General features: G+C 47.9%; 1 protein-coding gene across 1 annotated transcript; it reads right to left on the bottom strand.

The window, feature by feature from the left end:
• Positions 1 to 5,340: 5,340 nt before the first annotated feature.
• On the bottom strand, positions 5,341 to 31,134 carry LOC138262288 (actin-associated protein FAM107A-like). Its single transcript, XM_069212188.1, has 4 exons — positions 31,038 to 31,134; positions 26,951 to 27,098; positions 12,106 to 12,247; positions 5,341 to 6,104 (listed from the first exon to the last, which is right to left on the bottom strand). The coding sequence occupies exons 1-4, from the start codon at positions 31,132 to 31,134 to the stop codon at positions 6,000 to 6,002; spliced, it is 492 nt and encodes a 163-aa protein (XP_069068289.1). The 3' UTR covers positions 5,341 to 5,999.
• Between the last annotated feature and the right edge of the window lie 40,955 nt (positions 31,135 to 72,089).

The following is a 72,089-nucleotide window of genomic DNA, read 5'->3' on the forward strand; positions in this document are numbered from 1 at the left end:
GTCAACTTGCAATACTAATTGCACAATCTCCTCAGAATGCAGGAAGTTCATATTCATGCGTATCGACCCTAAACTAAATGATTTGGCCACCTCAGAGGCTGGCCCTGAAGCCGACGGATTACCATTTGGGGCATCATTCATTAAAGAACTGGCTAAGTACTGCTCTACTTTTTCCTTCCTCGATAAGGCACAGATGTCCCTTTTTCTGAGAGCTGGTCGTTATGGAGGGCGAATGTCGAGCCGAGGATCTTTCTCATGTCCTCAGACCTACTACCCCAGAGGGAGAGGAGGTTGGTATGGAGATCAATCTTCAGATTCCACCTTCTATCCCAACCACTCCAGAGGAGGACGCTCCACATTCTGTAGAGGGCCCTACCGGGGACATCAGGGAGCAATTCAAGATGCTGGATATTCCGGTGAGCATTATACCACATTCTCAGCTACTTCTGGAGGAAGAGTGGGATTGTTTCTGTACAATTGTAAACAGATTTCTGGGGATCCTTGGGTTCTGCAGGCGATATTGGGGTTCCGGTTGGAGTTTCTCAGTACTCCGAAGCAATTGAAATCCCCTCTTTAAATGTATTTTTCCCTTGCAGATCAGTCCTTTATAGACTTAGAGGTTCAAGCCCTGATCGACAAAGGGGCAGTAAGGTTTTCCTCCCCTCACCTGTATGGCTTTATCAGCCCTATTTTCTTAGTAGACAAGAAAGGCGGGGGTCATCGCCTTGTGTTAAACCTAAAAGATTTCAATTATTGGATCTTGTACAGACACTTCAAAATGGAAGGGATACACATGTTGAGAGATATTCTACTAGAAGGAAACTGGATGGCCTGCCTAGATCTAAAGGACGCCTATCTCTCAATTCCCATTTTACCTCCACACCTGAGATATTTACAATTCCTGTGAGGGGTCACTGCCTGGAGTTCAATGCTATCCCTTTCGGCCTGTCGTCAGCCCCCTGGTGTTTCACGAAGCTGATGAGACCAGTGGTGGAATCTCTTTGAGCCAAAATTGTACGATTGATCATATATTTGGACAACATTTTGTTGATGGCTCAGGAATGCACTGATTCCCCTGTGTCATTTAGAACGGACTACTCATCTTTTACAGCAGCTGGGCTTCCTTATCAATGTGCAGAAGTCACTATTGAGTCCTTCTCAGGTGATAGTTTCCTGGTTTCAGGATAGATTCAGTCTGTTCACAGCTTATTCTTCCCTCTCAGAAAATTCACAACATCAAGAGGGAATTTAGGTCTGCATTAGTCAGCCCGACTATGTCGTTGAGGACAATTGCCAGGACAGTGGGTCTTCTGGCCTTGTCTATTCAGGCCATTTTTCAGGCTCCTCTTCACTATGGTGCTCTGCAGAGACTCAAAATCCAACACTTTAGGAAGGGTCTGAATTATTCAGAACTGATTCCGTTATCCGACGAAGTGAGGTCAGAGATTCATTGGTGGCTCCAGCATATGGAAGCTTGGAACGGAAAAACCATTTTCAATTCTTACCCAGATGTGGTGATCGAATTGGATGCCAGCTATTGGGGCTGGAGGGCTCGTTGTGGTTCTTTGGTGACTGGGGACCGGTGGTCGAGCTCCGAGCAGAATCTTCACATCAACTGCCTGGAGCTTCTGGCGGGCTCTTTTGCCATAAAGAGTCTCTCCCCTAAGATGACGGACTGCTGCAGATTATTAAAGATGGACAATATATCAGCAGTCCGGTTTGTCAACAAATTGGTGGGGATAAAGTCCAGGATTCTGGCAGAAATTGCCAAGGAATTATGGAATTTTTGCCTCAGCCATCTCCTGGGGGTGCTAGCGGATTATCTTCCAGATTCCCAGTACACTATAGCGGACTGGAACTCCAGATTTCTGAGGGATAACAGCGATTGGAAACTGGATCCAATGATTTTCCTCCAGATAATCAGAGAGTGGGGTCCTTGGGATGTGGATCTTTTGGCTTCACGTCTCAACTCTCGGATAAATAAATTTTTCAGCTGGCGTCCGGTCCCTCTGGCGACAAATGCCTTTCTTTAGGATTGGACACAGTTTCAGGGATATGCCTTTCCACCGTTCCTGATCATTTCCAGGGTTCTGTCTCACATACGGCGACAAAAAGCAGTGATTATTCCTGTGTCCCCATTCTGGAGAGCATAACCATGGTTCCTGGTAGCTCTACATTTAATGTGCGCTCCTCTGCATCTCATTCCACCTCGTCAGAATCTTCTGATGAGACCGGAGTGCACTTCAACACCCACTGGTCTTGTCAGAGAAACTGATATTGACGGTCTGGATGATTTCAGTTCAAGATGGAATTCCCCAGGCCTTTCGCAGCAAGCTGCAGATTTCATCAAACAGGCTTGGGCGGCAGGCACTCATAGGTGGTACACCCCAGCCTGGTACAGATGGAGTAGTTGGTGTGATGGGCGGGGTTTCGATCCTGTGGGGTCGGACGTTGAGTTGACTGTAAATTTCTTACCTGAACTCGCAGGTTCAGGATTGGCATATAGAATGGTTAATAATTTCCGATCTGCCATCTCTGCTGGTCATGAGCCTATTGAAGGTAAGCCTGTAGGGGAACATCCTCTGGTATGTAAGGTTATGAAAGGTATCCACATGTCGAATCCTCCTCGGGCCCAATATTCTTCTTTATGGGATGTGGATGTTGTATTGCGGTTTTTAGACACCTAGCCTTCTAATAGGTATCTTTCTTGGAAACTGATTTTGGTGAAACTATGTTGATCTTCCCTATTTCCTGTAAAAGAGTGTCAGATGTTAGGGCATTGGACTTAGCAGGGAGAGTTTATTCTCCTGAAGGTGTTACCTTTATCATCACAAGAAGGACTAAAACTAAGTGCAGGTCAGTAACTTATCCAATGTTTCCTGATAATCCGCAATTGTGTGTAGTTCAATGATTGAAAGCTTATGAAGTGGCCACTGAAGAATTCAGACAAGACTCCAGGGGTCAATTATTGATTTCATTACAGAAAACCTTTAAGGCGGTTTCGCCCACTACATTATCTAAATGGATGAAATGGTTAATGAATGAAGCTGGTATAGATACAGAAACATTTGGGCCACATTCAGCAAGGTGAGCCATGGCGTCCAAGACATATGCCTTAGGTTCTCGTTTAGAGGACATTATGAGGGGGGAAGACTGTCTTCTGAGCCTGCATTCCGTAAGTTCTATCATAAGCCTGTTTTTGATGTAGCTACAGTGGTAATTGGACAGCATTAAACGAGCATAATCAGAGCCTCCGGTCCTGACAGAATAAAAAGAATTCTAGCTTGCATGTCAAGAATTTTCAATTCTATTAAGAACACAGAGGTGAGGATTATCCCTCCCATATATATATATATATTTATGACTCTTATCAGAATTTAATGTTAAGAATCTTTTCTATTTATTGTTATACATGTTTATGGATTTTGCCCTTTCTTATTTTTATAGATTTGCTCACAGAAATGTTGATATTGGTACATCTATTTTGGGAAATAATAGCTTCAGTTATTGTTGCTATTTTAGGGTCTGATCCGAAGTCACTGTGAAGTTTGCATCTTCTGCTGTTCAGCTATCAGAGAAGACAGCTCTGTGGACTTCATTCTCATTGGAAGGTTTTTCTCCTTCTGGATGTGGCTCTTGTTGAGCTTGGCTTGTGGTTTTTCCAGGATTTCAGATCTGGTGGTCGTTGGAATAGTTCATCTGTAAGAAGTTTTGCTTCTGATGCTTGATGTTTATCTGACTTTGGCAAAGAAAGAAGAAGTGACTTAAGGGGTCATGGATTATATGGACAGGGGTCTTGAGATGTGATTGGAACATGTGATTTAATGTAAAGCATCATGGGTGTTGATGTTTTTGTTTTACTGTTATTTGATTGGCTGCTGTGTTGAGACAGTAAAACAAAGAGAAGCATAATCCTCGCCTCTGTGTCCTTAATAGAATTGAAAATTCTTGACGCGTAAGCTAGAAATGTTTTTATTCCACCGCCCACTAAGGAAATGGCTTCTGTTCCCTGAGCCTGGAAGGGGAGAGAATGGGAGTAGGAAGAGGTTTCTATCTCCTGAGCCTGCAGCAAAGGATTATGGGAGCAGAAAGTGTCTTTTTATCTCCTGAGCCTGCAGCAAAGGATTATGGGAGTAGGAAGTGTTTTTTTAGAAAGGATTATGGGAGTATGAAGTGGCTTTTCATCTCCTGAGCCCCCAGCAGGGGAATTTGGGAGTATTTAATAGTTTCTGTTTCCTGCACCTGCACCAGTGAATCATGGGAGAAGGAAAGGGCCTTTGTGACATTGGACGCCAAAACAGGGTGACAAGGTCACTCACAGTCACCAAACTACCCTGGTTACAAAAAAAGGAGCTGGGTCATCCAGGCCTGCAATGCTACTCTTAGTACCCCAGAGAGTGGGACACACTCCAGCTTTCTCTGTGAAACCTATCAGTCACTCAGCTGCAAAACAAAACCTGGCTGATGTGCGCCTCAACAGTGAGGTTTCACCTCCTGACTCTAGAGTTTGAGGTCCTCCAGGTGTCTCGACCCTGGAACCTTACAACTGGTACTAATTAACAAAACATATTTTTTTTCTTCCATCCTATATGTGTATGTGGGACATAATATAGTGTTAATGTCTAGCCAGAAGCATATGGTAGCGTTATCAATTGGTCCCAGGTCACTAGGACACCAGCTTCCACGCATGGGGTCTCCTCCCACAAACCTATGCATTTTGTTAACTTCAAAAATAGACTTTAAATGTAAATAAAAAAACTAAAGTACTACATTGGAATGTTTTTAACTGTAAAGACCAGGGCTGGAAACAAACTGTGAGAGTAAGACAGGGGTTTATGTGGAACCCATATACTATGTGTACACCCACCAAAGACGCGCAGATCAACTATCCCAGCGGCACGCGGCTCCCCTGAGAAGGACCAGATACACCACAGAAGGAAAAGGGGGTGATCCTCGGTCAACAACCTTGGCTAACTCACCCAGAAGAAACACAAGTTAACCACTCAGTTACAAATGCATTACAAGTGATCCTTTTGGGAGAAGAAGGAAATGGGACATATAGGGCCTGATTCTAACTTTGGAGGACGGTGTTAAACCGTCCCAAAAGTGGCGGATATACCACCTACCGTATTACGAGTCCATTATATCCTATGGAACTCGTAATACGGTAGGTGGTATATCCGCCACTTTTGGGACGGTTTAACACCGTCCTCCAAAGTTAGAATCAGGCCCATAATGTGCTTCTATGAAAATAACCCTGTAGGCTGCAGTTGCTCATTGGAACAGATTGTTAATGTTTAATGCCATTTATTGTTTTCTGTTGAAAATTTCTTTTTTAACCAGTACAACCTGAGATTTTTTTTCTAATTGACATACATAGTCCAGTTTCCAGAGCTCATATGCACAACTTCAGCAAGGAGAAGACGTTTGCAACAGACCAGCTGCATTTCCACCAGAGCATTGGCTGAGGCACTTCTTTTCGCAACCCATGCGACCAGCGGAGTTCACGTGGTGTTGTCCAAATATCACTCTGGTAGGCCTTTAGTTGATGTTTCTTTAAACATGGGCATAGAAGAAATCCGTGCATTTTCATGCCACAGGTTATAAGCCAGTCTGTACCCCGCTCCTTTGCTAGACTCTGCTCAGCAGAAAACCGCTCTGTCTCTGCGCCGTGATTTGATGGCAGAGTCCCTGGCCCGCGTTCAAAATAAATTGAAAATTGTGCTACACCTGGAAAACCAAAGAGTTTTTCTTCCATTACATAGAAACCTTTGCTCTGACAGCTAATCCTAGAAAGGCAGATCTCAGGGAAGCTGGAGGTCAAGTGTCAAGCTTGTGATGCAACAGCTATGCGCAGGGCTTGCGACTACCAGCGTCCAATCCTGGGCATTGGTACTGGGAGGCCATTGCCGGCAGGCGCGGCTCAGCTGACACGCCGGCTTGGGAAGCAGCTAAGGTTGCAGTTAGAGGAGAAGGTTTTGAGCCTTCGAGGAGGGGCGTCAGCTGGGAGAGGTTCTGGAGGCCCGCGGTTCCCGCCAGGGACACTTCCTCAGGTTCTCTCTGACCTTTAGGAACTCGTGGGTACTTCCTTTCTCCGCCTCCTTCTGTCGCCGCTGGAAACAAACACACAGTGGGGGGGGGGGTGGAGGAGGGGGAAAGAAAAGGGGAGAACAAACAGCAGAAGGGAGAAGACAGGAGAGTAAAAGCCCTTGTCAGTCAAAATGCTCTGTTAATTACTCATTAGCACATAAGCAATAATTACACATTAAAACTGTAGCCCAAGCCAGCTCAAGGGTAATACCCACACATGGAAGCCTGCACATAAGTGATCGCAAGGGCAAAACTCACACACTGAAGACTGCACCTAAGTGATCTCAAGGGAAGTACCCACACACTGAAGACTGCATCTGAAGTAAGCGTGAGGGGAATAACCACTCACTGAAGACTGCACCTAAGTGATTGCAAGGGCAAAACTCACACACTGAAGACTGCACATAAGTGATTGCAAGGGCAATAACCACACACTGATGACTGCACCTGAAAAAAGCTTAAAGGCAGTAACCACATCTGAAGACTGCATCAGAAGTAAGCGTGAGGGCAATAACCACTCACTGAAGACTGCACCTAAGTGATTGCAAGGGCAATAACCACTCACTGAAGACTGCACCTAAGTGATTGCAAGGTCAATACCCACACACTGAAGACTGCACATACGTGATTGCAAGGGCAAAACCCACACACTGAAGACTGCACATACGTGATTGCAAGGGCAATAACCACACACTGAAGACTGCACACAAGTGATCGCAAGGGCAATAAACACACACTGATGACTGCACCTGAAACAAGCTTAAAGGCAGTAACCACACACTGAAGACTGCACCTAAGTGATCCCATGGGCAAAACTCACACACTGAAGACTGCACCTAAGTGATCGCAAGGGAAGTACCCACACACTGAAGACTGGACCTAAGTGATTGCAAGGTCAATACCCACACACTGAAGACTGCACCTAAGTGATTGCAAGGTCAATACCCACACACTGAAGACTGCACATACGTGTTTGCAAGGGCAAAACCCACACACTGAAGACTGCACATACGTGATTGCAAGGGCAAAACCCACACACTGAAGACTGCACATACGTGATTGCAGGGGCAATAACCACACACTGAAGACTGCACCTAAGTGATCCCAAGGGCAAAACTCACACACTGAATACTGCACATAAGTGACCCAAGGGCAATACGAACACACTGAAGACTGCACCTAAGTGATTGCAAGGGAAGTACCCACACACTGAAGACTGCATCTGAAGTAAGCGTGAGGGCAATACACACACACTGAAGACTGCACATACGTGATTGCAAGGGCAAAACCCACACACTGAAGACTGCTCATACGTGATTGCAAGCGCAATAACCACAATACTGAAGACTGCACACAAGTAATTGCAAGGGAAGTACCCACACACTGAAGACTGCATCTGAAGTAAGCGTGAGGGCAATACCCACACACTGAAGACTGCACATACGTGATTGCAAGGGAAAAACCCACACACTGAAGACTGCACATACGTGATTGCAAGAGCAAAACCCACACACTGAAGACTGCACATAAGTGATCCCAAGGGCAAAACTCACACACTGAAGACTGCACCTAAGTGATTGCAAGGCAAATTCGCACACACTGAAGACTTCACCTAAGTGATCGCAAGGGCAATAAACACACACTGAAGACTGCAACTGAAGCAAGCTTAAGGGCAATAACCACTCACTGAAGACTGCACCTAAGTGATCCCAAGGGCAAAACTCACACACTGAATACTGCACATAAGTGACCCAAGGGCAATACGAACACACTGAAGACTGCACCTAAGTGATTGCAAGGGAAGTACCCACACACTGAAGACTGCATCTGAAGTAAGCGTGAGGGCAATACACACACACTGAAGACTGCACATACGTGATTGCAAGGGCAAAACCCACACACTGAAGACTGCTCATACGTGATTGCAAGCGCAATAACCACAATACTGAAGACTGCACACAAGTAATTGCAAGGGAAGTACCCACACACTGAAGACTGCATCTGAAGTAAGCGTGAGGGCAATACCCACACACTGAAGACTGCACATACGTGATTGCAAGGGAAAAACCCACACACTGAAGACTGCACATACGTGATTGCAAGAGCAAAACCCACACACTGAAGACTGCACATAAGTGATCCCAAGGGCAAAACTCACACACTGAAGACTGCACCTAAGTGATTGCAAGGCAAATTCGCACACACTGAAGACTTCACCTAAGTGATCGCAAGGGCAATAAACACACACTGAAGACTGCAACTGAAGCAAGCTTAAGGGCAATAACCACTCACTGAAGACTGTACCTAAGTGATCGCAAGGGCACAACTCACACACTGAAGCCTGCACATAAGTGATTGCGAGGGCAAAAACCACACACTGACGACTGCAGCTTTTGCAGGTGGAAGGGCAATACCTATTCTCTAAATACTGGTTATGAAGATATTAACTGGGAGACACCCATCGCTGGCTTCAACTTTTATATTTTCACATTTTACTGCAGAATATTCTAAAGTTGGAATCCAGGAGTTCAAGTAAAAAAATGGGTGCAAAATCCCACAAAAATAGTACATTTGAAGGCGAATAAGCCCAGGATATGTGCTTTTCTGCAGAGTAACCAGGGGTGTGGATTTTCCAAAATATCTACTTGGGCAAGGGACGCAATGCTTCACAAATCTACTTCTTTTGTAAAAAAATCCACTTGTTACCTTTGGTGTCTTGCAGTGAAATGACAAATTAAGGCAGATTTCCCATTCTATAAGGGCTCTGATAACAGTATCTCTGATTATACTTATGTTCTTTCGGGGTTTGGATTCTAGCAAGGCTTTTATTTTTGAATATTTCCACAAATCTGCATACAGGGACTGACGTAGGTGAAGAGCTGTAGATCCAGGGTCAGGATGCCTCCATGGGACTATGACCACCCACTACTTTGCATGTTGAAGGGTACTCACAAACTTATGTCCAATCTCTTCCCAAACTTGGAAAGGTTGGAAGGTTTCTCCTGACAAGGGCAGGAGTACACCTTTTATCCAGGGTAGTGGGAAAAAGGGTCTGTGAAAGGAGTGAATTTGCAATAGTTCAGCATATTTTAGCATGAGTAAATATAACATATCATAACGTGTTATTGTATAGTGCATGTTCACCCTAGGGTTTCTTGGCACTAAAACATATCTTTAGTTTTACCCAGCTCAATAGTATGCATTTTATCCCCCGTGGAAGGATGAAAGGCTGAGTGGAGGTGTCAGGATGGAAACCAAAGTCCATGTATATTTTCTCATTCAAAAATGGAATTCACAAACGTGTGCTCAGAGTACCGTTTAAAGCCATTACTCAGAAAACTTTTGCGAATTCCTGAAAGTCTTAAATCTGCATCAATGCAAAGACATGTACCTGTGGGTGAACTTTTGGGTCTTACTTTAAGAATTGGGCACCTGACTTATTTTCCTGTTGCCCATTATGGTTTTACTCTGAACCTCTCTCAATTTGTTTTTGAACATTGGCGTGCAACCAACGCATTTACTAAATCATGCTTCAGTGAAAGATGAGCAACAGTTTAACAAAATGCTTTTTTCAAGATACAATTTTTTACGTGTACATTTTATTTTTAAGGAAAAAAACTTACCAATCTTGCTTTCATGGATCTATCTCTAATCAGGGAGAATTCAAAGAGCATTTTAAGTAGACTCCTTCTTCTCCATCGGACAAAGTAAACATGAAAACTTGTTGCCCTTTACCCCAGACAAAGGCCCTCATTATGACTTTGGCGGTATTTTACGCAGACTGCCGAAGCCGCAGGCGCCAGAAGACCGCCAGTGCTTGCAGTATTCCGACCGCCATATTACAAGTACTGAAGGATTTCAGGCAGAATTTGGGCAGAAGAGGCTTCCACCGCCATCTCTGCCACGCCAAAAGGACTCCACCGCCATATTATGAGCAGTAATATGACGTGGCGGGGTGCTGCCGGCAGTGGAAGCGCTGGGTCCCGTTCCCTGGCATACGACCTTCTTGCCGGACAAGATAAGTCGATCATCCGACAGGGGAGGTGGGTGTTCTGTGTGAGAAGGTGTATGTCTTCATGTGTGTATGCGCGTGTGAATGTAAGTGTGAATGCGTGTGTGATGGTTGAAGTGAGAGCATGTTGGAATGTTTTTGTGAATGCGTGTCTGTTGGTGCGAGTGAGTGAGTGTATGTATGCATGTTGGTGAATGAGTGTATGTATGAGTGTTGGTGAATGAGTCTATGTATGCATGTTGGTGAATGAGTGTATGTAAGTGTTGGTGTATGCAGGGTGCGTGTGGGTGGGTGTATCTGCATGTATGCGGGGAAGGGGGTGCTGTCACAGAAGGGGGGGTTATTGTATTTGCAGGGAGAGGGTTGGGAGAGTCACCTGCCGGTGACAGAAAGGAATTTCCTGGCACCGGCAGACTTTCTGCCAGGGTTTTCGTGGAGGTGCTACCACAGCTGAAACCCTGGTGGAAAGCCGACTCATTATACCGCCGATGGTCTGCAGTGGACAACCGGCCCGGAGGTGCTGTTCTCTGGCCCGGCTGTCTTATCGCTCTGGCGGTACCAGTGGAGATGTGGCGGTTTGGCAGAGGCCAAACTGCCAAACTCGTAATGTGGAGATGTGGCGGTTTGGCAGAGGCCAAACTGCCACACTCGTAATGTGGCGGTCTTCACCGACACCGCAGCCCTGATGATCTTCGAACCTCCAGGGTCGTAATGAGGGTCAAAATGTCCTAGGTGTCTGGCAATAGGAATTCCACACCCATGCAACTGTGCTACAAAAAACACTTTGTTGGAAAATCTTCAGCCAAAGTGTTTTTCAGTAAATTTCGCTTGCAGAACACATTTTGCAAAGGTGTCACATTTTACAGATTTGGGGATTTTGTCACCTTTGAATACATTTGTAGATGAGTTATGATGTTGGAACCCTTAGTTTTACTCGATACTTAACCCCACTTACCATCCTTGAGAGTATCGACAAAGCCCTGTTATGACATTAGGTTTTTCTCATCTCCCATAGACCACTGGTCCTCGAAGACCAGCCTAGCACGACCACCTGAAATCCACAGATGCAATGAGATGCAACAATGCTTCCACTTCTCTGTGCCCCTTTGGACCACTGTCCCACAGTTGGGGACAGGCAGGTAGTAGGTGGGTACTTTTATATTGGAAACTAGCTCTCTGTCAGCCTTTAATTGGCCAACCGGGTGGATGCCTCCTTTTGTCAGGCAATTCTTTGCTTTGACCTGAAAACTTCTTGTCTTCCCACCCAAGCATCTCCCATGGTTCAGGGGTCTCTGAAATGCACGCGCTCCTTTGAACCCATCCCCTGCTTTGCTGAACGCAGCTTATATCCCATCAACACCTTCGCTAGACTGTCCTTTGAACCTCCCCTTCCAGTCCCTTTTAATCAACCAGAGCTTGCCTTCATCACACCAGTGGGTCCAAGGCCAACTCTAGGCAATGAAAGTCTACACACCCCCTGGGCTGCCGCCAGGAGCACAAGGCAGAATTCCCTAAGAAGCAACAAAGTTTGAGCCTCTTTGAGAGGAGGGAGGGGAGCAGAGTGCCACTTCGCAAAAATTTTATTTCACCAACACCTCCCCAGCTGTGTCCAAACTCTCTCCTAAAGTTACCTCTCAGGACTATTAAAAGATGTGCATAAGTCTCCACTCCCACCAACACCTCCTCAGCTCTCTCCAGACCCTTCACTGTGTAATTTCTGCTTACTGTCAAGACATTGGGCCTGATTTAGAGTTTGGCAGAGGGGTCACTCCATCACAAGGGTGACGGGTAACCCATTCACCGAAATCTAATTCCCATAGGATATAATGGGATTTAGATTTCAGTGGACTGGATACCTGTCAACATTGGGAAGGAGTAACCCCTCTGCAAAAATCTAAATCAATCTCATTGTTTTGAATCTCTTTACAGCACCTCTCCTCTCCAGACCCTTCTCCATGTCATCTCTGCTTACCACTAGGAGCTATTTCTGAACCATTCCTCACCTCTTCTCTTCTCTGCTGCCACCTCAAAAGCTCCTGCTGCAGCGGCGTCTGGTCCTGCGTTGGCTCTGCTCCAAGTCTCTCCTGGCACCTTCGCCGTTCCAGAACCCTCAGCAGCTCTGGTTTGCTGTGTAAGACCAGACCCCTGGAATGGAGTGAAAACAGCAGTGAGTATCTCCTGGTAAACCGGTTGTCTGGCACCGTGCACTGTGATCCCCTCTGGATGGCACTCCTGTGTGTGGATAGGGTTGGCGCTACCTGTACAGGAGGGGATACGATGCCCTGTCCCCATGTTATGCACAATATTTCATATGTACTTCTCATCTGGTGTTCATGCTTAGAAGACGCTCATCAAGCAGTCTTCGAATTAAACACACAAGCTGCCCTGGTGACAATCTCATGCATGTTTGTTGAGACCCAGCCCTTCTCACTGCACACCAAATAATTATATCGAAGAACTACATGCCTCTGGAAAGCTGGGTACAACAAAACCTTACTTTCAGTGAACATAGACCCAATCATTCTCTCTCTTTCACTGTCACATCCCTAGTGCCTCACTTGCCCTAGTGAGGTAGCATCCCTCTACCTACGTCATCCCAGGCAGGGGGACTCCAGCCCTCCATAAGTGCAGATAACTTGTCTACATCTACTCAAGACAGAGTAAGCTGTCAAATGCCACTTCTTGTGTAAGGCGATGTGGGGTGGTCACCTAAATGTCCTTCTCGGGTCCACTTAAGTATCAGCTTGGCCAGTGAACCCTAGATGGGAAAAGCAATGGTCTGCGAGCCAAAGTCTCCAAACAGGACTCCCCTGATTTGATTGTGCACCCCCAGAAAGTGGCCGGTAACTCAGCCATGGGCTGGTAGGCATTAATGGTAGCTCATCGTATCTCACCAACTTACAGACCACCAAGGAACTGTGGTTCCAGGTGCCTGGAGGCAATAAAGTCCATAACACGGACAATCTTTGAGGATCTGTCCATCAGCGACAAGTTCCTTCCTATCAAGTCCTTTGTTCTCCACATGGCCAGTCCTTTCTCTGAGGCCTGGGCCTGGGACTGTTGTATAGCTATTTTAGTCTTTCGTCTAGGAAAGCAGTGCGTTTCTAGCAAGACATTCTTTTCACTTTGTGCTTTCCTCAAGGCTGCATCGAGATGGGGTTGCCGGCAACGTGGTACACTGTGTCTCCAAAATTCACAGAAACATACGCATCTTTACGTGGGGACATTATCTTAGCACATCAGCTGTTTTATTATAAAAACACTTCTCTGTCCCATGCACGTTAGAGGGAGATTTCCGTCAGATGACCACGACAGCATGCTGATTGACTTTGCTATAGCTGCTTGCTGAGACTACCGGTTCCCTGGCCTACATGGGGATGGTGTCTCTCTAGACAACAGGCTTCTTTGCTCAGTTATGGGGAATTATGTCTTCCCTGGGGGAAACCTGAAGGTTCTCACACTGTGCTCTAACTTAGCTTAAGTAGGAACCACATATATTACGCATAGTGACAGTATGGTGAAACTTATCCTGTGTTTCACTTTTCCTGTCACCATTTTGCTTCTAACGTGTTTCATCATTATTATTATTGCAATTCATGCCATTTTATCTAAGATGCAGCTGCGGTCAATAAATCTTATTGAACCATCTTCTGCCTCTGTTTGTCTTTGCATGTGTGAGACTCATGTAACTGAGATGTGTTTTACCACGATTTCCCTGAGAAGTCATTCTTGTCATGATCCCGGTTGCCACAAATCATCCCTGTTCTTGGGTGGAGGTGTGGCACTGCTAGTTGGCCAGAAAATGGATTAGGCTGACAGTTGTTACATGGTGTGGGATTGGACTCAGTTCCCACAATTCAGGTTATATTGCCACCCAAATCCAGCAGCCTCATTGACATAATGAGAGCCCATGCAACAGGACTACCTGGTCATCCATCCTTCCAGGAATGATGATAAGTCCTACCATCCACGCCTGGCCTGGTAGAGGTCTCCTTGGGCTGCACCACGATCAGCTCCTTTAAGCACTGCCATGCTGCCTCTAGAGACCAGCCCTCAGCTCACTCCAACGTAATTGAATATTCCACTTATACACATGCATGCATGTGCCGTAAGCCAATCAGGTGACAGCGCTGCTGTCACACAACCAGTTACCCAATCAGCTTTTTTTCTTCCTCCTAGAACTCCAAGCACATGGCTCACCTAGTGCTCAGCAAACAGGACACCTCCTGCCATGTTCAAGCACTCACGTGCACATGCATACATACATGTAGAGAAGGTGCCCCTACACTCCTCTACTGCGAACACCGAACCAGCCCTAATGAACGTGTTTCCATTGACAAGAGGACAACAATGTCCCTACCTGAAGTGGGCGATCACCTCAGTCACTGTTCATGTATGTAACAAGGGCTCCATTCACACGCTGTACATACACAGATTCATCAAACTCCTACTCAGCCATGCACCTACCTAAAGCACAAAGAGGTCTGGTGTAAAAAACACACAGACTGTAGTAATGCTGTATGGCCATTCACTTCTCATGCTGCAGTAACACTGTGAACACACTACAGATAATATCTCACTACTGGGGTCCAAGCATACCCCCTCATGGGATCCATCAGGGCAGTAGCCCCCATACCCTACCTCCACCTTCCAATTATAACTCATTGCCCCTCTTCTGACCCTCTGTGAGGCCTCTGACATCCCAGAATCCAACATCAGCCTCCTGAGCAGGTCGCAACTTCACACCCAGCTTCCAGTGACCCAAGAGCAACCTGCCAGAATACAGCAAACAACACATTCACAGCTCACAACAGCACCAGTGCACTTATGCGCAGGCACTCCCAACCGTCCAATCAGAAAGTGTCCCGCCCTTTGGGTGCCAAGGACATAACGGTTACATCCCCGGCTGCCCCGCTCGGGTGCTGAGGATGTAACCGTTACGTCCTGCTATGAGCCCTCCTGATGGCCTGGCACCCCCCTCCCATGGGCAGGGATGGAAGGGGAATCACTTCCCCTTACACCCTGACCCCCCCAGTGACGTCTGATGACGTTAGCACGCGATTGCGTGCTGACCTCATCAGAGGTTGCCCCCACAGCTTCCAGCGTGGATCGGAACAGTAATGCAAAAGCATTTCTCTTCCGATCACGAGGTGAGGCAGGAGAGGCATCAAAGGAAAGGAAAGGCCTTTTCTTTTATTTGATGTCTCTCTGGGATTTTTTTTAATTTTATTTATGCATAAGGGGAGCGGCCCCTTTTGCAACAGCCGCTCCCCAGGGGGGCAATTTTTAATTAGGCCTTTTCTGACCCCCCTGGGGGCAGATCGACCTACTGTAATTAGGCTGATCTGCCCCCAGTGGGGCAGAAACCCCCAGACACCAGGGATCATTTTTTTTCTTTTCTTTTATTATTTACAGGTGGGGAGCGACCCCTTAGGCAAGGGTCGCTCCCCTGGGGGGGCAATTTTATTTTAGGACATTTCTGCCCCCCTTGGGGGCAGATCGACCTATTTCTATTAGGCCGATATGCCCCTGGGGGGGGGGGGACAGAAACCACTTAGGCACCTGGGATTTGTGTGTGTGTGTTTTGTTTGGAGGGGCAGCCCCTTGAGCAAGGGTTACTCCCTATGGGGGCACATTACTGTGGCCATTTGTGACCCCCTTAGGGGCAGATTGGCCTGTTTTTGTAATATCCATCTGCCCCCTAGGGGGGCAGAAAGCCCACCAGAGACCAGTAAAGATGTTTAAAAAAGAGGGTGGGGTATGGCTAACCCCCACCGCAAATAAATGGGGACAAAGTTGTTCTGTCCACCGGTGGGCAGATGGGGCAATTACCCCTGATCAACTCCTCAGGGGGACAGAAAGCCTAATAGATGCCATGGAACTTAAAAACAATAGTGTTGTGGTGGCTACCAACCAGTATGGGTATGGTTATGCCCCCACCCCAACTGAAGGGGGTAACAGGCTTTCAGCTCTCCCACCACACACTAAAACATCTTATGTTGCCAAGCAAGAGGACATTTGATTATTTTGGGTTTTTGTTTTGCATTTGGGCCATGAGAGCTTGTCTAACTCTCAATATTATCCCACTTGGAATGGCGAGGGCTGCACTTTTTGGACTTTGGCAGACTGCCATGTAGAAAAATCTACAAGATCTAGACACATCTGAAAACCAAACATCTGGGTGAGTCCAGGGTGGTGTGCTTCACATGCACCCTGCACCATTTTCCTACCCATAATGCCTTGCAAACCTCCAACTTTCCTAGAAATCACACATTTTTCCTACATTTTTGTGATGGAACCTTCCGGAATCTGCAGGAATTCACAAAATGTCTACTACCCAGCATTGTCGCATCTATACCGGTACAAATTCTGCTCCACTTGTCAGCCTAGTTTTTTTTCAAACTGCCCTTTTGGACCCGCTTTGGTTCCCCCTCATTTTTTACATGTTTTTTACTCTTCTCTGTTACAGGCACTTGGTCCACCTACCTAAGTGAGGTATCATTTTTACCGGGAGACTGAGGGGAACGTTGGGTGGTAGGAAATTTGTGCTGGTGCAGTGATCCCATACAGAAATGTGGGAAAATCAGATTTTTAAGCCAAATTTAAGGTTTGCTGAGGATTCTGGGTAAGAAAACACTGGGGGATCCGCGCAAGTCACACCTCCCTGGACTCCCTCGGGTGTCTAGTTTTCAGAAATGTTTGGGTTTGGTAGGTTTCCCAAGATGGCTGCTGAGCCCAGGACCAAAAACGCAGGTGCCCCACCCCCAGCAAAAACAGGTAGTTTTGTATTTGATCATTTTGATATCCCACATAGTGTTTTGGGGCATTTCACGTTGCAGGCACTAGGCCTACCCACACAAGTGAGGTACCATTTTTAACAGGAGACCTAGGGGAATACTAGGTAGACTGAAGTTTGTGGCTCCCATCAGATTCCAGAACTTTGCAGCACCGAAATGTGAGGAAAAAGTGTTTTTCTGCCAAATTGTGAGGTTTGCTAAGGATTCTGGGTAACAGAACCTGGTAAGAGCACCACAAGTCACCCCATCATGGTCAATTTTCTTTGGGGAAAATGTGATGTGTCCATGTTGTATTTTGGGGCATTTCCTGTTGCAGACACTAGGCCCACCCACACAAGTGAGGTACCATTTTTATTGGGAGGCTTGGGGAAATGCTGGGTGGAAGGAAATTTGTGGCTCCTTTGAGATTGCAGAACTTTCTTTCACTGAAATGTGAGCAAAAAGTGTTTTTTTGACAAATTTTGAGGTTTGCAAAGGATTTTAGGTAACAGAACCTGGTGAGAGCCCAACAAGTCACCCCATCCTGGATTCTCCTAGGTGTCTAGTCTTGAAAAATGCACAGGTTTGGTAGATTTCCCTGGGTGCCGGCTGAGATAGAGGTCAAAATCCACAGCTAGGCACTTTCCAAAAAACTGTGATGTGTCCATGTTGCGTTTCCAGTCGCAGACATTCGGCCTACCCACACAAGTGAGGTACCATTTTTATCGAGAGACTTGGGGGAACAAAGATTATCAGAAAAGTGTCATTGCTCCTTGCCTTTGTCTATATCGTTTCCTTCCAAATGTAAGAGAGTGTGTAAAAAAGACGTCTATTTGAGAAATGCACTGTAATTCACATGCTAGAATGAGGACCCCGGAATTCAGACATGTGCAAATAACCACTGCTGCTCAATACCTTATGTGGTGGCCATTTTGGAAATACAAAGGTTTCCTTGATACCTATTTTTCACTCTTTATATTTCAGCAAATGAATTGCTGTATACCCGGTATAGAATTAAAACCCATTGCAAGGTGCAGCTCCTTTATTGGCTCTGGGTGCCTAGGGTTCTTGTTGAACCTACAAGCCTTATATATCCACACAACCAGAAGATTCCAGGAAACGTAACAGTATATTGCTTTTGAAAATCTGACATTGCAGGAAAAAGTTACAGAGTAAAACGTGGAGAACATTGGCTGTTTTTTTACCTCAATTTCAATATTTTTTTATTTCAGCTGTTATTTTCTGTAGGAAAACCTTGTAGGATCCATACAAATGATCCCTTGCTGAATTCAGAATGTTGTCTACGTTTTAGAAATGTTTAGCTGTCTGGGATACAGCACTGGTTTCACACCCATTTCTGTCACTAACTGGAAGGAGGCTAAAAGCGTATAAATGAGGTATGTCCCAGTAAAATGCCAAAATTGTGATGAAAAATGTGGTTTTCTGATTCAAGTCTGCCTGGTCCTGAAAGCTGGGAAGATTATGATTTTAGCACCAAAATCCCTTTGTTAATGCCATTTTCAGGGGAAAAAAACACAAGCCTTCTTCTGCAGACCTTTATTCCCATTTTTTGTAAAAAATGAAATTTGTGGTGTATTTTGGCAAACTGCTTGGTCTCCTCTAGGGGAACCCACTTCTAGAATCCCTAGGATGTTGGAAAAAAATGCAAATGATGGAATTTTCAGTGTATTTTGGCTAATTGCTGGGTCTCCTCCAGGGGAACCCACTTCTAGAATCCCTAGGATGTTGGAAAAAAGGACGCAAATTTGGCGAGGGTAGCTTGCGTGGACAAAAAGTTAAGAGGGCCTAAGCACGAACTGCCCCAAATAGCCAAAAAAAGGCTTGGCACCTGAAGGGGAAAAGGCCTAGCAGTGAAGAGGTTAATATTTATATTCAGCCACTCACTGATGTTATTAAATCGAATGGCTTCTCTGTACTATCAAACGTGGATGATAAACTGTTTATCATCTCTTTCAAGACCCTGCGCATCGGATGCCCAAGCTAAAAAACTTTGGGCCTTATTTAGAGTTTGACGGATGGGGTTATTCCGTCACAAACGAGATTGAGATCCTGTGTGCTGTATAATGATCCTATTATATAATACGGGCATCGTAATACGGCGGACGGTATAACCGTCATGTTTGTGATGGAGTAACCAGTCCACCCAACTCTAAATCAGGCCCTTTGTCACTTCGAGGTTGCAGAGTGGATGGGCGTGAACTGCCTCAAGCTTTATGTACGAAAAACCGAGGTTATAAATGTTAGGAACCATCCTAATAACTGGTCCTCCGCGTGGTGACCCGACTCGTAAGGCACCCCCCCCGCTTTGGAAACCACCGGTGAAAGATCTTGGAATTTGGCTTGACCATAATCTGAGCTGTGAACATCTGGATGAGATACCTCTTGCCAGATGCTTTGGGATTCTGCAAAGCCTAATAAACGTTATTTGGTTTCTTCCCATATCAGCCAAGAAAACTGTGGTCCAGGCTTCGGTTATCTCTTCTCTGGACTATGGGAATGTATTTTAGCTTGGCCTGTCCCAGACTCTTCTCAGACGCCTCCAGATGATCCAGAATTCTGCTGTGTGTCATCTTTTGAATCTTTCTAAATGGTCCTCTCTCACGGCCCATCTAGGAGACTTAGAATCCGCTTTAGAGTTTGGCGGATGAGTCACTCCATCACAAACGTGACAGCTATCCCGTCCGTCGAGTTATGATCTCCAGAGGTTATAATGGGATCGTAATTCGGCTGATGGGATATCCGTCACACCAAATTATAAATCAGGCCCATACTATACTTTGGCTCCCAATCACTAAAAGCATTCAGTTCAAGGCCTTGTGTTTTTCCTAAAGAGCCTTCTCAAAAACAGGACCTATCTTTGCTACTTGAGGACACCCTACACTACCGGATTCCTTTGTTCCTCTTTCTACTGGCAGCGGTGCCTTGAATTAGTAAAGCCAGACAGGGAGGGCTTTCCTTCAGATATCCTGGCCCCAAGCTGTGGAACAACTTGCATATCCAACTACACAAATGTCCAACTGAAGCAATCTTAAAGAATCACCTTACAACCTGTTTTTTTTAACCTGGCAAATGCTTCTAGGTTAGTACTTTTCTAGACAGATTCCTAGCGCCGGGACGCTCCATTTTTTAGCAGCTGTGCACTCTATAAGTTTACTAACATTAACATTAAAGTATCTTATCCACTCCAAAAGGCAAAGTAAACCACCGGCAAAGGAGCACATTTCCTACTTTGGGGAGAAGTAAAAGTTAGGTCATGATACAATACTTTTTAATGCTTTTGATCTGGGTCTGGCAAAGCAATGCCCCTCAAGCCGAATGCAGATCACGGTTTATTTTTAGAAGACCCAATGAGGTCAATGCAAAAACTGGGGAAAAGAGGACAATCTTCACATTCAAACAGATCCAATTGCACTCTTTGTTGTGACTGTGGAACAGAAATGTATCTACACCAAGTCTTGTATCAGGCGCAAACCAAGTCTACAGAAAGGGACAAGCCTGCTTGTCCATGTTCTCCGGCCTGCGGGCACTCGCTTTGCGGTCACTGGTATCCGTCAGGTTGTGATTGGATCATGTTTTTGCCATCTGGAGATACTTGTCTTGTGATCCAGCACTCTCCTTCCACTTCTTCCATATGAACATGGTGCTTGTAAATCGTGCTTCCTCGATGCCAGGTTTCATACTTTATGCCTGCAGCATGCCTGACCTCATCATGGCGTCCAACATCCCAACACTTGTCTGTGTGATGTGGCTTCTCACCCACTTGCAGTGATTCTCTTCAACTTTGTCCAATACAAATTCTGGAGTCCCTGGCATGCTGAATCCCAACAATGTATTTCACCAAGACATGTGGACTCCTTCTCCACGCTGTTCAGATGTGGCAAGAACTCAGACTTGCTTGGTGACCCCATCCTCCCCCTTGTTGCCAGCAGCAACGCACATCTTGAGGCAGGGTCACAGCCAGTACTGGTGGCACCCGGTGCAACAAACTTTTTTGGTGCCTCCCCCCATGACTTCCTGCTCCGATTCCCTTACTACCATCCCCCAAAAGAGTCCCTTATCCCTCCATAGCCCCTCTCACACTTACATTTAATTTGTTTTAAAGCGCTGGAAAAGGCTGGCTTTACTAATCCACGCAGCTATCCACATAAAATACAGATCTGTTCTTTGTAGCAGGCGTATTAACCCTCTGCTCTACTTTATGGCGTTCAAAACTGCCACCAGACAAAGCACCCATGTCTCTCTCTAGCAGGAGCACTACTCACGAGAGATATCTTAAAAGTGTAATTGCTGCCTGAAAGCTGGACAAACAAGGAACTCTGCAGCAGATGCTGTTAAATTGTAAGTTATTGCTAAATACAGCGCCCCCCTCACTCCCAAGGTCAGTGCCCCTCATCCCCTTTACAGGTCAGCGCCCAGTGCGGCCGCACCGGTTGCACCGCGCTAAAGCCATCCCGGTGCTGAAGTGTTCCATTCATGCCTAGTTAAGTCACAGAGTTCTTACATGCCTACTGCACTCTGTCCAGGAGCAGGCACACAGGACAGGTGTGCTTAATGTGTGCCAACTTGGGGGTTCCTAATCCCTCCCCCCAACTTAGGGGCAAGTGTGTCTCTGGATCCCTTCCCACCCCAGGCCAGGGCCACGCGGTCAGTATCTGGCACCCTGAGTGCTGGTCCCTTAGGGGGTCCATTGAGGGTCTTTTTTGAGGGTATTTGTATTGTAGCATTTGCATAGTGCCTCATACCCCATTGTGGGCTGGTGAATAGCATCTGTTGATGGGGAGCACGCTACACTTGGGGATGTGCACGGTTGGCAGTGTTGGGTTTGTTGTGATATTATGTAGGAAGCGTTTTGTTGTGCCAGAGTGGCCAGAGAGGTGCTCTTGTCTTGGGGTGCAGTGCCTAGGAGTGTGGTGGAGGAGGAAATGAGAAGGATGGAGGCACAAAATAGAATTACTAATAGTTGTTGCTTATAAATAAGGCTCCCAGTTTTCCTTTTTACTGATTTTTACAGATTAATACACACACAGAAAGCAATGTGTTTCCTGTCTGTATTTATTTTTAAAAGCAGAAAAGCACTGAAAATTGTGCTTCTTTTGAGTGACTCTCTATGCTGTCTTTCTTGAACCACAAGCCAAGAGCTGAGCAGACAGACAGCATGGAGAATTAAAAAACAGGAACAAATGTCCTTAAATACAGGCGTATGTTTTATATATATATATATATATATATATATATGTCGGTAATAGTTATTGGGATGTAGTGTTTTGTTATATTGGCTGCTAAACTGGTTAAAATGCAATAGGCATCAAAGCATGAGTGCATGTTCATCAGTTAAATAAATGGGGAAATATACTATTTTGCAACCCCATTTTTCCCCTAAAAAAAGATAAATATGGATAAGTACCAATGAGATGGACAAAAAATAAGTATGGATAAATATGGACGGAAATGTGAAAAAAATAAATACCATAAAACCAGGAGCTCCAATTATAATTTACTCTCCGGGGCCCAGGCTATAATTTTCTCTGCAGGATCTGTGTCACATGGTGCAGCCTGTGATGGACCAGCCCTCGTGGGGTCTCCAGGGCCGCCCTCAAGGGTGCATCTCTGTGCAAGCATGAAGGAGCAAGGTAACTGTTGCTCATTTTTATGTCGAGCCTACCCGACAGCACACGCTGACTGGCAACAAAAGATATTCTTGGCTTTCCAAGAACACATAGGGGCTTAGAGCCAGCCCATTGCTTACCATTGTTTGACTTTCATGTCATTGTCATTTGACTGCAGCTTATTTGATGGCTTTTTATCAATTTTGTGATTGTCCCGCCCATGGAGCACAGCCTCTTTATAAATCTCTTTGACTTTCTGGGTTCCAAGCTTCCGCTGCCTGCTTTTTTTTGTTTAAGCACTTTATGAGAGACCATGTGTTTTCCAGCTGTCTTCTTGGTGTACTTTTCTCCTTTTGCTCTCTCTTCTCATGTGCTTCTCACTCTTCACTGGCAATTGCCTCTATGTGCCACGTTGCTGTCCTTCGCCTCTGTTTTGACCTTGTTCCATCTCTCCTTTCTGTTGTGTTGCTTCACCCTCTGCCCTTCTCCCCTCATCCTTTATATATATATATTTTTAAAGGGTTTTTAGAGTATACTTTAAAATCTCGGATCGATACATTCAAAAAAGCACGCTTTTATAAGTGAGCGTCTATATATAGCATTGTATCTTTTTTTAAGACATGCTGCACAGCAGCCCCGGTACTGTACAGCATGGCTAAAGAAACCTAGTTCAATATGTCTTATAGGCGAGGCCTATTGGCTTTGCCAGTGTTTGTTCTGTTTTCTGCCCTGAGGACTTCACTTTTGCTGTTACTAGGACGCATGGCCCCAGACTGTCCCAGGTGCAGTGCTGATGCAATTCCAGGTGCATGTGCTCCTTGTGCAAACCAGAGTAGCTGTCCCCCAGGGTATGTTTAATTGTTGCACAACATTGTTGCTGACTGTCAAACACAAGCTGAGGACATCTGGTCACAGTTCAGTACTAAAGTCATGGTTGGGTGTCATTTTAGCGACAAACTATGACATGAGGGGCCAGCATACATGTGCAGCCAGATACCTTCAAGATCTTACATTTATACTCGAAGCAGCGAGGTCCACATTACTGCACCAGCCCTGGCTTTAATACTGTTTCCAATGGTGCAGACCCTAGTGTTTCAAATGGGCAGGTACTCATAGGTACTGAGGACCTGCAATATTTTAATGGGTGAGTACCTGCACTTCTCAGTGGGGATTCAGTACTTTTAATGGGGGACTCCCTGCACTTCTCAGTAGTACACAGGTACTCTGGAGCAAGGAGTACCTGCACTTTAATTCCATTTCAACCACTGGCTCTACCCTGCCACTTCTGTTTCTGTCTGGTGGTGGGCTGTTTGCATGCACAATAATAAACAACACACACAACAGATAGTGCATGGGGCTGCACACACAAGTATTGTGATGATGTGATCTCTATGTGGGTATCACTGTGCACACAGCCTTCTGCAAGGCAACACCACACAACAGCCCAGCCCACAAAGACATAGCAGATACCACCTGCAACATCACACATCAAAAAAGACCTCTGAACACATTCCAAACACACACCCCAATAAGGAACAAAGTGGGTAGAAAGTCACACATCAGCACCTGCTACCCTCACTCCCATGCACATTTGCAGAAGAATGAAGGTTTCCCCAGTGGGTAAGCACAGCGGCAGAAGAATGCTCCACCTGCTGGTAAAGTTTTTTATTGGTCTTATAGTACTTTGGCACTCATTTACAAGCCCTTTGTACCACTGCTGCATTATTGTTTTTAATGCAATGGTGGTGCTTGCAGTTTACTGCACTGCTCCAGATTTACAAACTGATGCCTTGGGCCCAATGCGTCAGTCTGCAAAGCCCTGCTTCAGATTATACCTGCGCAAGGTATCATGTATGCAGTGTAGGCGTTCCCAGGCAAAAAGCCACGCAGAACTGACGCAGTGAAATTTACAACATTTTACTGCATCAGAATTATACCGCCTCCTCAGAGCAGACATACAATTGACACTGGGCTTTTACCAATGGGAGCCTCCTTGCATTGCTGGAGTACATTGGTGCTCCAGGAATGCATAAGTTTAGCGCCAACGATGTGTCAGAATTACTGACGCATCTGTGAAAATGTGCGCCATGGAACTCTGTATTGTAAATACAACGCATCCATGGCGTCGTTAGGCGATCTTAGGGAGGCGCAAGAAATCGGACGCATCAATGTCGATGCGTCATATTCTTGTAAATGAGGCCCTATGGTTTAACAAACACAAGTACTGGGTTGGGCAATATGTTATTGCGCTGCTGGGTGAAAGTTAAGTTCTGAAATTGAAGCTACCCCTGAGAAGCCTGTGACTGCTCGCTATTGCTACCATTGAGACTTGTTTGCTTAAGGGTTCGAACTTGACCCACTTTGAAGAACCATAGCTGCACGGTCCTGGGAAATCAGAGGCAAACATCCCCATTTCTCATGTCTGGGGCCCAATAGCCCCTGCATATTCCATAGGCTGCCATAATGCTGCCACATAGAAGAAATAAGTCAAAATATTATCATTTTTATGTACAAAAACATAAAACATTTTATGCAAAATAATGTGGGATAAATAACATGATACAAAGCTGCCAACTAGCGGAATAACGTTGTTTGATACTGTTTAAATGAAGGTTGAGTTTGAGAAACACTGATTCATTGTTTGCAAATAATTGAGAAACAAGCACTGGCAAAGCCATTAGGTTTGGCGTCTTATGAGGGGAAGTATTTGGTAATAGTTGGGTGACTTTTTGTTCTGCCCCAGCTGTCCTAGAAAGAAGATTCCACAATGAAGCAGCTCCATCAGCTAAAACAATGTGGCAGCTGGGAGAAGGACCTTTTTGCAGAACAGACTGAATTAGCAGAGTTAAGGTGTACCCTCAAAGAAGGTTTATGACTCGGAGATTCACTGTTTGCACACCAGTAGACAGCTTCCCAACTCATGTGATTCCACAAACTGGCAGCTTAGTTTGTAGACCTGGGAATTCCAGTGAGACTGAACTCTATGACCTTGGGAATGTTTCCTTTTCCAAGGGGTAGTTGCCACCAGTGGGTAGCACAGGCTGGTCATCTGCCTGGCTTGTGATTAGCTGAGCCTTATTTTTCTACGTTTTTTAGGCCATGCCCTACAGAACGATTTGTTTTATGTAATTAATTTCTGTGCAGATCGTTTGTACCTGGAGGTGTCTGTTCCTTTAGTAAAGGTTACCCTGAACTGGGGTTTATGCTTCATGAAAGAGGATGATGGAGGTTTCTGTCCCTTTGGCATCTTTATGTTGCAGCTTTAAATAACCAGTTGTAGAACTCCTTAGTGAGTGTGCAGACCTGCGGGGTCTGCCCCACTGGGGCAAACATATTACCAAACTGAATCCTGAATGTTATTTATATCTATGCTGCAAATTCTTTGAAAAGAAAAATGTGTTTGTTATTTATGTTTAGATGAGTAATGACGATAACTGTTTCCGGATGGATCAATCTTGTTTGGTAATATGACTAACCCAGATTCTTCGGTTGTTTACTGGGTCACCCTGTGTGGTTTGTAATATAGCCACTGAGGCAAACAGGTGAGACCTGCTGGGTCTGCCCCACTGAGGCAAACAGGTGAGACCTGCTGGGTCTGCCCCGCTGAGGCAAACAGGTGAGACCTGCTGGGTCTGCCCCACTGAGGCAAACAGGTGAGACCTGCTGGGTCTGCCCCACTGAGGCAAACAGGAGAGGCCTGCTGGGTCTGCCCCACTGAGGCAAACAGGTGAGACCTGCTGGGTCTGCCCCACTGAGGCAAACAGGTGAGACCTGCTGGGTCTGCCCCGCTGAGGCAAACAGGTGAGACCTGCTGGGTCTGCCCCACTGAGGCAAACAGGTGAGACCTGCTGGGTCTGCCCCGCTGAGGCAAACAGGTGAGACCTGCTGGGTCTGCCCCACTGAGGCAAACAGGTGAGACCTGCTGGGTCTGCCCCACTGAGGCAAACAGGAGAGGCTGACCCGCTGAGCTGCAGTAGCCAGAAGCAGGAAGCCAAGAGACAGAGCGCTTGGCCAACGTAAGCTTGAGGTAGTTGAGAGCTTCTGGTGACAGAAAGAACCAACTGCTGCAGGGTCTTTTCTCCAGAATCCCTCAATGGCCTGAGCATTCATTCTCACAAGTCCCCACAAAATAATTTTGTTCATTCTCTACCCCTTCTGGGCTGTGTGTGATTCTCTAATCTAATTTTTGAGGCGACGACGGAAGCCGCGGGCGAGCCTGACAACAAATCTGATTATTCTTGGGAATATTATAAATTTACCAGAGTAATGAGGACCTGACGAAACACAACAAACAACACACCAGAGAAGGAAAGGAGATGCGTAGAAACCTCAGACAGTGAAAATACATGTCATTTCTAAAGGCAATACTCAGAGCCACGTCACAGGACTGGACACAGGCCAGACACAGGATCCAAGCACAGACAGACAGGAGGAGGAGGGCTCACTTCCGGTGGGTGAGGAGCAGCTCCTTGTGCAGGTCCTGGCGAGTCCTGGAAGCCTTCATGGGATTGGCTGCCTTACAGGAAGCGAGGAGTTGGGCGGTGGTCGGTGGAAGGACGGACTCTCCATTGCGGTCTCCAGTCCCCGGGGAGGCTGAAGGGAAATAATAATGACAGACATTGGTGCCAGGAGGCCTCTGTGCTCAGATAATAATTACATCTAGAGTTGTTTGTCAAGCAGGAGCGCAGCTGGCTTTGGTTAATTGCCTGTAGAAGGTGTAACTGTATCATGGTTTCCAGGTCGTGGAAACCCAGCGACTGGCTGTAGAACCAGTTTCAGATAAAAGGAACAAGCCCCCTCTGATGTAATATGGAAATACTGCCCAAAGCACCCCAACCAGAGGAAGACCCCACTCCATGAGCACCCGCACCCTACAATCCAGAGACGTGGTCACCCCACTCCTGCAACGTCCTTGAAAACAAGAAAGGCAATAGATTGCGCAACCCCAACAAACCACTCAAGTAAAGGAACGGAAGGGTATAATGAACCTGGAGCAATAACCTGGACAACCTCAGTCTACTCTAAACCATATGGACTCAGATCCTGCACGCCTATTGTGTTGGGCCCTCTCGTATTTGAGTTTGTAACCTATAACCAGCTATTTGGGGCCTTTGAATGTTTCGAGCTGGTCACTGCCACCCACAGCCCTGGACACAAAAGCTACAAGACTGTGTCTCGCTTGACCACTGCCCACTGCACTACTCAATTTGCCCACCGGCACTCATTTTTGGGGACTTCACTCATTTTTCCATATTGGACTTTCATCCAGAGTAAGAGAGAGAAAAACACTGAGGGAGAAAGAAAGAGGGAAAAACAGTAACAGAGAAAGAGAAAGAAGGGAAGGGAGGAAACCTACAAGAGTGAGATAAAGAGGCATGGAGAGTCTGTGGTGGATGAAAGAGGCTTGAGGTGGAATCAAGGCTACACAGCCTTCCAATTTGCACCACTCATCTTCGTAGTTCCAGATGCATGCTTCTGAGCAAACATCTGGGCCCCAGCACTCATTGATGTACAGGATCAGCACTGCAGCCCCAGGACCAGGAGAAGATGCATTATGTGGGTTGCAGAGCAGCGTCGCTCAGCGTCAATGACGTTTCTCAGGCCCACCGAGGCCGTTGTCTCACTTGTTGACTATATACCTGCCTTTAACCCTGTATAGCACTGCGCTGCCTTTTGGCTAGGTTTGAGGTGTACAAGTACCACATACAATACATAGACACAGGCCTTGTACATAACTCACAGGGCATGATTCACAAAGGTAAACGTACACTTCTGTGCAAGTTTACGATCGTTTGCTATTCACAACGGGATTTACGAGTAGTATCTTAACCAGTGCCCAGACCTACTGCCTGTAAATCCCTTTGTGAATGGCAAACAATGATGAACTTACTTTACCTTTGAGAATCAGGCCCATGGTGTTTGTATCTTTTTCCTGACTCCCTGGGATCCAGAGGAGACTTTCATGATTGATTTCCATGATCAGAGTTTGGTAAATTGAATCAGGTCAATGTGGCCTGATTTTGCAGTCTATTTGGCGGTCCATCGACTCTGTTCGGGAGGCTTGTGTAGAGCGCACTGCATGAGTGCACTATCCCCAGGCCTCCTGTGAGCTCCACACAGTAAGAAGTTTGAAACAGAGAGGATTCGCCAGAGGATGGCCAGCCTCGTGGTGATGCCCAAGAGCCCCTGGATTCTTTTGTGGTGCAAATTTAGGATCTGGCAGAAGCAATTCCCCTGAATTTCACATTGGTGTTTGTTTAAGCCAAGGAATTGCTCGCTCATTCATGAATATCCCTAGAGTAGGTATTTTGTGATGTTTGCTTGTCTACCCTTTATTTTCTTCTCAGAAGTCGGCTCAGGGTTCATTGGCAAAACCACTTTGCAGGGAAATATCTGGTGGAAAATTCACCAATACCTACATAAATAAATCTGGGATTTGTAAAGCACAGTGAATCATCCATGAGGGTTCAAGGCGCTGAATTGCAGACACGGGGTGAATACGTGATTTGCCCAGAATCACAGGATGCTCAGCGACGTTGAGACTCAAACTTGGCTCCCCAGCTCCAAAGTCAGCAGCTTCGGCCAGTACGCCACATCTGAAGGTGGACTTTCCACAGCCATATCTGGGCTTAGAAAATATTAACTAGCGGTAGAATGTCATTTGTGACACTTCTTGCTAACATGGTGGGAGTGTTTCTCAGCTTGTTAGCGGTTCTATAATCGCATTTTTGTGAATTCTTCTAACCTTTCCAAAGGGTAATATTGGAGCTAACTCCCCCAGGTATGGTGATGAATCTCCCACTTTAGAATGAGCGGTGCTGTTGCCTCTGCACATTAGTGGGGTGGGTGGTGGATCCAGAGAAATTTCCACCAGCAGTCCTTCTGATATCCATCTAATAGGACAGAAATGCCACAGGCCATTTTATGACAAATTTCTTATCACTGCTCCAATGGCGTAACAAAACTGGAGGGGGGCTCGCCTGGAAAGAACATAGCGGCCCCCCCTCCACAACCACTCATGAGCTCTCAGGCCTGGGTGCTGAGGAAGCCACCTGGAGCTCGGGCCCCGCCGCACAGCGGGGTCCATTGTTACGCCCCTGCACTGCTCTCGTCTGACTCAAGCCATAGATTATTTTTAGTTCTCGCCTACCAGACAGCACAAGTGGTCTGGTTGGAAAAGACCCATTGTGAGCTTACCAAGAACTTACAGGAACTTGGAGCCTCCCCTTTGCTAACCATTGGTTGGGTTTATTGTGTTGCTTGCTTTTTACTCAGCCTTTCCTTATCTGCCTTGTGTCAGTCCTTCCCCGGCAGCATATTCTCTATACCATCATTTGATCCTTTGGTTTGGCTCACTTGTATCCTTCCACTTCTCACTTTTAGGGAACTACTTTTTTTCTTTCGCTAAAGCTCTCCCACAGAGTGCATTGGGTTCCCAGCTCTCTCCCTCGTGTGCTTCCCCCACCCACCAAATATTCACCCACAGCACTGCATGTTGCTGTCTCCCTCATTTTGCAGGCTCTCTCTCATGTGCTTCCCTTGCTAAATTCTCTCCCACCTGCCTTCTGTCTTGCTTTTTGTCAAGCAATCGTCTCTCAGCACCCTTCTTGTTGATCTACTCAGGATCCTGCTTTGCCCCTCCCCCTCCGCTACCTGTTGCTTCCCGCCACCTGCCCCTCCGAATCCCCCACCTAGCGGTCTTTTTTTATTTATATATTTTAAATTGTATTATTTTTTCTTAGGAAGTTTCAGATCAGTGAATTAAAAATAATTGTGCCTGCGACACTCTATAGGAGCGTGCATGCGTAATGATGAGTTGTGCACATACGTCATCACACATGCCCTTGCCTACAAAATGTCATTGCGCCTTGTTTTTTTGCTTTTTTTCATTTTGCTCATGAAGCACAGCATCATACCAATGTTATACAGCATTGTCAGGGTGCACTGGCAAAGCCAATATGTCCCGAAAGCGAGACCTATTGGCTTTGCCAAACTTTTTAACCTTTTTAGTACTTTCTCACAGAAATGTACATCAGTGTCCATAGCTGCCTATATTAAAGCTGCTCTCATTCAAATTTTAAATTAACTCTATTTTCCCCACCGCCTCCTTCTAGTTTTTAGCCAATTATTTCTAAATTATTGACACCCGTTAAGGTGTGAAAATTGACTGTTTAAACTTCATTTACTTTGATTTATATCTTTAATTTATCTTTTGTCTTGCAGCATCTCTGCACCTCCTAAAAATGTTATAAGAGTAATTTTGAACCTTGGTTCACATCACTAAAAGTGACGAAAGGATTTCCAAAAGAGGTGTTGGGCAACAAGGCTAATTTCCATTGGCAGACCTGTGACGCATGACTGCAACACACTGGCAGGTCTGTCAACAAGGTGCTGTGCAACAGGACTGGGGTGCACCGGCAGAACCGTGTGTCACGTTCTGGCAAGAATAGAGGTCTTTACGCCAAACTGCCCCATCAAATCCCCAAACTCTTCAAAGGAAGCTCATGGAAGAGAATTTGCTCAACTACTCACCTTTCTTTGGCGCGGGAAGAATGGCTTCCAGTCCATAAGGAGATCTCAAAGACGCCAGAACCTGTGCTTTTGCCCAGAGCCAGAGCTCCTGCGACATCCTGACCGAGCAAAATGGACAAAGGGGGAAACAGTCGTGAGTCAATTTGGGGTACAAGGATCAGAAATAAAGGTGGGTGAGGGAAGAGTGCAGGGAACATGGTTGAGGCACAATATCTGAAAGACAGCTCAGGGAGAACCTCAAAAAAGAAAGGCAGCATTTGAAGCATAGCATGATATAAAATCGGTGCACGTATGAAAGCAAATTATAAAACATTAGCTCTCCTGGCTTGTGCTTGGAAACAAAAGTCAGTAGGTGCTAGATGGAGTCGCCCTCAATAAAGCGCGATACAAGCATTCCTGGTGGGACCAGGAGTTGTGGGTATCTTTGCAGAGAGAGCTTATCTTTTCCGCCTAAACATCAGAGGCTAGGTTTGACCCATCAATTCCAACTGGTCTTGACAGAGTGGAGTGGGTTTAGCATACCACAGGAGTTATCAACCTGGAGGCCTGTCTATGAGAACCAAAGGGATTAAGACAAGAGAGCTAATGTATTGATTCCCATGTACCATGGGTGCACTGGCCTATACTGATTTTCTGGGACTCCTAAGGGCCAGTGGGGCTGGGTGAGAGCTGCCTCTATACTGGGTATCATCAGTGAGGTCCCTGCTGAGCTGTGCATGCATTAACCTGACCATCATTGTTCTACTTGAAAGAATGTCAACCATCCACCCTAAAATGTTCCGCCTTGTGGAGATGTCCATGCTCTGCCAGCCAGGACAGGTTCACATCTTCTGTACAGGCCTCAGAAAGAATGAGCTGACATGAAACCTGTTGCTTTACCTGCAGTGTGGGTGTACTGAGGGGGATCTCCTCCAGCGATGCTCCCTGCACCCCAGCCACAGACAAAGGCATGGAAAAGAGAGAAGAGAACACAATCACTTGACTGGCATTGGCAGCCTCCTTGCATTAGTGAGGTGTAACGAGGGTGTGGGGAAGCCGGCAGCTCAGGTGCCCTGTGTTTCCGCCCTCATGCCAGGGTCTCCTTTCCCTTTCAGAAGCCAGACTCTGCCAGCCTCTTTTGTCTCCTTATCTGTCTGATCCTCTGTCTGCAGCCACCACATGAAACATCATATCCTGGATGGTGATCACCGCTCTCAGTGATGGGGGTTAGACTCTGACCTCTCTGGTTTCACCTGCCCAGCTCCCTCCCCAGGCACCCCATCTACCTGAGACCAGGCAGAGTCCTGTCTTCAATTGAGAGCACTCTCAGCAAAGTCTGCAGTGTCTAAAAGCTTGGCCTTCCTCTCTTTGCTTTATCTCAGTTCCTACAGTGAACGCTTCTTACCTGTATGAGCTCCTGTTAACCAGTACGCTATTAATAAGAATTCATAGCTTATTGATTAGCAATATCACATACAAGTTCTGTATCCATTCATCCACACAACCATGGAGTAACTAGCTCTGATTCATGCATTCATCCTTACATAGCCCTTCCCCATGGCTGTCTGATATTGGACAATTGACTAAATATTGTTGAAGTCCTTTGAGCAGGAGAGAAGCCTTAGTGCTGTTGAGGTTTCCTGTATTGGAAAGTGGTGCAGTTTGTAAAGTCTGACATCCCCCCCAGGAAACTGAAAGGAATCTGTGAAACCCAACAGCAGTGTTCTCAATTGTTCCTGCAACCTGCTGACGTCACAGAGATTCTACAAAAGATTGTGCACACCAGATATCTGGTTGGCCAAATTTATGTAATATCTCTGTCTGGGACACACGAGGTTTAACTTGGGTTTTCAGTCCCCAAAGCAACGTGTTTCTGATTTTTTAATTATTATTAGGTATTTTATATAAACTTTCCATGGCTCTGAGTAGCAACTGAGCCCTAGGAATGGGCGGAACTTGCAGAGTTTCACTCTGTGGAATTGTGCGAAGTTGCATAAAAACTATATGATATTCCACAGAGCTCCGCACTGTGATTTAGTGCCGAGTGTGCGTTCTGCACTGGCAAATCAGATTGAACTGCACCACATGGCACGCCAGAGGGGGGAAAGGTACCCGAGTTGATTTTGCTGCTGCACGAGTAGATTTTCTACTCGAGCGGTAGCCTTCTGGCTTCGAACGGTCGCGACCGCCTGTTTTGGGAAAATATCACTTGGGTATCCTCATAACGACCAAAAATCATGCTAGAAGACACCAAGGGCCAGATGTAGGAAATTCCGGCTTTGCGACTCGCAATTTGCGAGTTGCAAAGCCGGATGCAGGATGGTGTCCCTGACACCATCTGCGAGTCGCAAGGGGGTCACAAAGGCCCACCTCATTAATATTAATGAGGTGGGTCGCAATTTGCAACCCTCTTGCGAGTCGCAGCACTCACTGGGATGGTGGCCTGCTGGAGACAGCAGACCACCATGTCTGTGACTGCTTTTAAATTAAGCAGTTTTTTTTGTAATGCAGCCCGTTTTCCTTAAAGGAAAACGAGATGCATTACAAATGAAAAAATGAAACGTGTCAGTTTAATTTTTTCAGAGCCAGATTCGGACCACTGCCTGCTCTGCAAAAATGTTTTCAGGGCCATTCACAAAGGGGAAGGGGCCCCATGGATACACATAAAACCTATGCGTTTGGAGCATTGAGCTCACTCATCCAACGAGCAAGGAACGGTCATTTGAAGTCCTGAGTACAGGTCATTACAGGCACAAACTAAACACCATTATCTGTGAGAAAATACCTTGAGTAACCTTTTCTCAAAAATAATTTCTCCAGACTCGCCTTCACTAACTCACACTGATTATTGTGAATCTACGCTCACCTCGCAACTCATTTGTATGGGATATGAATATCCCTGGTGATCTTTTCCTAGGCAAATCTTACCACTTCTGAAATGGTGGCCCACTTACCTTGGGCATCTTATCACTCTCCTTGCATGCGCCTCAAAACTTTATCATCCATCCCACATGATATTTGAGCTCACGCCGTCACCAAGGCGCCGATTCTCTGTTCGATCAAGCTCCTTCATTACCAATCGCAAATGATATCAGCCCTTAATCTCTTGAGAGATAAAAAAATGACTTCCTAACATGAATCCCAAATTTCAAACGCTCAACTCTTCCTTAAGCGCTTGAAGCCATTCATCCACCACATATTGTATTAACTCCTGTACCTCATCATTTGCCTCCACTTCTACCATCCATTTTTCTTCTTCAGCCCCTGTCCTTCCTTCACAGACACAAATCTCACTCCGCATTCTTCCTCTTCGACACCCAACCATTATCTTTCCTTTTCTTGACCAAAGATTCTAACACAGGCTTCTGTTTGTCTTCTATATAATCCACCACAAAATGACAAAATAGCCAGTGTCTTTTACCAAATTGATTCTCTGAGTTTTTCATTAACTTGGTACATACAGCAGGTACCTCTGCCTTCAGGTAGCTCAAGGAAATGTCTGAATAACTTCAAACCCTCCTAACTAAGACAATGCAACAGACTTGTCCATCTTTAATCCTCTGTAAATCTCTCCCCTCTAGAAGGTACATTTTAGATAGGGCTCCCTGTTCTCCAATTTTACAGATACATGCAGACAGAAAACATTGACTTTCCTGTTTGTATTTATTTTTAAAGGTGGCAAAAATACAGATACGTTTTGGGTGACTCTCCATGCTGAGATTAATGACTTTCAGGCTAATAGCTGTACATATTGGCAGCATGGGGAGTCACAAAGCTCAATGACATTTGCTTAAATCACTGCATGTCACAACATGTGCATGTGCTGTTATACTATTTTTAATGTGGGGTTTCTTACTTTATTATTTTTGCTGTGTAATGTGCTAAGACCTGACAGGCTTCAAAGTATGAGTACATGTCTATTTGTTACATAAATGCAAAAATATATGAGTTATCACCTCATCTGTTCACAAAACACAAAATAAATATGGATAGATACCAATAAGATGGCCAAAAAATAAATATGGATAAATGCAGATGGAATTGTTCAGAAAATAAATACCTTAAAACCAGGAGCCGTATTCTTAAATAAATCTTTTTATTCTGTGAGCAGGATAGCTGTGTCATCCAGAGTTGGTCTGAAAAACAGATGTGGGCTAGACGTACATTCTCTCTGGTTTCTTATCTACATTGTGGTAATGTGCATAATAAGTATTGATTGCCAGCGTGTCTTTTCTAGGATGATTCTGAGTCATCAAAAGAGCTTCAATTCACAATACAGAAGGCCACCTTTGAAATGAAGGACATTTTCAACATCTGCCAGGAATTGTCCAATTCATATGCCCTAAAAAGTTGCTGTTGCTAAAATGTGAAAATCCATCAACAACCTAGAAGTTGCCTCCTTACACCGCCCAATCATCTCACCCCATGTCACCTCCTTTTCTACAATCCAACTTCATCTCATTCAAATCTTTCAAAGCTGCTGCACTTCAAATCCTGACCCTCAAAAAAAGTGTCCACGTCTCTTATGGACCTGGCTCAGTCGCCTGCTTCACACAACTCTTCTAACCTCTTGCAACACACATAAACAACATGATAGATTTTAGTACCATCCCCGCCCCTCTCAAACATGTCATCGCTAACGTGCTGACACAACCTGTGTTTTCACAGCATAATCAGGGAAAGTGACGTGACCAGACAATTTTGGAACTCACCCACCTTCTCAACGACCATTAGCCTGAAATTCACTCTGCGAGGGGTCCGTGACTGCCTCGGTCAATAGGAAGGCAGAGCTCATTCTCACTTTGACCAAAGTCAACAAATGTGCCCTTATATAGCTTGACCTGTCCACCACCTAAGATCCAGTTGACCATGTCAAGAAATACATAGCCTAGAGAACATAGGTGGCCTAGGATATGCTCTCTGTACTGAAGAAAGTGAAACCTTTACTCCCAGAAAGTGATTTCAGAATTGCTGCTCATCCTTATGGAACTCCATTGGCTCCTCTTGCTGGCCCACACCATCTTTAAATCAGCTGCATCATCTACAAAGCCATCACGACCAGCACCCCCACCTATCTTCTTGAGGTCACCATCTCTGGAGGCTTTGGGCATACCTGCAGCCAGGACATAAGCAGAATGAATACAAAGTAGTGTAAAAGGGTGAAAACAAGGCAACAGGACTTTTCCATTGATGCACCCAGGACCTGGAACAACATCCTAGTGTCCCCCAGGACCACTCCAACCCTGTTCCAATTTATAAAAGAGGAGAAGAATCACCTTTTTAAAGGAGACTACATGATAAAGCATTAATAGTCCTCAACCCAGCCTCCGCTCCTTATTTGCTGGCTGTATTCTTGCCTTTCATCTGTACACCACTGCACTTCCTTTTGACTAGGTGAGCGCTATACAAACACCACACACAATCAAAAGTACATACAATTTTGTTGGAAAGACTCAAACATTGGGTAGGTATTTCTTGACCTGTGCTGCCAGGGGTTCAATTGTTTATCACCAACCAAAGCCAAAATGACAGGATCTAATCAATTGAATTGTCCACATGGACATTGTCTTTTAGCATTCCCAAGAGCTCCATCCCTCTTTTGCTTCTTTTCAGTATCCATGGATGCTGCTGGTCTCAGCTTCTTGATGAGTACAAAGTAAACTTCTAAAAGTATGTCAAAGAGATGCAGACCCACCTCCACTTGGAAAATGGTGCACATAACCAAACCAATGTTAGAACATTGGAATGTTGGGTGCTCTATTGAAGACAATTCAGTAGTTTGGGGCTTCTAATGACTGGTAGAAGCTTGGAGCATCAACATTTCAATGTTTGTCTTTCACAGCAACAGCTGTGAACCAAACCCTCATGGAACCAAGGGGATTCCAACCCTCTTGGCCCCGGGAGGCCTTTGTTTTACTAATTAGAACATTCTGCCTGGATGGGGCAGAATGTTCTAATAGCCTTATAGCCTGCTGTAGCCAGGCTATACTAGCCATTAAAGGCCTTTGGCTCGGGCTATAATGCTGAAGCCGGCCTTAAGTGACCCGAATGGACCGCTACGGTGGGCTATAAAGCTATATTACACCATGCTTGAACTTTCTATTCCACTCGATGAAGCAGAACCTCATATGCATGTACGGTGCCAAAGCTGACATTCTAGTTAAAGGGCACTCGGGGTCCGGATACTTACCTTCTGACAGCACCTCAGGTCTCAGCACTCCTTTGTTTGCCGTACTAAATTAGAAGAGCCTTGGTATTCCTTTTGACCAAGCTTTTTTTTCCTGGTGCAGTCAACACAGTGACAAAGGGAGTGAACATAAAGCAATCCTTTTTCAAAAAATCCAGAGCATGCACACAAGCCACAGAGCTGACTTGACAAGAGCTCTCACCATGGTGCACCTTGACAACTGTAAAATCATTTATTCTGGTCTCCAAGAAACTCGCTGCCACGCTTCTAGGACTTCAAAACCAGGCAGACAGATGTGCGTCAAACTATGAACGAAGGACCAGATCTGCCTGCCCTTAAAGATCTCCATTTTAAGTTAAGGTCTTGTGCACCTTCCACAAAGCCTACTGACACCTCAATCAGTCAATCAATCAGGATTTATAAAGCACTGCAAATCACCCATGGGGGTCTCAAGGTGCTGAAGTTGGTAGCTGCTTCGCGGTGCTCTGTTCATTCCAACAGCCATGTCTTGAGTCTTTCTGAATTCCCAGCGTGATGTGGCATTCCTGAGGTGCAGGGGAACATCCCACGTAGAGATCTTTGCTCATCACCACAAGCGACCCTTTATGATGATGAAACATGGAGGCAGATCACCCAGTGAGCAAGGACCTTCACTCTGGAACTTCCTTAACCCAAGCATGAAGTGTGAAACAAGCGGTACAGGAGCATTTCAAAACTAAACTACCCAGACTCAGAGAGGGTTCAAAGTAAGGGCAAAGTGGGGTCTGGCCCAGGGTCTCAGCCCTTCAAGGGGCCCCTCAGAAAGACAGCTCTGTTCTGTAGAGTCTCACTCTCATGACCTTGAACCATTCTTACACAGATTGTTTAAAATATATCTTTCTTTTGTTTTATTTTTAATGTGAGTGTTGTGTGAGAGACTACTACAGATGCTCTGCAGATAAATGTTGTGTTTGTTTCATGCAACATCCATGAAAATATTTTTAAGATCAAAACAGGACCTCACATATGAGAATTGAGAGGAGTCACAGATTATTTGTAGTAATATTACTGAGCTGCTGCTGTGTTACAATACTGAAAAGACACATCACTATCCCTGAATATTAGATGTAAATATGTTTAGAATTTGGCCCAGTGTGTCTGTCACTGTCAGTGACCTGGACAAAGAGGGCATGAAAGAGCTGAAATTAGATCATAAATTTAAAGCTGTTCCAAAAGGGGCCCCAAATAAGTTTGGCTCAGAGCCGTCAGTATCCTTAAGAGGTCCCTGCTGAGACTTGCTTTAACTGAACTTGACACAGTACAGGGCTGGTGATCCAACAATGTTAGACACACTTACTCTGTTTGATGGGGCTCCACTGCCTATCATTGTGCTGCATTTTTCCAGTCAGTGCTCTGAAGTAACAGCAAGGTGATTTTGAGTGCGTTGCAAAACTCCCCAATAAATAAATAAAAGCAAACTTAAGGTACATGGGCCAATTAGGTGTGTTTAGGACTGGGTAAGACAATCCTCTGCTTGTATTACATGTATGTGAAAACCATTCTATTATTGTGTGTTCCCTTCCCATGCATGAGTGAAATGGTGCTTGGAAGGGTGAGGGCGGCTTTGAGTATGTGCTGATGCAACCGAATGTTGCTTCATGTGGTGTGTGCTGGAAGGATCCTGGCAAAAACTTACAGCTGGAGGGAGAAAGGAGCCCTGACAAGTGCTGGTGAGCTGGTGCATGAGCCGTAGTCAGCACAGCTCCGAAAAAGGAAGCAGTGCTGACCTTTGGGCAAAGGACAGGACTCAGGCCCTCATTACGAGTTTGGCGGTCTTTCAGCAAGACCGCCGCAGTTGTCGGTGCCAAAAGATCGGCAGTGTTGGCGGTATCCTGCCCGCCGTATTAAGAGTCCACAAAGTATTTCTCCCAAAAAAAGCCACAAATCCGATACTGCCAGGACGACCGAGGGTGGGATAGAGGCTGTCCCACCACCAGCACGCCAAACAAATAACAGCCTCCATATTATGACCCACTAATCAGCACAGAGGTCATTGCGTGGCAGGAAACTATTGGCGGTGTGAACTGCCACGGCCAAAAACACACCTTTAACAGAACACAGCACCACATTGGACAAATCCAGTACCACACATATACACTCATTAGACACACCAACACACATCTCTATAAAGCACACACCCACACAACCCACAACCCTTTGCAACCAAAACGAAATACACAGACAGTGAGGACCACACAAACCAGAGACAATGCACACGAACACCATATGCCCAATTACACAACATTCAGCACACATCACACAACTGCACCGTTGACACAATACACACATCATCACAGCACATAAACACCACAAACAACCAGCACACACAACCAAGCATCCTACACTGCACCCTTGCACACTACACACACCCCCACTCACAACACTATCACCATGTCCCATCAGAAACACCCACGCTTCACAGACAATGAGTTGAGGGTCATGGTTGATGAAATTCTCAGGGCAGAGTCACAACTTCTCGGAGCACAGGTCCAGCAAACATCCATAGCCAGGAAAATTGAGTTATGGCAAAGAATCGTTGACAGGGTCAACTTAGTTGGCAACCATCCATGCACAAGGGAGGACATGCAGAAGAGGTGGAACGACCTTACAGGGAACGTGCATTCCATGGCGTCCAGGCATCAAAGTTCCATGATGAAGACTGCCTGTGGGCCCTCACCTCCTCTTCCAGAGTCTGCATCGTGGGAGGAGAAGGTCTTGGACATCCTGCATCCTGAGGGCCTGACTGGTATACCTGGAGGACTGGAAACTGGTAATGTACCCACATGCACCTAGCACTAATTCGGTCCACCAGCATGCTACCCCACTGCCCTGTCACTCCCCAAGTCACCCTATCTTCCACTACACCTCCCACACCATCACCTAAAGCCCCTCCCCTGCATGTCACTCCACCTACCTAGCCACAATGGCCAGACAATCCCAGCCCACTGCACAGATAGCACTCCCAGACACCATCACTATGACTCCCACAATGCACCTGCACATCCACATGAAAAGCTGATCTGTCCACGTCACAGTGCAACACCTGCATGTACAACTATTGCACCTGCTACACCAACAGGATGCTAGGACTGAGGACCTATACATGGTGAAGGAGGCTAGACTGGCTTGTAGTGAGTACCAAGGGGTACTTGCACCTTGCACCAGGCCCAGTTATCCCTTATTAGTGTATAGGGTGTCTAGCAGCTTAGGCTGATAGATAATGGTAGCTTAGCAGAGCAGCTTAGGCTGAACTAGGAGACGTGTGAAGCTACTACAGTACCACTTAGTGTCATATGCACAATATCATAAGAAAACACAATACACAGTTATACTAAAAATAAAGGTACTTTATTTTTATGACAATATGCCAAAGTATCTTAGAGTGTACCCTCAGTGAGAGGATAGGAAATATACACAAGATATATATACACAATAGCAAAAATATGCAGTATAGTCTTAGAAAACAGTGCAAACAATGTATAGTTACAATAGGATGCAATGGGGACACATAGGGATAGGGGCAACACAAACCATATACTCCAAAAGTGGAATGCGAACCACGAATGGACCCCAAACCTATGTGACCTTGTAGAGGGTCGCTGGGACTATTAGAAAATAGTGAGAGTTAGAAAAATAACCCTCCCCAAGACCCTGAAAAGTGAGTGCAAAGTGCACTAAAGTTCCCCTAAGGATAAAGAAGTAGTGTTAGAGGAATAATACAGGAAAGACACAAACCAACAATGCAACAACTGTGGATTTCCAATCTAGGGTACCTGTGGAACAAGGGGACCAAGTCCAAAAGTCACAAGCAAGTCGGAGATGGGCAGGCTTGGCTTTGCACAAAGGATTTCCGCCGGAAGTGCACAGGGGTCGGAGTAGCTGCAAAAGTCGCGGTTCCCAGCAATGCAGTCTAGCGAGGTGAGGCAAGGACTTACCTCCACCAAACTTGGACTGAAGAGTCACTGGACTGTGGGAGTCACTTGGACAGAGTTGCTGGATTCGAGGGACCTCGCTCGTCGTGCTGAGAGGAGACCCAAGGGACCGGTAATGCAGCTTTTTGGTGCCTGCGGTTGCAGGGGGAAGATTCCGTCGACCCACGGGAGATTTCTTCGGAGCTTCTAGTGCAGAGAGGAGGCAGACTACCCCAACAGCATGCACCACCAGGAAAACAGTCGAGAAGGCGGCAGGATCAGCGTTACAGAGTTGCAGTAGTCGTCTTCGCTACTTTGTTGCAGTGTTGCAGGCTTCCAGCGCGGTCAGCAGTCGATTCCTTGGCAGAAGGTGAAGAGAGAGATGCAGAGGAACTCGGATGAGCTCTTGCATTCGTTATCTAAAGTTTCCCCAGAGACAGAGACCCTAAATAGCCAGAAAAGAGGGTTTGGCTACTTAGGAGAGAGGATAGGCTAGCAACACCTGAAGGAGCCTATCACAAGGAGTCTCTGACGTCACCTGGTGGCACTGGCCACTCAGAGCAGTCCAGTGTGCCAGCAGCACCTCTGTTTCCAAGATGGCAGAGGTCTGGAGCACACTGGAGGAGTTCTGGACACCTCTCAGGGGAGGTGCAGGTCAGGGGAGTGGTCACTCCCCTTTCCTTTGTCCAGTTTCGTGCCAGAGCAGGGCTAAGGGGTCCCCTGAACCGGTGTAGACTGGCTTATGCAGAATTGGGCACATCTGTGCACAAGAAAGCATTTCCAGAGGCTGGGGGAGGCTACTCCTCCCCTGCCTTCACACCATTTTCCAAAGGGAGAGGGTGTAACACCCTCTCTCAGAGGAAGTCCTTTGTTCTGCCATCCTGGGCCAGGCCTGGCTGGACCCCAGGAGGGCAGCTGCCTGTCTGAGGGGTTGGCAGCAGCAGCAGCTGCAGTGAAACCCCAGGAAGGGCAGTTTGGCAGTACCAGGGTCTGTGCTACAGACCACTGGGATCATGGGATTGTGCCAACTATGCCAGGATGGCATAGAGGGGGCAATTCCATGATCATAGACATGTTACATGGCCATATTCGGAGTTACCATTGTGAAGCTACATATAGATAGTGACCTATATGTAGTGCACGCGTGTAATGGTGTCCCCGCACTCACAAAGTCCGGGGAATTGGCCCTGAACAATGTGGGGGCACCTTGGCTAGTGCCAGGGTGCCCTCACACTAAGTAACTTTGCACCTAACCTTTACCAGGTAAAGGTTAGACATATAGCTGACTTATAAGTTACTTAAGTGCAGTGTAAAATGGCTGTGAAATAACGTGGACGTTATTTCACTCAGGCTGCAGTGGCAGGCCTGTGTAAGAATTGTCAGAGCTCCCTATGGGTGGCAAAAGAAATGCTGCAGCCCATAGGGATCTCCTGGAACCCCAATACCCTGGGTACCTCAGTAGCATATACTAGGGAATTATAAGGGTGTTCCAGTAAGCCAATGTAAATTGGTAAAATTGGTCACTAGCCTGTTAGTGACAATTTAGAAAGAAATGAGAGAGCATAACCACTGAGGTTCTGATTAGCAGAGCCTCAGTGAGACAGTTAGTCACTACACAGGTAACACATTCAGGCACACTTATGAGCACTGGGGCCCTGGGTTACCAGGGTCCCAGTGACACATACAACTAAAACAACATATATACAGTAAAAAATGGGGGTAACATGCCAGGCAAGATGGTACTTTCCTACACATGGCAATGACAGAAATGCAATCCTCAAACAGCAACCCTCAATGGAACATGCTACCCCTATCACTGTACATTACCTACAAACAATGTCTGTAGTGCTACATCTGCCATTGCCATAACTGGGAATCAAGTTAAGCCACTGTATGCATCAGACACAGTGACCAAGATTCACATCTCCACCATGTGATACTCTCCCACTTAACTCAAAGGTACCCCTGCGACTGCTGCCATGGAGACGATGCCAGAGACACTAGAGAGACAACCAGCCCTCCCAGGATGATGGCCCCAATGACGACAACGCCACAGGATGTCTGGACATAGATGACTTACCTGGCCTATCTGGGACACCCGGTCAGTCCACCAATCTCAGCCTCACCCTGCCCACATCCAACACCCCCCCATCCTTTGGCATCTACAGCTCAGCCAAACCCTGCTCCCCAAACCTGCGTCCCAAGGACTGGTCAATCAGCAGTGTGCCCCACAGTACAGGGACCTGAGCCGATCCCTCACACCCAAGACAATGATGGTCCTGCGGTAACTGAGAGTGGGCACACCATGCCAGGGGCACGGGCACAGGGGGTCAAGACCGTGGGAGGGCAACTGTAGGCCAGGGGATGGGGGCCCCAAGGGACTCAACTGGCCAGGAAACCCTCTCCTAAGTCCTGGGAGCATACCAGCATTCCCAGGGCAAGATGGGCCAAATACTCACCATTCTGGTGGAAACGCAAAGGCTGCAAAGGCAATACCACCAGGAGGCCACAGAGCAGGGGCAGGCCCACAATGCCACCATGGTCTCCATTGCCAGGGGTGCTCGAGGAGCTCACCACCATACTGTGTGCTAACTCCATCCACCAGCAGGCCCCTTCCACTAGCCAGATACCAACTGAGCCATCAACATCAGCCTCGGCTAGTGGAATGAGGCCCTGCCGGAGGAACCGCAGGCCACTGGCACCCCGCCCTCTGCAGCTGAGCCCCCCCCCCCCCAAGAAACATGGTCATCCATCCAGACATCATGCAGTAGCTGATTCCAAAACCAAACCCACTGCCAGGAAGTGATCCTCTCCTTGACATTCTCCATTGTGTGCCACTGAGATACCCTGTTGACTGTTCAATGTCATTACTCCATTTTCACATCGCCCTTGGATACTGGACCTATACTTGCTACAGGTAGGCGACCTACTCTGATGTTTGCTCCAACCAGGACCCCACTCATCAAATCTTCCACACTTTGTGCATAATAAACACCATAGAACACGGGAACTGTCTTTGTGTCTTTATTCTCATGTGTACGAGTGTCAACCCTAGCAAAATGTAATGTGTGGTAATTCCCCTTCACCAAAAGTATGTCACATGGACAAAAGAATGAGCCATTCCCTGCAGGTGACACCCTACACCAGACAGGCTCCAAACTCCAGTAGCAAGGAGTCACTAGCCCAGCCACACACAGGAGTAGATCCACAAATCCAACCTGCAAATAGAACAAGACAGGAGCTCACTAGTAGACATGGTGGGAGCCACAGCACATATGCAGTACGTTGTTGTTGTGAACAGTGTGGATTTGCAACTACACAGGGGACAACAGAAGACAATGTCACAACCACAAGATCAGGACTCACATGACTATTACACAGTAGATCACGGCTGAAATGGGTAAATAACTACACTTACTACAGTTAGGAAATGACAATGTCCATTAATGCCACAGCCAACAGTTTTGATATAAAGTGAGACACACTACACAATCTTCATTTGGGAAAAAGATCTGCACAGAACCTTGCATGACAAATGACACACCGCATGCCTGTACATAGGAATTGTCAACCTACCAATCTGCATTTGCCACACGTGTCAGTGGGATTTCGTTAGTAACACAGCTCCTAACAGGCTACCTGTCAAACACCACAAGTCACACTGAGGAATAGGTACACTGAACATCTCCAATGAGGTACCTGACCATGAGCAGCACTGTCATGAGGCAATTTGGAAATAATACACCTGACAATACACACACAACGTACCTGTATGTTACTGGAAGTAATGAGTGATCAGCTCAGTCCTGGATTCAGCTGCATCTTCCTCATCAGCCTCCTCATCACTTTCCATGTCCCCAGCATCAGCCACTGGTCCAGCTGCCTCCTCCTCATCAGCCAGTAATGGAATCCGATGTCTCAGGGCCAGATTGTGTAGCATGCAGCAGGCAACTATGATCTAGCACACCTGTAGAGGAGGGCACCTCCATAGACGTGGAGGCACCTGAATCTGGCCCTCAGGGCCCCAAATGTTCTTTCATTAACATGCCTTTTTGTGCAGTGGGCCTCATTGAAATGGTGTTCCCCATCCGTGGAAGGGTACCTCACTGGTGCTGGCATCCAGGGAAGGTTCGGATAGCCCCAGTCACTTGTGTGCACAAAGGTAGGACCATTCACAGTATTGGTAGAGGCACAGCGCTGAATGTCATGACAGTTGACATTACAGTGACACACATCCTATCGCAAACATACCAATGAGCTATGCTCTTTCTCTCTGTAGCTGTGCCATCATGTGTGGAATGTTGCTTTTCCTCAGAATGAAGGAACGATGCACAGATCCTGGATATTTGGCCGTCACTTGGGAGATGTACTGGTCCGCCAGACACACCACCTGTACATTGATTGAGTAGTAGTTTTTCCTGTTCCTTTAGACTTGTTCATTGGACCTGGGAGAGACCAAGCGATGTGGGTGCCATCTATGGCCCCAATTACATGAGGGATATATCCAATATGATGGAAGTCAGCCTTAACAGTAGGCAAACCCACACGTTGCAGGAACCTGATGCAGTTATCCATATGTTTCAGTAAAGCAGATAGTACACCTGTCAACACAAGACTAAACATGGCCTGTGACATCCCTGCTGCTAAACCCACTGTAATCTGGAAAGAGCCAGAGGCAGGGACGTGTAGCACAGACAATGCCTGTACTGTGGGAGCGATGGCATAGGGATTACGTATAGCAGGCAATAGATTTGGCTCCAACTGGGTACATAGTTCCATTATGATGTTACAATTCAGACAATAGGTCTGTATGATGTGTCACTCCTCCAGGGTTGAAAGGTCGACTAGGAGGCGCTACACTGGTGCATGTCTCATCCTCCCCAATACCGGCTATCTAGGATTAAGAGGAGAAATTATACAATTTAATGTCCACTCAACACATGCTAGCTAACAAGATCCTTGTTGCACACAACATACACATGTGACAGGCCCCAATAGTCGCCACATACCATTAGGGCCATGTGGAGGGCCCATGTAGACCAAGCTAGCTGTCCGTTACAGAGCCTGGACAACAGCGTGTCACACACATCACATGTCCAATAGTCCATGTGAAAGCTGCATAGAAGTCCAGCACGTCCCACGTATGTACAAATGCCACTGCCTCATATAGTTAAACCGTCTATGAGGTACAGAGCTGCTGGTCATGTCCTTGATTTGAGACTTGTCCATCCTACACCACTGTGATATGATAATCACATTCATGGGCTCAGCCGTGACGGCTGAACATAGGCCTACAGTGCATTTGGTACATATGTCTAGCATGACGCACTTATAATAATGTTACAAACCATCATATGTGCCTAAAATGTCAGCTGTCTGTCCTGCGTGCACTGTACAGATAGAAGTGACCGAATTCCGCCGCCGTATGTCATCATGGCAGTAGGCGGTCTCAACCGCCGTGCAACTCCTCATTGGATCACTTTGCTGCCTATGAGGAACTGGGGCCAATGATGATCATCGCCGGCAACCGTAACTGCCATTTTCTGCTGCCTAGCTCACTTGACTCCTGACACTTGTGCAAGCAAGACTTCCACGACGTGAGCTGCTGTGTACTGTTTCTCTGAGCCACCATGCCACATCCTGCAGGAGGTAGGGCCCCTGCATTCACCCAGGAGGAGTTGGAGAAGTTGGTGGACAGGGTCCTACCCCTGTATGGACAGTTGTATGGGGCACCAGAGCAGCAGGTGAGCCCAATTCCATTGGCCTGTGTGATAGGGGTGTGTGAGGCTTTAAGGCGTTTCCACGCCGCACAGGGAGTGGATGCATGCAGGGGCCATGTAGTACATGCGTTTGTGCTGTGAAGACACATTGGTGTGGGCATGTGATGTGTATTGTGCGGGGAGTCCACTGCTGCTGATGTATTGCTCCTCTACATGACTTTTTCCTTCTGTCTGTGTCACCCATGCAGGTCAGAGCCCATCAGAAGATGATATAGCGTGCCATCGTCAGGCTAGTGCCCTGGGGGTCCATAGCCGGTAGATCACCCACTGAAGAAAGTGGTGGGAGAACCCGAGACGCTGGCCCCGAAAAACTGCAGAGGCCCAGCTGGAGACATCCTCCCAACGAGGGAGGGGTGCCGGTCGGACCCTGATCCCCCCATTTTGGCTGTGGCCTACCCTGAGGTAGATGGGTGCTTGAGGGCAGCACGGCAGCCACAAGGGGGTAAGTAATGGCTCCCAACTTGTTTGGGATAGGGTGGGACACATGTGAGAAGATGTGCATGTGATCAGTGGTCAATGCACATCCACAATGGGTATCAGTCACCCTGCCAGGCTCAGAATCGGTCATGTGTGGCTATACACTGCTGTCAGTGTATATCCAACTGACAGTTTCAATGGCTGGGTGAGCGTGGACACCGTACACATTGTATCAGACCAGCTTCTTACATCTGCATCAATGTATCTCAGGTGTAGGTGCTAGCACATCAGTATGTGTCCCCCACTATGACTGAGGATATCTCTAACTTGTACAATAGCTGCGATGGGATGATTGTGGGGGTGGCATCAGGGGTCCTCAACATGGATGGCCTAAATGGGACAGTATCCAGGATATGACTCCTTACCATGCTGAAATATGTTGCCCTAAGAGTGTAGAATATGTGTAGGTAAACTACAATGGCATTCTGCTACATGTGACTCTATGTGTGCAAATAACACAGCAAAATCTATTGTAGCAACTATCATTCTGTGCTCTAGACTTTCCAACGGTGGTATGGTAGTGGATGTGGTAAGTCCCTTGGGAGGTCCATGGAGTCTAACCCTATTGTTTAAATGTCATGCATGACATCGCCCTGGCAATCACAATGATGCTATGCAGTGTTTCAGCCTTGTCAATTCAATAAGTCCAAATTTTCTCAGAATAGCTGAATTAGGAGCATAGCATCTTGCAATCCACAATGTGTATTTTCTGAAATGCAGTGACATTGTAATGGTATGGCATGCCATTAGGTAATTGGTGAGATGTACATGTTTATCTGTGTTCATGGTTGGTAGGTATTGACCATTTTTCACCCTATTTTTCTCTCTCTCCCCATCCTCCTCTGTCTTTGTGTGCATCAGCATCATCAGTCGAAGGAGAAGGGGCACTGGTGGGTGGGGAAGCAGCAGCCCACAGGACCCAGGAGGCTGACACCATCGGAGCCGAGGGGACCAGTGGGACGGAGGGTGAAGGGAGTGCCACGGGGAGTCGGGATCAACAACATCATCTAGGGATTCCTCCTCCAATGGACACTCCCTGGGACCAGCCCAGCACCATCCTTGTCCAAAATCCCCCTTACCAGCACCACCCTCCCTGTTGCTCCCCACCCAGTTGCCCGTGCCCGCTCACCCAGTAAGGTGGGCGTCTTCTTCGCCGCAAGCACCTCTGCCCCTGCCCCAGTCAGCCCTGCTGCTCTCAGTGAGGAGGCTATTGACCTCCTGAGGTCCATCTCTGTGGGTCAGACAACCATCGTGAATGCCATCCAGGGACTGGCAGCTCAGGTACAGCAGAACAACTCATTTCTGGAAGGCATTAACGGTGCCCTGTCTGGCCTGCAGAGATCCTTTCAAGCTCTGGATCCTCACTGACGGCAGCCAGTGTCCCATTTTCTTCTGTCTCCCTCCACTTACCTCTCCCAATCCCATATCCCTCTCCCCACACCCATCCAGAGCACACAGTCAGAGTGCCATTCATCCGCCTCAACAGACACGGTTCACAGTGACAAACACAAGCACCACAGGGCACATCACCGGCATGCACACAAGCAACACCCACCTGCACACAACAAAACCCACTCCCTACACTGACCCCCTCACCACCCCCTCCTTCACAGACACTACACCTCTCACACCTGCTGGCACAACACCAACACTCACTGATCCAGCCCTAGTACCATCATACCGACAGTCACCACACTACCAGACCCGCATACATCCACCCCATTCAGCACATGCACACTCACCACAACTACCAACACACCCACTTGCAACACATACACCTTACCTGCAGGCACCACCCCAACAGACAGTCACCCATCCACTGTGGCATCTCCCTGCACCTCCCCCCTCCTCCCAAGACACCTACATGCCCACAGTCACCCACGCAACAGACACCCAGCACACACATGCCTTCCACCCACGCACCTCGACCCAAGACACCTATGTGAACACACCTCACAACCAATCCCTCTCCCTCCACCCCCAAACGCTTTTCCCATGACCGCCCTTGTGTCCCTAAGAAAAGATTCCTAAATTAATTTTTCCTCTTCCCTAACACCCTCCCACCCCATGATTCCCCAATGCACACTGTGCTCCTCACCAACCTCAGCCCTTCCACCTCCCAGGCCTCCCTTGCCCCCCTGGTGTTGTCCATGCCGCTACCCCTGTCAACTCCACCCAAACTCAAGCTCCCCTATCCCAAGGACAAACCTAAAGAGCAACAAACTAAGGTGAAAGCCAAGCCCACCCCCTCAAAACCCAAGGGCAAACCCAGGGACCCCCCTCTCAAACCCAAACCCCCCCCTCGACCACCACCTCATCAAACCTGAGGTGCCTGCCTGCCCCCTTGATGCCCCTTCCATGTGGGGGCCACTTTGCAGTCAGGAGACAAGTTGGGGCATTCACAAGTGCCATATGTGCCTGGTGGCACATGGACTATTTGGACTCACCAGTTGGCCCTTTTTGTACTTGATGATTTTCTATCTTAATTTAAAATATATATGGGCCAACAGCCTGTTGGTCTTAATTGAGACACACTTGTCCTTCCTTTCCTTCGTGATGGATGTGTTGTATTGATATGATTCGGTTTGTGTTAGTTTTGTGTATGTGATGTGATTGAGTTGCAGCATGTGTTGTGTGGTTTCCTTGTGCATTATTCTCAGTGTGATGTGTTGTGATGGTGTTGTGTTGCATTGTGTAGTTGTGTGTGCATGAATGTGTGGTGATGGATTTGTCATGTGCGTTGTGTGATGTGTGGACATGGTGTGACATCTGACATGCTGAGTGGCAGTGTTTTGGTATGAGTTGGTTGTATGTGGTTGTTACTTGTTGCTGTCAGTATGTGTTTTCATGTGGAGGTGTGCAGTGTTGTTCCTTGTCAATGGCTTTGTGTGTTTGCGGTAGTGATGTCGTTGTGTGAGTCTGTGCTGTTGTGTATGTTAGGTTTAGACATTGGTGGGGATGTGTGTGCGTGGAGTGGTGTGTGGATGACACGTGTATGTTGACCGTGGTGTGTGTAGTTTATGTGTGCGTATGTGTATGTTGGTGTGTGTATGTATGTTAGTACGGGTGCTTGTTTGCATATGTGGCCGTCGCTCGCCATCCCAGATGTGTGTATTGTGTCTGGGTGTGTGATAATGCCTTTCCCTCCAGTGTGTGCTAGGTGGGCGTATTTACGGTTGTTGTCTTTGTCGCTGGTTCTGGAGTCGTAGGGCAATCAGGAGTAGTGGGAAGACTTAAAGTTCAGGTTCCATGGTGGCTCCGGATGTGTCTGTTTTCCTGAAGGTGAGTGTCTCCTTTTAAACTGGTTGTTTCTGCAAAGGAATTGGTGGTGGTCTGACCGTGCCGGTAATCCTGGCAGTGTGTAATCTCGTAATATGCTCGGCGGTAACAGGGTCCCCATCGGACTGGAGATGCCTGCTGTCAACCGTGGTGGTCCGTCCGCACTAGTGGTACTGGCGGTTTATTGGCTGTGTCCCACTGCGAACACCGCCATGCTAATAAAATGGCGGTCTTCTCCGCTGGGCCTGCGGCAGTGTGACCGCCACCTCCACCGTGGCAGTCCTCGTACCATCAAACTCGTAATGAGGGCCTAAGTGTGTGTGAAATCATAATTTACTGTGGAAAGCTTTGCAAAGATGGCAAACTTTGAAACCAAGATGATGGACAGAATGCTGAACAATGCAAACATTTACCCCCAGTCACAGCTCTGGGTTTAATCCATTTTGTTTGCTCACCACACCACCCCAGTTTGGATCCAGCCATAAGCAAATCAGTCTTGACCCTGCTCCCCATGGGAACAGTCCAGCCCGAACTGCCAGGCCAGGTCCTTCCTGGACTGGAATCAAGCATTCATTTGGATTCAGACACATTTTGCCCTAAAAAGTAACACAAAAAAATTTACAGCGAAAGACAGGACACATTGTGGTTGTTTCCATTGTTTCCACGCTCCTGTGATATATTTTTGCTGTATGCTGTGAATGCCCTAAAATTACACAAGGCATAATGGCGTAGCTTAAGGAATTTTGCATAACAATTTTTCAACAAATTTCACGAAATTGCAAAGTGCATCAGCAAAACTGAACTTCCACGCGGGCCTAGTAAATCCATGAATTAGGCATGAAATGGATCCAGTAATGTGCACGCCCTTGCGAAAAACCTTGAAGCAAATGTGTGGTGGATGGTGGCCATTCTGGGTTGGACATCTGTTTCATCTTTTGAGAGTAACCTAAGTGCTAACGCCCAGGCTTTCAAAAGCTAGTAGTAAAAAGTAAACAGATATCTTTGCTACACATTCAAACAAAGTGCTCACTCTTCAGCAGGAATCTCCAACCTTTTAGGTAATGAGAGCTACTTATGTTCAATGAGAACCATCATGAGCTACTAATAGTATTAGTGTTGGAATAGTGACCACCTCAGACAAGATAACTTTAGTGGCCACCATATGCAAGCTTACCAGCAGTGATCACCTCAGTGCATCAGGCACAACATTAAACAGTTATGTAAATAATGCTTTATCAATGTTGAATACTTCCACATGGATAATACATGAATGAATGAAAAGGCCTTTATAGAGCACACAGCTACTCCTGGGGATGTCCTGGTGCTGCCATGCACAATGCCCCAACACCAAGTTAATAATGTTAGTAATAATTCTACCTAACGCCACAATATTTATCAATCAATTATCAGCTTTAAACATATTGTGGGAATTCATCCTCAACTATTTTCTGCAAACATCAGATTATGCGGTCTGAAAATACACACATTTTTGTCTCAAATACACAATTTTTAATTTTGCTGTACATATAATAATTCAACCAAGCAAAAGTTTCTAATTTAGTAGGCTGGAGTGCATACAGGAAAACTACTTCCAAGTAGGTGAAGAGCTACCAGTAGCTCACGAACTACCTGTTGGAGAAGCCTCCACTAAAGGAAGCATGGTCCCCGCAATTTAATTTCTTTCCACGAACGAGCCCAACTCTCTGTCCACCCACCCCCTATGAACCACAATGGGATGCATTTTACCAAACCCAGACACCACAAGGTGCGTAAATATACTTAAAGAGCCACAGAAGCACAGGAGACCGCCAACTAAGACATGTTTTACCACTACTCCTGGCCCACCAACAAGAATGGGAGCACAACTTCACTTCAGTGTGATTTGCTTCTCTAGCATTCCCTACTTCTAAGAGCCACATTACTATAAGGCCTACACAAAATTAATCAGTTTTATTCTGTTCACAACAATAATCAATAAGGTCCTCTGGCACGAGCGCAATCTGGATGGTGGTGGAGCAGATCTGAACAGGCCAAGCAGCTATAGGAACCGAGGGGGCAGATTTCTTAACAAGTCATGCAAGGCTATGTAGCAAGACAACCTGCTGTGTTGTGTGAGAGGGAGAGAGCAGGAATGTGGCATATCTGCTAAGATAGGATAGTGCAGGAACGCATCATATCTTAGCAGATATGCCACATTCCTGCTCTCTCCCTCTCACACAACACAGCAAGTTGTCTTGCTACATAGCCTTGCATGACTTGTTAAGAAATCTGCCCCCTCGGTTCCTATAGCTGCTTGGCCTGTCACCTTGGTGCAAGGGTGCTGCGCTACAGGCAGGATTATTTGTGTCCAGGAAGAGGCACCTTCCTGCACAAAAATAATTATCTGAAGCATTTTCCTCTTACTATGGGTGCTGCATAGTGCAGCACTCGAAGAAAGAGGAAAAAACGTCTTATGCGTTAGAAAATCTAGGAATGCAACAAAATCATGGGTGGATGCATGGGAACACCCCTACCCCACCCATGGAACACTTTCCCAGGACAGAGTAACGCAAGGCAGAGATGTGCGCTGCCTAGTGTTATTCTAGATTTACTAAGCCACACTAGTTGGCTTTGATTGGCTTAGTAAACCTCACTGAAGCACTTGCGTTTGCTTGCGTCGCATTGCATGACGCAGTGGTAATGCAGGGGCTTTGTAAATCTGGGACCAGGTTCATCCTCACAGGAGGATGGTGGGGGTAACCAGACCTCTACAGCTGTCATTGCACATGTGTGTTCACTGTCAGTCGGACCACAGACGCATTACTAATTTTAAGACCAGTTTGTTCCACCGAAGTAACAATAGAGGATTTGATGCAACGGCACCAGAAGTGCGGTCATTTTACACTTGCTTGACGTTGGACGCAAGTGTCAAAGCTGCAAAGGAAGAGGGTAGTTGACAAGAAACGTCACCTGGAACATAAAGGTGGGTGAGTCACTGAAAGATCGAGCCTGAACCCTACCTCTGGCTCAGTTAGATCTTGTTGGAGCTTCGAGCCCGTAACGAGCCAAGCTTTTATGTGGCTTCTGCCTGCCTCCCCTATCCAGGATGTGGCGGTACAGCCAGAGCTTCCAACCAAGTTTGAGTCTCCGTGTCAGCTCAACATCCTGTGTTGATGGGCAAATCACTTAATCCACCCCCACAGCCCCCCCTATAAACCATGAATGTGAAAGTGTATTGTAACTAATGCTCATGTAAAGTACTCCAATACCTGCCGCCGAGTTCCTCCTATGTAAAAAATGTAGAAAAATGCAAGAAGACGTAAAAATAAAGCCTTAGCATAAGGAAAGACAAACAGATACCCATATCCTGGCTGATTTGTACAAAGTGAGACCAGAAACTGTAGATAAATTGTGACTTTCCTGCCTAAATTGTGTGATCTTAGGCAAATATTTTATTTCACCAGAGCTTTTCTCTTCATTATAGCGCATGAAAGCACTTTCAACTGCGTGAGTTCAGAATACTAGTTTAACAAAAATATATTGTGATTTAATAGACTGTAATGCTGCTCTATAATAATCGGGGTCACCTACGGTTTACATGACAAGCGCCTTGCCTCTTACCCCACCAGTGGTTCATGGTTAATAATCAGGTCTCAGTGCAGTGCTGTACTGTGGCTTATTAATGTCAAAGCTCCACATGTTAAGGAAATGCACTTTCTTCCATTTTGAAGCTTTTTTATCACAGCTTACGTGGTTATTGTGATTTACACAGCAAACATTTTCAGGGCTCGACTCGTACACGGGCTCTAGGACCCGGGCCCGAATCTTGGCTCGGCTCGCCCTCCTCACAGGAATATTGACAATTCTGCATCTGGGCTGCGTCTTTGCCCCCAAAGAGTAGAACCCTGTTTGCACAAGGAGGCAATCAGTGGTGTAATGCAAACTCTTGCCCCGCCCCCCCCGCTGAATGTGATGAGGGCCCCCTAAATCTTCCATTTCTCACAGATATTCCTTGAGCTGAATGGGAGCCCTGTAAGAGTTTTAAGGCCTTTGAAGGGTTGGGTCCCCACTGTGCTGCAGGGGCCACTGCTACCCCCCTGGAGACAATAAAGGCCAGACTGGCCATAGTGGGCATCGGGCACTGAAAGGGTAGGGGGGGAGGGTTTGTTACTGGGGCTGGATTTATAGCAGTGCAGGAGTTTTAAAAGCACTGCAAAGTTCCTTTTATATCTAACAATTTTCAGGCAGCAATAAAAGTGCCAAGAAAACTCGGTGATTAATGCACCTGCTAGAGAGAGATGGAGTTTGGTCTAGTAGCAGGTTTGACTCATCTAAGGTAGCGCAGAGGGTTAATAAGCCTGCTGCAAAGAACGTGTACTATGCAGATTACAGATCCCTATTCTATGTGCAATGCTCAGTGGGTACCACCCTTGTCACAGAGACTGTGTACTATGCAGATTACAGATCCTTATTCTATGTGCAATGCTCAGTGGGTACCACCCTTGTTACAGAGAACGTGCACTAGTGCAATGCTCAGTGGGTACCGCCCTTGTCACAGAGAACGTATACTATGCAGATTACAGATCCCTATTCTATGCGCAATGCTCAGTGGGTACCGCCCTTGTCACAGAGAACGTATACTAGTGCAATGCTCAGTGGGTACCGCCCTTGTCACAGAGAACGTGTACTAGTGCAATGCTCAGTGGTACTGCTCTTGTCACAGAGAACGTGTACTAGTGCAATGCTCAGTGGGTACCGCCCTTGTCACAGAGAACACAGATCCATATTCTATGTGCAATGCTCAGTGGGTACCGCCCTTGTCACAATCAATCAATCAATCAATCACAATATTTATAGAGCGCACTACGTACCCGTTAGGGTTTCAAGGTGCTGATGGGGGGGTGGGGAGGGCTGCTGCTACTGGTCGAAGAGCCAGGTCTTGAGGAGTCTCCTGAAGGTGAGAAGGTCCTGGGTCTGTCGCAGGGCGGTCAGGAGGGCGTTCCAGGTCTTGGCGGCGAGATAGGAAAAGGATCTGCCGCCGGAGGTCTTGCGTTGGAAGCGGGGAACGATGGCGAGGGCGAGGTTGGTGGAGCGGAGCTGGCGGGAGGGGACGTAGAAGTTGAGTCTGTAGTTCAGGTAGGCTGGTCCGGCGTTGTGGAGTGCCTTGTGAGCGTGGGTGAGGAGCTTGAAGGTGATCCTCTTGTCCACGGGGAACCAGTGGAGGTCCTTCAGGTGGTGGGAGATGTGGCATCGGCGGGGTACGTCGAAGACCAGTCGGGCGGAGGCGTTTTGGATGCGTTGGAGGCGTCGGATGTCTTTAGCTGGGATGCCTGTGTAGAGTCCGTTGCCGTAGTCCAGTCTACTGCTGACGAGGGCCTGGGTCACAGTTTTTCTGGTTTCCGTCGGGATCCATTTGTAGATTCTACGTAGCATTCAGAGGGTGTTGTAGCAGGAGGAGGAAACTGCGTTGACCTGCTTGGACATGGTGAGGGTGGAGTCGAGAACGAAGCCCAGGTTGCGTGCGTGGTTGGTTGGTGTTGGAGGAGGTCCCAGTGCGGTGGGCCACCAGGATTCGTCCCAGGCCGAGGGGGTGCATCCGAGGATGAGGACCTCCGTCTTGTCGGAGTTCAATATCAGGCGGCTTTTTCTCATCCATTCGGCGATGCACTTCATTCCTTCATGGAGGTTGGCTTTGGCGGTGTGTGGGTCTTTGGTGAGGGAGAGGATGAGCTGGGTGTCGTCGGCGTAGGAGAGAATGTTGAGGTTGTGCTGACGGGCCAGTTGTGCGAGGGGGACCATGTAGACGTTGAACAGCGTCGGGCTTAGGGAGGAGCCTTGGGGTACGCCGCAGATGATGTTGGTGGCTTCGGAGCGGAAGGGAGGGAGTCGGACTCTCTGGGTTCTGCCGGAGAGGAAGGAGGAGATCCAGTTGAGGGCTTTTTCTTGTAATCCGGCTTCGTGGAGGCGTGTTAGTAGGGTGTGGTGGCAGACCATGTCGAAGGCTGCGGAGAGGTCCAGGAGGATGAGGGCTGATGTTTCGCCATTGTCCATGTGCTGTCTGATGTCGTCTGTGGCGGCGAGGAGGGCAGCTTCGGTGCTGTGGTTGCGTCTGAAACCGGACTGGGAGGGGTCCAGGATGGAGTAGTCCTCGAGGTGGTGGGAGAGCTGAGCGTTGACGATCTTCTCGATGACCTTCGCCGGGAAGGGGAGGTGGGAGATCGGGCGGAAGTTTTTGAGGTCGTTGGGGTCTGCCTTGGGTTTCTTGAGGAGGGCGTGGATTTCGGCATGCTTCCAGCTTTCCGGGAAGGTTGCGGTTTCGAAGGATAAGTTGATGATCTTTCGAAGTTGGGGGGCGATGGTAGAGTCGGCTTTGTTGTAGACGTGGTGGGGGCATGGGTCTGAAGGGGATCCTGAGTGGATGGAGTTCATGATTTTGCAGGTTTCCGAGTCGTCTACGTGGGTCCAGGCGGTCAGTGTAGGTGGAGCTGTCGGAGGTGGGGTCTGGCGGAGGCGTGGTGTTGAGGCTGTCGTGGATGTCGGCGATCTTCTGATAGAAGAAGGTGGACAGGGTGTCGCAGAGTTCTTGGGAGGGTGGGATGTCGTTGGCGTTGGTGCTGGGGTTGGATAGCTCTTTTACGATGCAGAAGAGTTCCTTGCTGTCGTGTGCGTTGTTGTTCAGGCGTTCTGTGAAGTGGGAGCGTTTGGCGAGTCAGATTAGCTGGTGGTGCTTGCGGGTGGCTTCCTTGTGGGCTGTCAGGCTGTCTGGTGTGCGCTCGAGGAGCCATTTCTTCTTGAGTTTCTGGCAGGAGCGTTTGGAGGTGATGAGTTCGTCCGTGAACCAGGCGGCTTTTTTCTTTCCTTGGTTGTCGGTGGGCTTTTTGAGAGGTGCGAGGGTGTTGGCGCAGTCGTTGATCCACCGTCGTAGGTTGATGGCGGCGGTGTCTGGGTCGGTGTGGTCGGTAGGCGGGTTCTGGGCGAGGATGCTGGTCAGTTGGTCTTCGGTGACTTTGCTCCAGCGGCGGTGAGGTGGTAGTTGGGTGCGGTGGTGTTCGGTGTGCTTCTTGAATGTGAAGTGGACGCAGTGGTGGTCGGTCCAGTGGAGTTCGGTGGTGTGGCTGAAGGTGACGTGGTTGCTTGCGGAGAAGATTGGATCGAGCGTGTGGCCGGCGATGTGGGTGGATGTGTTGACCAGTTGTCTGAGGCCGAGGTTGGAGAGGTTGTCGATCAGAGATGTGGTGTTGGCGTCGTTGTTGTTCTCCAGGTGGCAATTGAGGTCTCCAAGGAGGACATAGTCCGTAGAGGCGAGGGCGTGGGTGCTCGTGAGGTCGGCGATAGAGTTGCTGAAGGGTGCTCGTGGTCCTGGGGGTTGGTAGATGAGCGTTCCCCTGAGGGTGGTGTTGGGGTCAGTGTGGATCCAGAAGTGCAGGTGTTCGGCGGTCTTGAGGGTGTCGTCCGTGTGGGTGTGGATTTTGAGGGTGGATTTGTGGGCGATGGCTATTCCTCCTCCGATTCCGTTGGGGCGATCTCTTCTGGTGATATTGTAGCTGACTGGGATGGCCAGGGTGATGTCGGGTGCTGAGGAGTCGTTCCATCAGGTTTCGGTCAGGAAGGCTACGTCTGGGGCGGTGGTGTTGAGCAGGTCCCAGAGCTCGATGGCGTGCTTTCGTGCAGAGCGTGTGTTGAGGAGTATGCAGTGTAGGTGGTTTGTGCTGGTTGTTGCAGGTTTCCTTGTTCTGTTGCAGGTGAAGTTGCAGGCGCGGCAGGAGAAGGGCCCTTTGGTGTTCTTCGGTGTGGCCTGGAAGCAAGTTGTGGAGGGTCCGGGGTTGAGGGTGATGAGTTCGCTGGCCGAGTAGCGGTGTCTGTTGGTGGGGGGCTCGTGTGGACTAGGGGGGGTGGCGCTGGGCGCGGTCCAGGCGCGGACGGGCGCAGACGGGCTTGCCTCTGGCGCGCCACGGCGCGGACGCGCAGCGCCAGCGATTAAGAAGGGAGGGGGGAGGGAGGAACAGCTGGGAGGTGGGAGGGAGTGGCGAATGGGGGCGCGAGCGGGGGCGGGCCCCAGGGAGGCAGCGACAGGGAAAAGCGTCAAGGGGGAGTGCACAAGGGGCGAAAAGCGGAATGCAGCAAAAAAAGGAACAATTGGAAAAAAGCACAAAGGCACAAAAAAAGCAAGGTACAGAATGCAGAATACAATCACAAATACGGCGGACACAGCACAATGCACAGGCGGATTACAACAGTCTAAAAAAGGCACAAATGGGGGAAAAGCGCAGAGAAGCAGGCACAGAATACAGAATACAATCACAAATACGGCGGACACGGCACAATGCGCACAAGTCTAGCGACGCAAAAGAGAACAGAGAACCTGTACTGTCTCTGCAGATTACAGATCCCTATTCTATGTGCAGTGCTCAGTGGGTACCGCCCGTGTCACAGAGAACGTGTACTATGCAGATTACAGATCCCTATTCTATGCGCAATGCTCAGTGGGTACCGCTCTTGTCACAAAGCTCCTTTCCTTACTGTGCAGTTCATAAGTGATAATGATAATCTGGCACAGGGAGCTATGAGCCGCCATCTAAGAGCTGCAGGCAAACTGCAGGGTACGGGTCGGAAACATCTGTTTTTCCCAATCTGTTATTATCCTAATTTAGCTTTTTTGGATAGAAATAAATTATTAGTAAAGTCAACCCTGACCACTGTCACCTTCTGAATCCCGAGTTTACGCTTCCCCAGACCAAGCGCTATTAAAAAGTGCCACCAGCATGGATGACGTGAATCCGAAACCTTGTAATCTACTTGGTTTTATATAACATTTTCTATACTTTTCCTGCACACTGGTTTACACACATGACTCATGGTCTCTGGTTGTGTGTGATGTAAACACCCTCCCTGGTAGGAGAGGCGCTATAAGCACATGACATGCATGTGAGAGGTGCTATGGAGAGACGAGAGGCGCTGTTAGAGGGTGATGGTGAGGGGATCACTGGAGAGCCCCAATAAAGATTGCCCTCTCCTGGTGCCCCGTAGGGTCCTATGGATTGAAAACTGTCTTGTAGAATTCACCGTTGTTGACATTTTCCCCAAATGTTCTTGGGGTCGGTCACCCCCAAGCCCCCTCGTAGTGCTGTGGCTCGCTCCCTGTGCCCCCTACGGGGGTTGAAATGACAACATTTGCCAGGGCTGCGTCGGGTTCCGAGTCCGGCCCCTGGAGGCAATGTGTTAGTTTAGGGCCCCTTCAGGGGTCGCCGAACGCCTTGTCCCATCACCTCCACGCCTTCCAGTTAAAGGGCTGCAGGGGTAATTACAGGATGGGGTCAAGCGCCGAGAAGCCCTCCGGTACACGTTGCACTTCCAAATGACTTACGCACTCCCTCCAGGGCATCAGGCAGCGCGGTTCTCAAGCTAGTGTTGCCTCACGTCTACGTGGCCTTGTTTGTCTACTTCCGCCACGTGGCCAATTGTGAACCTTGGAAGTTTCCTAACCGTTGTAAACTTTCCATTTGAGTTAAATTCGAACTCAATTCTCCAGGGGTTTCTCAAAAACTATAACTAGAGCGAGACTCCCACTGTCAACATGGCCTTCTCCCCAATGGCTGCTTGAATCCATTCTAGGCAAGGCCAGCTCAGCCTTTCATCCTCCCGTGATCAATACATTCAGTCCTGAATATTTAGGTAAAGACATCTGTGATTCACAGCACATAGAAACAGCAAAATGCGGTACGAGGCGCCATATATAAACAAGTTATCAGTATGCGTTAAAGTGTTAGAACAACTGAAAGTTCACACTTTATTTTATTATTTACAGGAAGTAGCAGCTGCTTCAAGGCGCTGCTCTCAAAGTCAGGTGTGAAAAGGGCCTGCCGAGAAAGAGGATTTCGAGCACTTCGACCCCTCTTGTGTTTCTCGGGGGTCGTTTAAACCCACCCGTTCCAGACCCTATTGGAAAGGAAGCCTCGCTAAAGCTTTGTAACCCTTTGCGCTACATTATACCTGTGCTAGGTAAGGTATGAAAATGGGGTGTTCCTCCGTTTGGGGGGGGGGTGGGGAGCAAAAAATCTAAAAGATTTCTTTGAGTCATTTTTTTCAGCACTTTTCAAGCCTGCTCAGAGCAGGCGCTAAAAAGAGGCACACACTGTTTACAATGGGCCTCAACGGGTACACACAGTGGCGTTAGGGGGCGCTAAGGGGCGCAAGAAAAAAGGCGCTGCACTGTGTGGAGCGCCACTTTCCTTAAATTGGGCCCTAATGCTTTTTAGAGCATTTCTGTCTGTATTTATCCATATTTATGTTTTGGTGTCGTTATCTGCATTTATCGGTATTTTTGCACATTTGTGTAAATAATAAATATGCACTCATGCTTTGATGCCTTCTTGATTTTAGAACATTTAGCAGCCAAATATAACAACACTATAAAGCCACATAACAATATTTGCATAATAGCACACATATGCCTTAAAATATGCAGTTATTTAAGGGAATTTAATGTGTTTTTCTAACTCCATATGCTCTCATTTTGCACGACTATTTCCACAACAACAACACGGGGAATCGCTCAGAAGATGCTCAGTTTTCTGTATTTTTCCACCTTTAAAAATACAGGCTGGAAAGTTGTATTGTCTGTATTTATCTGTAAAAATCAGTGAAAACTGGGAGCATTAACATGTGGTTGGTAGCCCTCGGGTGTCATTGTGCATGTTTAAGCGGACAGACTGATGCGAAGTACAAAAACAGCCCAACGCTCGGCTACATTAACACACACTACAACCAGACAACACAACTGTGTGGGCTCGCTGCGTCGTGTTAGGTTGTGATGTTTTATGCCGCTGTGTTATGTTAGTGTTAGCGTGATGTGATTGTGTCGTTGCTTCTGTTACTGAGCTCCGCTGTGGTTACGCAGTGCTCTGTTTTTTGTGATGTTTGTGATCTTTTTATTGTGCTTTTAATGCAGTTATCGCCGCCACACAAGCCGGTAAAATGCCGCCTTCCCGGCTAGAGACGTTTCCATGAAACCGACCCATCTATGGCAGCCTTTTTCCCGCTCAGGGCTGAAGTACCGCATCCGTTCCAGGACTCTCGCTGTGCATTCTGGTACTTGAAGTCTTGTGTTTGGAACGGAATACGCAGGATGGGAAGAATGGAACAAGGACAGGCTCAGCTATTCAGAGCCAGGGGACCCTAGAGAGGTGCGCTCTGTACGCCTCTCCCAGGCACCCGAAGAGCTCCCTAGCGCCTCTTTCCCACCTCCGCCCTTCTCTGTGCACAGAACCCCCTGATACCACCGTTCTAGGGTGGTCGCCCTCTATTTCACCCCCTTTCTCTCCCCCTTTTCTTCGCGGTCTGAAGGTGGGCATCGCGGCCCTACAGAAAAATCATAAATAAACTTACATGATGTGGAGGCCGCCGTTGTGGGCCCCGGGACCCCGAGTCTGATCCCCCATCAGCGCCCAGGTGAGGACGACAGAAGGTGCCTCTGGGGCGGCGGCATCCTCTGCCAGTCCTGGCAGGTGGCACTGGTCTCAGGTGTTCCCGCTGCATTATTCATGCACATGATTGCCTGTCCTCCCTGGGGGGGGGCCCTCGCCGGGAAAGTGTGTGGGGGGGGGGGGGGATAGGGTGATGGAAGCGAGTTCCAGCCGTGTGCAGAATATATCTTTACAAGCATCCCTGCCAACTTTCCCAAGTCCATGCCGGATGTGCTGATGTAGTTCAATATTTTTATTGCAATTCTGGGACTTTAAGTCCTGTTTATTCCATTAAAAAACAAGACCTTAGGTCCTGGAAGAAAAAAAATCTGGACTGGAGCAGCACATAAATAAATCCAGGATTTGTAAAGCACAGCACATCACCAGCAGCGGCTCCTCTGTTAGGGCGGAGGAGTGTCACCCCCTCACCCCTGAGCGTCACCCCCTCACCCCCGCCAGCGGCAGAAGCTGAAAAACGTTTAACAAACGAAACGATAATAAACCATGTATATTATCGTTTCGATTGTTAAAGGTGCGGGCCACGGGGATGATGAGCAGTGAGGGGAGTGCACTGTGCCCTCCCCAGTGCGCATGTTTATTTGGCCATCCATCTCGGGCCTGCCAAACACACATGCGTGCAGTAGGCTCTCTCCAGCCCAGCTGGCCTGCAGAGAGCCTGCACATGCTCCCAGTCTGCTTGCGAGCGCCCTGGCTGGGCGCTCCCAGCCAATCAGCACGGGGCAGGCTGGGGGCCTGCGCCTGCAGCAGTGACGGAAGAAAGGAGCGTCGCAGCAGATCAGGTATTTTTTTCATTTTTATTAAATTTTACCCCCTTCCTCCCCCTAACCTCTGCGCGCTGCACCCACCCCACCCCTTGTGAGCGAAGCAAGCCTTGACTGTAAATCACCCATGAGGGTCTCAAGGCGCTGAATTGTAGACACGGAGGCATTAATGGCCAGACTTAGAACTTGGCGGACAGGTTACAAATATTTTATTCGCAGTAAGGATGGGATGTCCATCACAAAGTAACCCCCTCTTCCAGATTCTAAATCAGGCCTTAAGTTGTAGTTTAGCCATTTTTAACATAGCCTTTGCGCGTTTGCTTAAAGCATTAGGCCTCTGTGCACTTTGTTCTAGATGCATTTTATTCAGCCTATGACTGTTATTTTTCAATAACCAGTTTCACGGTCTTGTTTTATTTTCTTCTATCACACTGTTTAGCTTACTTCAGCACCGTAGTTCTCAAACAATACATTCTTGCTCGCTCTGTGCTTCAGTCAAGGATACAGTCTGGTACATTGCCGATAGACGTGGTAGGAGTTTAGTCTTTAGGGTTCGTAGAAAGTACACACTTAAGTAGGGATGTTTCTTAGAACACCGGCGTGTTCATTATAAAAACACTTCCTAGTCCTGGTGCACGTAAGAGGGAGATTCCGACCAGGGAACCACAACTAGACGCTGACTGCCCTGTTGCAGATGCTGATCCAGATCACATGCCTTTGCTCAGGTTTGAGGGTTGATGTCATCCCGGGGAACCTGTAAGGCAGGTTTAGAGCTTAACATGCTGTGCTCAAAATATAAATTAAAAGAGAGAACATAATCTAGTAGCACTATGATAGCGTTATTCCTATGTTTCACTCTCCTCGTTACTATTTCAATCCTACTGTGTTGTATGGTTCTGGTTATTGCGGCTCACGCCTTGTTATCTAAAATGCAGTCGTTTTATTAAATCAATCTTTAAAACTCAAACTGCCTTTGTCATTTGTATATGAGACCGCACTGGGTATGAGAGAACTGGTTGGGATCTGAGTGACCACGACTTCCCTGAGAAGCTCTAAGATGTCATGCGCTCGGCTGCCCAATCATCTCTCCCCCTTGGGAGAGATGAGGCACTGCTAGTTAGCCGGAGCAAAACCGGATTGGGGGTGACAAGGGTTCTTCGCCGTGGGTTAGACTTAGTCCCCCACACTGTGAACGATCCTGCCACACAAAAATCCAGTAGTCTCATTAGGATAATGAGAGCCTACGCGACAAAGTGACTTGCCCAGAATCACACAATGTGGAGCCAATGCTGGGACTCAAACCTAAGTCAGCAGCTCAGGTCGCTGCGCCAAATCCTCTTCCCTGGGCACATGGACCTGGGAAACTTGGTAGCTACTTAGAAGGCCAGTATCTGGGGACCCCAGGGCCCAGACTTATGAGCACGTATGGTGTTTACTTTCCAGTGCACAACTCAACGGGGCGAACCATGGGTGGTACACAGCTGTTCCCATGCAACTACCTGCGATGTTTACGCAAATCGCTCTAGACAGGGATTTGCATAAAAAAATTCACCCACTTTCCTTTAGGCGGGTGGTAACTTGTAAAAAAAAATATTTTCTCAAACCTTTTTCTAAGTTGGTATGTGTTGTGTAAAGTGCAGCACACAAAGTTAAGAAACCCGTTACCATGTCTAACTGTTCTGTAGTGGGGAATACTCCATACAAAACCCATACTATGACATCACACACTGACCCTTGCACTGTCGTCAGGGCCACTGGAATTATGCGTCAGGGAGCACCAAACAATGCGTCAGGTTGACTACATTATGCAGCAAGAAAAGGCAAATTACGCAGCATTATGCAGTGTCACTGGTGTAAGAAGAGGTGCTGGGAAGAGGGTGTGTGTGAGGAGCAGAGGAGTGCATGAGAGGTGAGTCACTGGTTTAAGGAGGGGAGCACACCTCTCCCCAGGATGCACACTTCTCTCCAGAATGCACATCTCTCTCCTCAAGATGCACACGTCTCTCCCCAAGATCCACACCACTCAGGACACACAGTTCTCCCTAGGATGCACCCCTCTCCCCAGGATGCACCCTTCTCTCTCCAGGACGCACACCGTTCTCCCCAGCATGCACACTTCTCTCCCAGGTTGTACACCTCTCTCCCAGGACTCACACACTTTCTCCCCAGCATGCACATTTCTCCCAAGATGCACACCTCTCTCCCTAGGATAGACTTCTCCCCCCAAGATGCACACCTCTCTCCCCAGGACGCGCACTGCTCTCCCTACGATGCACTTCTCCCCCCAAGATGCACACCTCTCTCCCCAGGATCCACACTTTTGCCCCCAAGATTCACACCCATCTCCTCAGGATGCACTCCTCTCTCTCCAGGATGCACACCTCTCCCGAGGATGCAAGGTGCACACTTCTCTCCCCAGGATGCACACTTCTCTACCCAGGAGGCACACCTCTCTCCCCGGGATGCACACCTCCCATGATGCACACTTTCTCTCTCCAGGACGCACACCTTTCTCCCCAGGATGCACACTTCTCTTTCCAGGACGTACACCTTTCTCCCCAGCATGCACACTTCTCCCAAGATGCACACCTCTCTCCCTAGGACGCACACCTCTTTCCGCAGGATACACACTTCTCCCCAGGATGCACACTTCTCTCCAGGATGCACATCTCTCTCCTCAAGATGCACACGTCTCTCCCCAAGATCCACACCACTCAGGACACACACCTCTCCTTAGGCTGCACCCCTCTCCTATGATGCACACTTCTCTCTCCAAGCCGCACACCTCTGTCCGCAGGATGCACATTTCTCCCCAGGATGCACACTTCTCTCCAGGATGCACATCTCTCTCCTCAAGATGCAAACGTCTCTCCCCAAGATCCACACCACTCAAGATACAGTTCTCCCTAGGATGCACCCCTCTCTCTCTAGGACGCACACCGTTCTCCCCAGCATGCACACTTCTCCCAAGATGCACACCTCTCCCTAGGACGCACACCTCTCTCCTAAGATGCACACCTCTCAGAACACACCGATCTCCCAGGATGCACACTTCTCAGGATGCACAGATCGCCCCAGGATGCACAGATACCCCCAGGATGCACACTTCTCAGGATGCACAGATCCCCCAGGATGCACAGATCCCCCCAGGATGCACACTTCTCAGGATGCACAGATCCCCCCAGGATGCACAGATCCCCCAGGATGCACACTTCTCAGGATGCACAGATCCCCCCAGGATGCACAGATCCCCCCAGGATGCACACTTCTCAGGATGCACAGATCCCCCCAGGATGCACACCTCTCCCCAGGATGCACACTTCTCTCCCAGGATTCACACTTCTCTCCCCAGGATGCACAGATCCCCCCAGGATGGACACCTCTCCCCCCAGGATTCACACCTCTCCCCAGGATGCACACTTCTCAGGATGCACTGTTCTCTCCCAGGATGCACACTTCTCGGGATGCACAGATCCCCCAGGATGCACAGATCCCCCCAGGATTCACACCTCTCCCCAGGATGCACACTTCTCAGGATGCACAGATCCCCCCAGGATGCACACTTCCCAGGATGCACAGATCTCCCCAGGATGCACAGATCTCCCCAGGATGCACTTCTCTCTCCCCAGGATGCACAGATCCCCCCAGGATGCACAGATCCCCCCAGGATGCAATCCCTCGCACAGGTCAGATTAGCACCGGCCCTCAGGGGCCGGTGAGCAGTAGCACCACGTCACGGTTCTGACCTCCGCTACTGTCCAGTCACACCACTCAGTGACGATAGCGTCACGGCACCCACAGCCCTGCCAGGGTTCCTAGTACCACGTGGCCTATAGAAACCTGGCAGCCATGCACCCGGCACTCACACCATTCATGGCCCAGTCTCTCTCTCATGCGAACCCTGAGAAGGCCCCCTCCACAGATCTGTCGGGCTCCCCGGATTCCATGTGATGAGCTGCTCCGGCCTGGACTGGAGCAGCACATCACGCTGGACCTGGGAAACTTGGCAGACTTGCTTCCGGGACCCCCCAGAGCATCGCGGCAGATCAGGAGGAAGGGTGCCACCCGAGGAGGGACCGAGGGATGGGCAGCAGGTGGCAAGGAGGGCCAGTCCTGCCCGGTCCCCCCCACGGGGTGTGGAGGGGAGACTAAGGAGTCGCGGATCCCTATTGTCTCAACGCTATCCGTCGTGTCCCCTCAGCAGCCTGTCCTCCATCTCTGCCCACCACTGAGGGCCACTGCCCTGCAGGGACAGATATAGGGCTGGGAGAGTGACGTCACAGAGGAGGGGCGGGGCCTGGGGAGTGATGTCACTGAGGGTGGAGGACAGGACATGCAGACCTGGGGGAGTGACATCACAGAGGAGGGGGCGGGGCCTGGGGGAGTGATGTCAGTGAGGGAGGGGGACAGGGCCTGCAGTCCTGGGGCAGTGACATCACAGAGGAGAGGGCAGGGCCTGAGGAAGTGATGTCACTGAGGGTGGGGGACAGGACCTGCATGCCTTGGGGAGTGACATCACAGAGGAGGGGGCGGGGCCTGGGGCAGTGATGTCAGTGAGGGAGGGGGACAGGCCCTGCAGACCTGGGGGAGTGACGTCACTGAGGGAGGGGGACAGGACCTGCAGGCCTGGGGGGGTGACATCACAGAGGTGGGGCACGGTTTGTGGAGTGACGTCACTGAGGGAGGGGGGCAGTGAGCGCCAAGTAGATGGTGGGCAAGCTTGTAGGACAGAGAGCACAGAGGGGGGCAGGATTGGGGCCTGGAGGAGGAGTGACGTCACAGCAGGAGGCACGTCATCAGGGAGGCCAATACCATGGGGGTGTCAGGAGAGGTTTGTGTGTCAGGGGTCAGGACTGAGTAGAGGGGAGCTATACGTCAGAAGTGGGGTGTAACTGTAAATATGCAGCGCTTAGGGCTCCTGGTGAGGCTTCGAAGAGCTTTGTGCCTGAGTAGCAACTGCTCCTGAACCCAAGATCAGTGATTAGCAGGTTTGCACCATTTTGTTCTTGTGCATTGGGCTTGTGTTTAGCTTGTGCTCTTGAGTTCTTGTGAGTTTAGTGGACTTTGGGCGAGGAATAGAATGATAGGGGAGGGGTTGTAAAGGGCAAGTAGTGAGTGGTTTTGTAAGGAGGGGTCGTATGTGCCTCATAACTTGGTGGCTTGGCTAAAGGAGGGTATAAAGTGGGAAGGATGTTTGAAAGATCACAGGGAGGAGGGTTGGCATGAGTCTGAGGGAGGAGGGATGGGGAGGACACAAGGGTTTAAAAAATATTTCTATTATAGCAACATGTGAATTACATATGTATACATACAACACACAATGTAATGTAGTATATATGCGTGTGTGTGTATATAGATATATATAAATGCACACACACACTCTTTGACTAAGGTATGTTTACTTGATTAAACCACTCTATATAAATTTCCTTATGTACAGAGAAGCGGCAATATTTACAAGGTCCACATTTATCACGTGATGCATGGTTTATGCCTTGAAATAACTGTAATTGACGTATATATGCACACATACACACATGGCAGGCATTGTCATGGGAGGACAGAGAGATTTCAGAGAAAAGACTATAGCGCTCAGAGGCACAGCGCTCACCTCCCCCACCCACAAGCCACATTCCACATATTTCAATGCACCCCTTATCCGCCTGCAAGGAGTGTTCACCTTCACGACTGCAGTGGGATCTCCTGCCACAAGCACCTGACGTCACCTTCCTTGGAGACTCCACTGGCTGAGAGGCACGTCACAGTGAGGTGTGTGGTGTCATAGCCGGGATAAGGGAGGCACGTCACAGTGAGGCGTGTGATGTCATAGCCGGGGATATGTCATAGCTGGGATAAGGGAGGCACGTCACAGTGAGGTGTGTGATGTTATAGCCGGGATAAGGGAGGTACGTCACAGTGAGGCGTGTGATGTCATAGCTGGGATAAGGGAGGCACGTCACAGTGAGGTGTGTGATGTCATAGCCGGGATAAGGGAGGTACGTCACAGTGAGGTGTGTGATGTCATAGCCGGGATAAGGGAGGCACGTCACAGTGAGGTGTGTGGTGTCATAGCCGGGATAAGGGAGGCACGTCACAGTGAGGCGTGTGATGTCATAGCTGGGATAAGGGAGGCACGTCACAGTGAGGTGTGTGATGTCATAGCCGGGATAAGGGAGGTACGTCACAGTGAGGCGTGTGATGTCATAGCCGAGATAAGGGGCAGATGTAAATAACTCTGACAAGTTAAACGTTTACAAGCAAAATCAGCGCTCACCTGTGGTGGATCTGGAATAAGCTAAGAACTTTGAGCTCATAGAGAAACTGCACAATTTTAAACAGAGATTTGCCAAATACTTGATTTCCATGAAATAAATTAGCATTTTTCAAAATCTATTAACCTGAGGCCGGCACTGAGGGCCTCTGTGCAGAGACTGGTCCACTCCCTGCTACTGTCCTGGTTGTGTAGAGCTAAGGACTGTCACCCTCTTCTGTCTTGTGTAATTTTAGTGTTATTATCCACTGCCTATTGTTTTGCAAGATTTTAACTAATTTATAATTCATTTAATATGATTTAATTTATTGCTGATCTTTAAACTAATCCTAATACTATTCAAAAACAGAATTCTGATTTTATTTTATTTGTTTAACACTGCTATTTTGTTAATTCTATTTCTAAAAGTGACACTAGCCATAAAGTCCTTTTTATTTAATTCATTACATTTCGTTGTGTTTCCCTTATACTACACCTATGTTTAATTATTTTTCATTATTACCAACTTTAAAATAAAACATTAAAAATATGTTGTGGGAGAACCCTCCACCTGCCCCCCCCCCCCACACACACATTCAGCCCAATCCCCTCTTTTTTAATAGTTGATGTTATAGAGCTTCATTTTTTACTTATTTTTCATATTTTCATTGCCCCTTACCATCTCTAGCCATACTTCTTAATCATTTAAATACATTTACATGAAAGTAAAAACAAAATGTGACTAGTATATCTCAGGGGACCCCCATAGCAACCCCAGTATCTTTTTATTATAATTTAATGTATAAAAGGAATTACATCATTAATAACGTACACCAATCTTTTCATGTCGTTGCTTCCCGTGCCAATGCGGTGGGCGTGGTGTGCTTGTAGGTGACGTAGTTGGCGTGTCAGGGGTGATGTACTGACTGGTAGATGGAGCTGGGTTGATCTAGTCTGGGTGCACCCAGCATAGCCAGCGCGACGAGTGTGAACATGTGTACCAGTTTGTGCCCAGGAGAGGTTCCCAACTGGCGCTAATCCTCGACCCCTCTACCGATCATCCCCACCCCCTGACTGCCGAGGGGTGCAGGACCCTGAGGCCGATCAGTGAATTTACACAAGTTTACAAACAACCGACCTATCTTAAACTGATCTTCCATTTCAAAGGCACTTGAAACAGCATCTGCAATCAAGCAGCCTTCTCAGTGAGTTTAATACTGCATCATGGCATCTCTGTCAGACCTCTGGGCTGCATCTAGTATCAGACATCTCTGCTGCATCTTCTCTGTATCAGACATCTCCGCTGCATCTTCTCCATATCAGACATCTCTGCTGCATCTGATCTATATCAGACATCTCTGCTGCATCTTCTCTTTATCAGACATCTCTGTTGCATGTTCTCTGTATCAGACATCTCTGCTGCATCTTCTCTTTATCAGACATCTCTGCTGCATCTTCTCTGTATCAGACCTCTCTGCTGCATCTTCTTATGTCAGACTTCTCTGCTGCATCTTCTCTGTATCAGACCTCTTGGCTGCATCTTGTTATGTCAGACCTCTGCTGCATCTTCTCTGTATCAGACCTCTCTGCTGCATCTTCTCTGTATCAGACCTCTCTGCTGCATCTTCTTATGTCAGACTTCTCTGCTGCATCTTCTCTGTATCAGACCTCTTGGCTGCATCTTGTTATGTCAGACCTCTGCTGCATCTTCTCTGTATCAGACCTCTCTGCTGCATCTTCTCTGTATCACTTCTCTCGGCTGCATCTTCTTATATCAGACATCTCTGCTGCATCTTCTTATATCAGACCTCTCTGCTGCATCTTCTCTGTATCAGACCTCTTGGCTGCATCCTGGCGGTGGCCTACCCGGAGTTGGATGGGCGCGTGAGGGCATCACAGCAGCCACAAGGGGGTGAGTACACTCTCATTCTGCTGACTTTGCGCGCAGTGGAGGTGTCTGGGTGGGGGAGGTGGGCTGTGGGTTTTCCTAGGCCAGGGCGAGTTCCGTAGGCAAGGCCCCTCCGTAAGGCAGGCAATGTGGCACCCCACCCCACCTATGTAGAGTGCCAACTACACCTAGTCATGCCCCTGTGTCATCTATGTGTGCAGATGTCGTCCATAGCCTTGTAGGCCATTTCCCAAGAATTGAACAGTGGAGCCCAAGAGCGCGGCGTAGTGCAGGGGGCTTCTGTGTCTGTCGTATCCGCCAACGGTAGCGGTAATGAATGCACGCAACATGTCTTTCTTCTGTTGTCCCCCTCCTTTTTGTGGTCTCCCTGTTCTTGTGTGCATTAGCATCATCAGACGGAGGAGCAGTGGCACCGAAGCACCAGGGGGCTGCATTCCACATGGCCATGGAGGACCACACTACGGAATAGGACTTCACCAGTGGGACGGAGGGCGAGGGGAGCTCCACGGCGGGGACAGGAGCTGACACCAGTGACACAGACTTGTCCTCTGATGGGAGCTCCCTTGTGGTGGCGGCAACATCTGTGCCACCCCCATCTACAGGTACAGCCGCCACCCCCCCTTCCAGCACCGCCCTCCCAGCAGCCCCTCAGCCTTCGCCCGTGCCCGCTCACCCGGGAGGGTGGGCATCACCTTCGCCCCAGGCACCTCAGGCCCTGCCCCAGTCACCCCTGCTGCCCTCAGTGAGGAGGCCATTGACCTCCTCAGGTCCCTCACTGTTGGGCAGTCTACCATTTTGAATTCCATCCAGGGTGTAGAAAGGCAGTTGCAACAAACAAATGCATTCGTGGAGGGCATTCATTCTGGTGAGGCGGCCCTTCAGCGAGCTTTTCAGACTCTGGCCTCAGCACTGATGGCAGCCATTGTCCCTGTGTCTAGCCTCCCCCCTCCAACTTCCTCCACCCCGACCCAATCCCCTGTACCTCAGCCTATCCCAAGCACACCTACAGACCAGCATG

This window comes from Pleurodeles waltl, chromosome 10 (genome assembly GCF_031143425.1).
Source record: "Pleurodeles waltl isolate 20211129_DDA chromosome 10, aPleWal1.hap1.20221129, whole genome shotgun sequence".
NCBI classification, from domain to species: Eukaryota; Metazoa; Chordata; class Amphibia; order Caudata; family Salamandridae; genus Pleurodeles; species Pleurodeles waltl.

What these genes read in the sequence shown, in the direction of transcription:
- LOC138262288 (XM_069212188.1), bottom strand. Translation starts at nt 31,134, where the DNA reads ATGTCGCAGGAGCTCTGGCTCTGGGCAAAAGCACAGGTTCTGGCGTCT. An exon ending in TCTTCCCGCGCCAAAGAAAG is followed by an intron (nt 27,099 to 31,037) that starts GTGAGTAGTTGA and finishes ATTTCCCTTCAG; the next exon opens with CCTCCCCGGGGACTGGAGAC. An exon ending in GGCAGCAGAGAAGAGAAGAG is followed by an intron (nt 6,105 to 12,105) that starts GTGAGGAATGGT and finishes CAGCGGCGACAG; the next exon opens with AAGGAGGCGGAGAAAGGAAG.